The sequence below is a fragment of the Varroa jacobsoni genome, unplaced genomic scaffold (assembly GCF_002532875.2).
Source record: "Varroa jacobsoni isolate VJ856 unplaced genomic scaffold, vjacob_1.0 scaffold_1369, whole genome shotgun sequence".
Taxonomy (NCBI): Eukaryota; Metazoa; Arthropoda; class Arachnida; order Mesostigmata; family Varroidae; genus Varroa; species Varroa jacobsoni.
In genome coordinates, this window is record NW_019214271.1 from 138,095 (window position 1) to 210,183 (window position 72,089).

The 72,089-nt window shown below is 45.8% G+C and overlaps 2 protein-coding genes across 4 annotated transcripts in view; both read left to right on the forward strand.

Moving 5' to 3' along the window:
- The window catches only part of LOC111269256 (uncharacterized), an 84,587-nt gene extending 79,968 nt beyond the window's left edge, over positions 1-4,619 (forward strand). For 2 of the 3 annotated variants that reach the window (XR_002685676.2, XR_002685675.2), the window contains 2 exons: positions 1,216-1,330; positions 1,998-4,619. Coding sequence is in view for 1 of the 3 variants with exons in the window: in XM_022848716.2 (XP_022704451.1) it covers positions 1,216-1,277 (62 nt within the window). In the remaining 2 variants the exon portion in view is untranslated. The remainder of the gene's footprint in view (positions 1-1,215; positions 1,331-1,997) is intronic. The other variant, XM_022848716.2, reaches the window with a different exon arrangement.
- Positions 4,620-19,407: 14,788 nt separating this feature from the next.
- LOC111269257 (T-box transcription factor TBX2) lies at positions 19,408-47,915 on the forward strand. The gene is made up of 4 exons (XM_022848717.2): positions 19,408-19,714; positions 39,903-40,170; positions 43,159-43,308; positions 44,056-47,915. Exons 1-4 carry the CDS (start codon positions 19,500-19,502, stop codon positions 44,644-44,646), a joined length of 1,224 nt encoding a protein of 407 aa, XP_022704452.1. The 5' UTR covers positions 19,408-19,499; the 3' UTR covers positions 44,647-47,915.
- Positions 47,916-72,089: the final 24,174 nt, after the last annotated feature.

Sequence of the window (72,089 nt, forward strand, 5' to 3'; positions counted from 1 at the left end):
TAATCGATCAAGCATATATGTCGTTATGGAAATATCGGCTAGCGTCGAATAGCGTCATAAGAATCCAGATGGCTTCGGGTGCTCTCTTCCAGATTAATTGAACAAGATAAGCTTCTCAATATTTCGTGAATCTTAAGAGAGAGTTGAAGGTCAGCATTGCTCTATGAAATAGATACGCGTTTCCCTGTGAGCAAACGAAGCCTTCAGAAAGGGAACAATTAAACTGATTGAAAAAAGTATCGATTCCTATATTTTATGATGGCCTTATATAGCACGTGTGTTGCTAAGGGAGCTATGTCCTGGAAAAGCTTCAAATGATTTTGAAAACGGCTATACTTCTATAGGTAAAAGTAAAGAAAGCTCCTCTAGGCGGGTCATCTATTCTCGTATGTACTGACACGGTTTGGGTTATGGCACCTGATGAAACTGTGCCACACGAGTTGTGTTTAAAGTTCGCTTGATATACGTTTGCACCAAAATTGCACCAAAATTCAAGCGCAAACCAACCTACCAAATAAAAGGCCCTAAGAGTAATCACATGGAACAATATTCGTCAGTACAACTCTGGAAAAAATGTTCTGTAATTAACCGCATCGCTTCAGACGCTGGTCACAGTTACTCCGATTCAAGTTATATCTTGTCTGCGCTCGAAACACTGAGTTATAGTTGAATAGAGGTATTTGATAACCGTAACACCAACGCGTAGCCCGTAATTATCGGAATGGTGCTATCTGCAATTGATAAGCATGATCCGGAATCTTTCAGTCACTGCTCGATCCCGATGTGAGCTCTAACAATATGACTATACGTGGCTGAAACATATGGTGGTAGCTTATCGGCTTTATGGGTACGAAGATCAACGATTTAAGCTGCAGGCCTAAATCATCATTCGGAAGAAAGATTATAGTACTTGCTCCGTGTTTTACGCATACGGCCAAGTTGAAATTATTTCTAAATAATACAAAACGCATGGATACTCTAATTAACTTACCAGTTGTATGACGTTCAGATACCATGACGGATCGACGTGTAACAAATCGTCATAATTTGAGGTGCGCCCAAATCAATGTTCGTTTGTTTGTGCGTCGAATGCTTCGAAGGACTGTCGAGATGCTGGCCTATGGTCACCATTTTTTACTATTGTTTTTATCATTATTGGCTGTGTCTTCTGTACGAGTGTTTTATATCAAAAGGTTCTGTTCGCCTACTTTTTAGGTTTGGAACGCCGTCAGGAGCAGCTAGCCATGATGTCACTCTCTCGGCTAGGAGATAAATGATCGTGGAGCGTGGCGGTTTAAAAATTACAATCGATCAATTAACGAATACGTAAGTAAGTAGCCAACCGGTTTGTTTTTTAATACAAATGCAACTCTCAGGAGATCACTTAAAATACCTAACAAGCTGAGACGAAAAATGTACGAAGTAATAGGCGCAGAGCGATTCTAGCATAATAAATATATATATATATATATATATATATATAGTACGTAACTTATAACGAACGTATAGAAACAAACGTTAAGTAAGTAAAGTATAGCTAGTATTATTGCTCACCAAATATTTGTTAATCAAAACAGTATGCCGTTATAGGTAATTATTGCTTGATAGAGTTAAAAAAAAAAATAGTTTAGTTCAGATGGCTCGTTTCACAGGGTCTACTTTTCTATAAGTACACGATGCCGAGTAGTAAAAATGGATTTTTTCTCCTATCTGTAATCATTTAACGACGCCAGGACCGTATGCCTATGAAAATCCCAATGGGCCGGGAGCGATGCTTGTTGCTCCACGTTTTAAACGCAAGGCCAACAAATCTATACACAATCAGTTAGCAATTTTGTATTTATTTAGGCTGAGAAGTGCAGATGACCCGATAAGAAAACTGCAATTAGAAAATGAAGAAGTGGCCTCACAGAGAGATGTTTACCTTTATGCCTGTTAAATTGTACGCCCTCAAAATTCATTTTCTACTAGCCAAACGCGAACTATTTATCTTGCAGAAACAGCAATATTCTAGTCAGTGGAATCGAAGCATCATAAATCCTGTGCAGCTTCGCGCAAAAGTGCTTCAAAGCGCTACCCCTTATGCATTCATCGTAAAATAAGCCGCCGCCGAAACATCAATACTATGTCTACGGAACGGCTTTGCACTTCCGGGGGCATTCTTCATATCCACTGCTCAGGACCCGTACGTCACTCAAACGCTGTGTCCCCGAGCTTCGAGCTCAACATGTTGATTCCTACAGGTGATCCAGTCGAGCTAACATCGTTACGTGGAGAAAATATTACATCGACCTGTTTCGTTTTTCTAGATGAAAAAGCGTCTTGTTTACAATCTGTCTGTCTATCTATCTATCTATCTTATCTATCTGTCTGTCTGTCTGTCTGTCTGTCTGTTTGTCTGTCTGTCTTGAACTTAAACTTCAGAACAATGTCTACACAGCTTCGCTCGTAAGTTGATCCTTGAACTGAACGATCGAGCGGCCGTAAAGGTGTGAACGGCGGTAAATGGTGGGCAAACGCTGGGTTGGTTCATCCCTACTATACAAATCGTCAGGGTCGACATCGAACAGACCGACAGACGTACGTAGACCGTAATGACAGTATCTATATTAAACTAGACTATCGGATAAGGAGTAGAAACGTTGTACACGCAAATAAGCCACATCGAAACAGACGATCAGTATCTATTCGAAGAAACTGCATCGCACACAGTGAGCGGGCTTTGCTACTGCTATATTGTACATAATAGTGTACCTATATTATCGCAACTATGTGTTATTATTATTATTACGACTGTGTAAGTACGGGGAATGGTGAAGGAATGGAAAAATGGGTAAAAAAAAACCCATTGCTGCTGATAACGTTCATCATGTCTAGTTAATATAGAAACTACGTCTTCAATTGAAGTTACATCTGAAGGCATATGCAAAATAGTAGACCGATCGCGTTTGCTACAGATATATTGTTTTAGAAATAAAATATCTAATAAAATGAAAAAAAAAAAAATAATAATAACAACGTATGAAGGCTTTATTGCAAAATCCGTTAAAGCTGTGAGCTAACTATGTACATTTTAATAGCAATTTTCAAACGTGTATCACACGTAGAAATACTTTGGGAGTTGATTTTGGACCAAGCATAGTCCTTTGAAGTGCATCGCGAAACTCTAGCAGATCGTAGAATTTTTTTTATCAGGCAAAGATGGCTTGTTCCTATACTATAGACAGAGACGTTCTAATTAGCGACGATGTCTAGCTGACGTAGTCTATCGATGCCTTACGTATAATACGTTTAGGACGACGAACTATGAGTAACAAACAGTGACAAGGTTTATAGAAGACCTACGGAGCTTGATCTACCACACGACCGAGGCTACATCGAAACGTACAAGCTTTTTCATATTTACCGCTGCTGTTTACAAGCACAAAACTTGTCTATATAAGTCAGCCTCTCAGCTGAACGCTTCTAGATAAACGAAACAACATAAAGACAAACGAAACACCGTCGCGATGCGCTAAAGGCAACCACAAACAACGATCTGATCTATCGTCGCTGCTAGAGCTAGTTTGCAAAAAAGCCTAGACAATAAATTAACATCGCCAAAGTTAACTGTGTAAGTAATACTTCCGAAGAAACAACATATTTGTGCACAACTTCGACAGATGACCAACTGCTATAGTCTTGTAAAGGCAAAACTGACACCGTTCAATTTCCATGGGGGCATCCGGGGTTTATTAGGCTGGTTTGAAATTACGCACCAGGCTAACGCCGTAATAAGACAGGCACCGGAAGCGCGTTCCTTCGAAATTGTTTTACGTCCACGTCAAAATTAACGCAGAGTGTCGTCGGAAACAGATTATGTAGGATTGCGGTGTGACTGCATCGTACCCGAACGCCAGTCAGTCCAATGCGAAATATGCATAGTAACTCCGTCATGCAGTCATGTGTGTTACATAGTACTCTACGATAAAGGCTAGTGTACGTTCTTTAATCATGCGAAGCACACTGTTGACATTGATACCTACAACAAAATAGTAATTACTATCATTATGTAGTTATTACACCATTAATTATGTTGCTGAAATTTGCCAATGACAGTCACGCATGGAAGGGCGGATTTGCGACGGGTGAGATTTTAGTTAGGACACATGTTGCCCTGTTAGCTGAAGGACACCGATGGTGCGTACGAAACTATCGGCTAAGCCACTCGAAGCTCAGCGTTACCACAACCGACGTCTACATATGCCACAAGAGGCAATTTCCCCCCCTGCGGGGGTTGACAATGTATGGAAAGATTATCTGGGATTTGGGAAACTTGGTACTGCAGATATGAGAGCAGTAGCAACTCTGCAGAGATGACAGTAATAGAAATGACACAATTAAAAAAACGAAAACACGAAACAAATGACTATAGCTATAAACAAACGGATGGCGATGGATCGCAACGAAGCCGAAGAACGCCGAGAATGAACCAGAGAGAGTATTTTGTTGGCAACGAAAAAAAAAAGACATAGAAAATAATATTTAAAATTATTATAAATAACAACAATAATAATAGTGGTAATCACGATGTTGATGGGATGGATAAGCTAAATAAACTGAATGCCCACATGACTATACTCGTGTCAAAGTGTCTTCATTGTGCCTCCTGGTACCATATTCACTATATAATCTCATTATAGTTGTCCAATTTTGCCAGATTAGGTACGACCTCACTCTATATGACTATAGGCGTATTTACCTGTTAAGACTATTAGATGGTAACTCGAATAGCTTAGCACATTCATGGAGCACCGTAGCACACGGAGGTACAATTTTATTCTAATTAGAATATTTTTATGTGTTTCCGACTGTACAGGGGGGTGGGCAAAAAAATACTTTTCACCCAAGCATAAGTAAAGGTATTTAAATATTAAGTAGGTTGTAGGTACATGCGAGTACTGCGGCCTCGTAGCAACCTAAGTAGACTCTACTAAGAGAAAATGACGCAAGTTTTACTGCACGGCAGAGTCAAGCAACATTGGCCTAGGGCATTAACTCTTTACAGACAGAAACTTCATTTCCGCGCGTGGAAGCGCAGCTTTTCTGCGGGTTCAGCGATGCTAAACTAAAAGTAAATGGCCGGTACTTCTGTTTGACGGGCCTGCACGCGCTTGTGAATCATGTGACAACACTAAGCGTCGCATTGCTATTCTATGTTTTTCTACGCTTCGACTTTATCTGTAGACTGTTGTAACAGACTGATAACTTCTACGGTATATTCGGCTTTTTGTTAGTCCAGTTACCGTTGCTATTTACTGATTGACTATTCGTCAATATTTTCAGCTACCGAATTAATTATCGCCTATCGTCCGTATTTTGCGACGGAGCATCAATTTTCTACCTATTCATCAGGCGTATCACTTGTTTTACTTTTTGATGAAGCTCTTCGTGCATAGTCAACGATATAAACGGCGCTCGTTCCATGATAACGTTTGAACTCTGCGTACGTGTATGTTTTTACCACTAATTTCAACCATCTCAGTATTCCTGACGCCGTGAAGAGTTACCAAAATATTACCCCATTTTGTGAGTAAATTTGGGACGTACGGTTTTATCATTTTCTGCCCTCCACTGAATAAAACGGTGGATTAACCGTAATTATAAATATAGTAAAATATTAATATGACGTTGTATTGATGTACCGAATCTGTGACCAGAGTCGGGAGTTGTTTATGGAACACAACCGTCCATCGACGGCATGACCGTTTGTCGTCACATCCTGTCATACGTCATAAATTCAATCAATGAGCATTATGTCACTCACAGCTGTCGTGAGTAAATAAGGATCGAATATTGCAGATTCATCTGTAGTAATTAAACAGGCACCGTGTGCCACACCTCGATGAAGACTGCTATGAGGTATTGTCGAAATATTCCTTGATCAAACCATACATACACGATACCCATTGTATCGTTGCAAGTGTCATTGGGTGCTATGACACAAACCCTACCAGAACAGGACCATCTACTAGCTATCGGTTTACCACTGTCTTGCCAAACTGTTAAGCCCATGAGCGATAGCAGGCAATGTGTGCATCCTTGTTCAGAGCAGTATCGTTTTCGAAAAAATCATAGATCCATTTCACTTTGAGCCTAATGGCACTTTACACACTCGTGAGGCGCAAGACCTCCCGACCTCATTGTGCGTTTAAAGGAAGAGAGGCGGAATGTAACACCGCTGGCCAGTAATTAGTGCTAGTATCCACCGTCATTGCCATTATCATGTAACACGTATAGCTAGCTATTCAGCGATGATGTATTGCATAAGCGATGTGATACGCCGTATCACCGAGCACATAAATGAGCTCCGTACGCCACAAGGTCCTTATACATATATATATGAACTGAGATATGTTTTCTAAGTTGTCGAGGCAGGCACCGAGAAGCGTGTTGACATTTAGCGCCGATAAATCCATTGTCGTTAGATTTACCACCTCGTGCTTGCGGCACACTTCTATATAACTTGACCCGTATGTGCGTCAGCTGTGCGCAAGTATCTGCTATCTGTTGCCAGCGGTTCTCTCTCGGGAAAGCTGCCTGAGTGGGTATGATATGTTGGGCTAGCAACAGGAGCAAATACAATGAATCAGCCAGAAACTCTGAGCGGATTCACATGGCTATCTGGTTAAGCTACTTCACTGTTGTACTGTTCCAGCAGTGGAGGGTTGCCAGGACATTGCTTGAAGGGGACAGGATAGGATTACCATCAGCATCGTTCTACCCTCGTGCTACAACCCGTCCATTCGTCTACCCGCCGGTCGGTTTCGACGCATCCGCTTCTAGTTAGCGAGCGGCAATGTAGAGCTTTCGAACTATCGTACCCCCGATTATACTAAGTATAGGGTATGTATGTATTTAGACAAGGAGCACCTCAGGTCGCCCTTTACACTTACTCACCATTCTGCTAAACTCTACATAACCAAATATACAAACAGGCAAAGAAACTTACACCAGCGAATTCAACGATCCGACAAACATCCCCTCGTACAGTGTCAGACTCACTCATTCGATACACACAAACAGGCCTTTATATGCACACATAGATACAACAGCCATAGATGATAGACAGACCCAGGCAGTGGACCCATAGACAAGCACCATCCGCCGGTGCATCAGCTACATACATCAACCGAAGAAGAAGAAGAGGATGATAAAGGGAGGGAGAGCTAGATAGAGAGAGAGAGAGAGAACGAAAGAGCGCGATATTTGAATGGTCGTCGACGCCAAGCGCGCCTGTAACCCACAGACAACTACAGCATACGCCCCTCGAATCAGTGAGGGAGCGAGCGGTCCGCTGCGGACCGCCCTTCGTCTGGTTGAGCAAGCAGCACGAACACGATTCGCCTGGCTTGTCTGTTCTTTTTTTTTCGCTGTTTGAGGCTTGATGCTTGAATTTGTTCAATCGCGGTCGTTGTTTCGTCTAGGCTCTTGCCATGAATCGACTACCATCGTAGTTGCTGCTGCTGCTGCTGCTTATATCTCTAGCGACGGCCCTGAAACTGGTGATAATGTAGCCGCTCACACGGGATCACGACTACAGCGGGGCTACTGCTGCCACCACGCTGCGAACAAGGTAGGCAGGCGAACGGGCGGGCGGGCGGGCGGGCGGGCGGTCGGGGTGGCTGGCTGTTTCTGGTTCTCCAGCCGGTTCTCCTGTCGTTTCTGATGCTGTTAATGTTCTTGCTGACAACTTCCGCCGTCAGCCATCGCTATCATATCTGGCGGCTAGGCTAGCCGTCGAAGATGCCAGCAGCAACTTGTGAATACTGGGATAATACATGCTAGCAACAGCACGCTTACAGGAACCGTAGGATGGGACTCTCGCAGATTCAAAGCAAAACCGTTGATACCGCTGCGTTCATCAGGATGCAGGCAAGCTAGTTTGACATCTCGTTCAAAAAATGATTCTCTCACCCTGGAATAGTGTTATGTTGCTACTAGGAGACAGAAACTCTTCACATATTGAGAGCAGCAACAATCTGAGGATAATGGCACCATCATAATCGCCAAGCTACAACACACGAATTCCCATTTAAGATAACTTAGAGGTGTAGGTATTGCGGAGGGAGCGGAACGCCAGTTGCGAACATGTCCAGTAAAGAAACAATTTCATATCGAGCCTCGACCCAAGGACATTAATAGCCGATAACATGCTAAATGTACTATATAAAAAGAAATTCTATTTTCTTATAGAAGGAATATAACCAGTTATCGTAAAACGGGACAACGACAAGGGGACAGTAATGGTAAAAGTGCAAGGTCTTTTTCGCCAGACGAGTCCTACCGAATCTGGCAAAATCCGTATCTGGAATCCGACAGCATATCAAACATAGCAAACCAAATTTCGGATTTAGCTATATCGTCCTAGATATTCCCTATCACAGTTCAATTCATGGGTTCATTGTAGATCTTGGGCTAAAGCAGCGTCTTAAATAATCTACACTATTACAGTTTAGGTATACATTTAGTTTGTCCTTGATCAGTCTTACGTTGTTTACTTTCATTACGTCTGTCTCGCTAAGCACTGCCGTACAACACGACATCCTCTATGTCAGCCGGCCATCTCGTAACGGTACTGCTGCCAAGCTGAAGTCAGAACGAAACGTAGTAATATAGGTAGTAAAAAAAAACTACCGAAGTCGTTCTCAATAGCCATTTACACAAAGGTTGTTGTATTCACAGCGCGCCCAAAATAACAGCAACAGCGGCGGCCAAGGCGCCATGACCCGCCCGAAACAGCAGATGGTAGGTACGTAGGTAGCCAGGTCGAAAATATTCATGACATCGTCAGCATCATCCCCACCAAAACTGCCACCTCTGATCATATATAATGCAACAGGCAAAAGATATCCGCCAGAGAAGCTGGTACATAAGCGGATCCGCTTTCTATAACCAACCCTCGCCCATCCGACGCGTCGAAGGGCTATGCGGCTCGGCTGCTACAACCGTATGCTATAAGTGAATGGTGAAGCTTCATTAGCCACCGTGCAGCATCTCCACTATTACGAGCATCGTACTGAAAGCAGAATATCTTCCACATGCATGGTCGTCATCATCAAGACCCTATAGGAGAGACTAGCCTGCTGATATCAGGCTTCTATGCAGCCGAACGACACCAATACATCGGATGAAAAAACTGCTAAAAATCCAGTGATCCGGCTTTACAGCGGCGATCAGACTAGTTCCGAACTGAAAATTTCACTACTACGTTTAGGTTAGATTCTCGGGTTTGCTCTAGATCTAACAAGATCTTCCTTCTGTCTGCGCTAAACAGCGAACGACATGAGGAACGCGGCAAACTAGAGATGAGGGACTTGAAGTGTGTATAGTTTTCCTCTCAGCCTGTATTTCTTTCTTGAATTTTCGCTCTGTTTGCGGGGTAATAGAAACGTCGGACTGCGACGCCACCCGAAAATAGATCAACAACTGGCACAGCTTGTCACCCGCCGCCGCTGCTAGAGCTCTCGCTGCTACTGGGATAGATAGCAGCGAGCGGGTGTTGAGCCTCAATTTTCGACCACTTCCCCCTGTACTTTTCAGCCTTCCTGAGTCCCGTTGATTCAGCCCAAACTATTATAACTGGCAATAGCGAGCTGAGCGGCGGGGTGCCGAAGCCCACATTATGCGCGGCAGTGTGGCACACTCATATGCACATGCATATGTCAAAGGAGCGGAGTATAGATAACATGGCCGATATTGCAGCCGCTGTTGGCACTGGTGATGTCCGCACCGGCGTTGCGATCAGTGAAGACAATGGGGAGGCGACCAGGGACGCGGCTTCATTTGCACAGAACCACATTTTGTCTCTCCTGGATCCTGTGACAGAGAGGAGAAGCGAATCGGACGCGATGTCGAGGGTCGGCGGGGATGAGTTCTGTAGGAGCTTTGAAAGATACCGTTCACTGAGAAATACAGAGTAGGAAAAGCGACTTGGGCAGGGAATGATGGTTCATTGTTTGCTTGTTCACGGTTGGCTAGATTGAATACGACAGCTATCGCAAACACGGGAGTAGCGTTTGGCGTAGGAGCAGAAGGCTATCCTCAAGGAAAAAGCGAAGTAGTCAACGAGATGAACTATTGAAAATGAGCAGGAATACACCCCAGAGCTTGGCTCCTTGGGGCTGAGAGAGACATCGGCCACGCTGCGTTAGGAAGGCATGAGAATGTTCAAATGATGCACGTGTAGAGAAAAAGGTGCATTTGAATACGTTCATAGGCTCAACACTCAAAGGGAAGGGAGACGCTCCGTATTATCAAAAAAAAATAAGCAGTAATAGCACTAGCAACTGTAGTACAACACAATTTGTGATACCTTGTGTCACAAACGTTTGTACGCAAACTTAGAACAGAACGATAAGTTCGATGGCGTGGTGGTCCTGGTGATTGGCTGGTCCAGCATCAATTTCGCTTACCTGGACTTAGGCTCTAGATGAAGCTCGAACACGTTTCAAAATAAATTTAATTTTTAATGATTCCCATACAGGTGCCTTTGGCCGCCGTAAACATTTCTACGTGTAGCATCAACATAAGACTTATGTTTTTTTTTTGTTACATCAACAATTGCCAGTTCACTACGAGGTTACTGCGAATTGTAGTAATAAATCAAAATGACCCAACAAAATTTTGTTGGATACAAAGATTGGTACTGCTGCCAGATCCAATGCAGTTGTCGGAACAACGTCAGAAGACTGAAAGAAAGTTCCAGACACTAAATTGCCTTTTACTGCATCGAAATTATCGTTTCACCTGATCTGTTTATATACATATAGATCAGGAAAACGGCGTACACAATATTGTTTCTCTATGTTCTACTTATTACGTAACACGTAGCCAATTGTGGGATATTATACGGAACCGTTCGTTCGAATGTGCCCTCTGGTCTAGTTATCTCGTTGCGTATCTTCATGTCGACATGTCTACCTACCACATATACGAACAGATTGAGCTATTGCTTCTCGTCGCGTATGCCACATAGACCGGCAAACGTACACGACGTACGCTCAGCTCCTATCTAGTAAGACAGACGACGAAGATCGACGATCTGTAATGAGGCAGACGTGACCATGATGAAATTCTATACGTGTTTTTTTTGCTTGATTAAAAGAAGTTAAATAACTTCAAGTATACATTATACAAACCACAAACGATTTTTCTATTCAAGGCTACTATACCAAGACGACTACGGATGGCTCGAACGCTGCTAAAGTTAAGCGAAGATTATAGCTATGAATTTACACTAGTCCCAAAATAACTTGTGTGAATAAGTTATATAGAATCTCATTAGCTGTAACGTTCCTGATGGTGTTCAACCCGAGTAACGAAGCATCTACGTTTCAATATACGAAGGATCGTATAATTACGTCGTTCTGTTATAGGGTATTTTCATACTAAATTAAAGTCACTTTGAATTGGCACAATGAAACGTTCACCGTTAAAGGTTTTCAGACAAGAAATAGATTATGCGCAAAACGTAAAGGGTTGGCTTTTCTCATAGTGACCGGCTATATCCGCTACTCTTTAATGGCTTTAATAATGCTACAACATGCTTCTTAGACACAGACGGATTTTACGTAGGAACGCGAACGCTAATATATCAATAATGTTTATATAGTAAAATTATATTGAATCACATGTACATGTTTCACGGTGTAGGGAAGTGTCTAGGCATATTCGTCAATTTTTTTTAAATAATAACTGAATGTTTCTAACTGGATTTTACTATGATGACTAGAGTGGCCATTTTAGCATGACGGCTTCTTAAGGTGCACGACGTATATATAATATTGAGCCCCACCCGGGGGGACTAATTCAGCTAAGCGAGGCACAGTTAAGGGGCTTTCCTCAGACTCGGACCGGGTGGGTCGACCACACGCGTCGCCTAGGTACACACTACGCCGAAATTGACGTTTTCGCTTAAAGTCCTCTAATGGCTCGTACGACTTTCCACGAAGCAGCATGTTCGTGTCCCCTTGGTACGTCTGCGCTGAAACCTAAGCAGTATTTGAAGACTAGAACACTATTAACTAATTAGAAATTGAATTGAAATAAAGCTAATGAAAATAGCATTTTTAATCATCCTTTAGCAATTGCCATCTAAAATAAGTATAATTTTCATCTACTTTTGTATATATATATATATATATATATATGAATTTCTTAACTAGTCCACTACTAGACTATAGACACGTAGTCCACACGAAAGGGTGTCTGAACATTCCCGCTCATACGTTAGCACACGTCGTTGACGCCGGTTCATTTTGTCGAAGTCTTTCGAAATGACCTCTAATAATAGAACGAAAGCAGGTATCTGTATGGTCATGCCGTCTTATTGTCGAACGATCTCTTGTCGGTTTCACTTAGGAGTCCTTTCCTGAGATCTGGCCACAGAAGGAATCTGTGTAGCTTTGTCCTAAATGGAAATGTTCAGTATTGAATATATGGCGATGAAGGTTAACTCAAGTATTTGTTATTATTGTAGGTAATTGATTTACAAGCCTATCCAATGCACCGCCAATGTGGAGCGTACTACAGATAATCAAACAGCGAATTGATGGTACTAACTTTTGCAAGCGATGATCAGAAGTATCTGCGTTTTAAATATGTCTGCGCACCATGTTCATTTCATAAAGCGCGTACTTTTGAAAAATGTCTAATTTATAGAAGAACTACGCCTCCTCGTATCGTTGTATCATTCGCTGGTGTATAATGCTCAACTGTATTCAAGATACTGTATTCATTGTTAACCATTACATTTGTGCCGCATCGGAATGATTCTTTAAATGAAGACTTTGTCCGGCAAGCGTGTTTATTGCCCGTTGGGCTGACTTGGCCAGAGTTCTCGCGTAAACGAGCCTTCAGAGTATGACGCAGCGAAGCACGCGAAGAAATTGCTCTCGCGTTCATCGGATGGCTCGCCTGTGGTTTGTATGCCAAAATCAAAAGAAGTAACAGCGGAATAGGAGGTTCTAAGAAAGAAGTGCTGTTCGAAAAAGTTTTACCAAAACAAGGGGCCGCGCTGGAAGGCAACGCCTGGAAGGTTTGTCTGGAAACGATGCAGGTGGCTGGCGAAGAGAATTTAGCCTGAATGACCATCGCCTATAGGTCTGGGGGCAGTTATATAGCGGGATAGTTTATTGTACCAACCAATGCAAAGCCAAGCTAATGGAGAGCGCAGCTTTAGGCAGACAGTATTTTGTAGCTATGTTCTCGACGAACTAAGACCCATCGTACCGGGTGAGCGAACCACATTATTCCGGGTATGACCTGACGTATCATGCCAATCCGGTATTGTCCAGTGATGCGTTTGCAACCCATCTCCGCTAAAAAAGTCAACGATTTTTCCGATTCGGGATCATCCATTAAATCTGGTCTTCATGATCGTAGATGTTCACCGTGAGAATAAGCTAAAATTTTCTCAGTGGGTCAGTTAATATACGTAATGTTTGGGCATTTAATGTTGAACATCAATGTCATTTCGTAGCCGGTTATCTTTAAACCTTGGCCCACTCCGGCTGTCTACCGAGATATAATTCGATAAACAACCAAAGGTCAACGACGTGTGCCTTAAGTTACTTCTCACGCAAACCTGACTAAAAAAAGAAAAATTGCCTAAAATTACGACAACACATATGTGCCCACTGTATTAAGAAAAAATCACAATTTCTTTAGTTTGAGCAGATTTTTTATATTTCTCTAGTGTTTTACACATAAATAGCCCCGCTAAGTAACGCAGATGGAATGGATGGTTATTTTACATCCTTGTTGTACAGTCTCTTATTTATGGCGTTTTTGCTTGATAGAAATTTTATACACTTTCCGTTTGCAGAAGGCATACCGGAAACAGGGTAAATTTTCTCGGCAAGTACCGAAGCTAACAGCGCGTCGTCGTCTTCTACAGAGTCCCTAAAAAGTCATCTATAAATTTATTTATAGATTTATAAAATCATAAATCATTTTGAAATAAAACTGTGTTCGCTCTAGATTTTATCAAGCAATTAGCTAAAAGGCCGCCAACTCGTCGAATTTGCTCACACAACGATGGTGGTACCTTATACATATTTGGGCACTAAGGTTTGAATTTACCCAACAGCCCATGGCTGTTTATTTATGATCGGCTGATGGGACCCACCACGTAGGGCCTGTCTCCATGCCTTTCGCCGTCTCATCGCAAATTCGATTTGCTCACATCCGCGCTGCACTGGTTAAAATTGCATTGCCCGCTGGTTCACACTCAATGGTTACCGGTCCGAAACCACCATTAGTGTATTATCGCTCTTGCCTTCAAATAACGCCTCTGAAGTTACTTGTTACTTACTTCGACCCTCTGAAATCAAACCCAGATAACGTAATTAGCACTCACGATCAACCCAAAATCTTCTGTACTTAATCAGCCGATCGGAATATCTGGAATGAGCGACAAGACGGATAGCCTTCCGAGTGGCGTCTTTTTCGTTAATGTTTCTTATCGTTTTTATTTCAGTCGAATCTCTCATTTATGCGTTACCTAGTCGGCTATTTAGAGTCATTGGCGGTGGTTCACGATACCACCGTTTCATCATACAGCTCCGTTAGAGTCCATTTATTATTCGCACTACTTAGCTTTACGGTGCTAGTTATGTTTAGGACAAAATAGTGCGATGGCGCGTATCACTGTCAACGCTTATCATCGTCGTCGTCATAGTGAACGATCGAAGTCGGCCATCGCGAACCACGTAGGTCTAAGCCTGTTCTTTTTCCGGTGGGATTGGGTTGTTCCATTTGGCAATTGATTTGAAGTCATCCACGCGGTCATCAGCGATTCGCCAACGCTTGTGTCCTGGTATCTCCTGATTGCCATCGATATTGCTAGTCGTCTACAGATCTTTAGCAGCGACGGCAACGCCACTGTACGGACGCGTTGCCCAAACTATTGACGAGGATGTGGACGACGCGATTGAGGGTTTCATAGTAGTGGTATAGCGGTGTTTCGTTAGTCGGCGTTGTTTGTTGCGATTTCGAGCGCGTTAACGAGTCGCGTTTTCTTTTTGTTTCTTCGTTTGGTCGACTGCCGGCGCCTGCGCCGCCTGTACGGCCCTAGGAAATATCGTGAATCGTTATTGTCGGACATGAAGCTGGTAATAACGATGGCGGAGACCTCGACAACAGCGAAGCCGACGTTTTCCTTGATGCTAGCTTCTCTCACTGAGATGATATCTGTTGTTTAGTAACTGTTTAGACGATTTTCCCTTGTCAGCCAATCAGTTGGCTGGTTGATGGATACATATATGAGCAAAGACATACGGACGGACCAGCAAACCACCCTACGATTTGACGCGCCGAAGCAAAGTTATATGATTTATATTGTGGGATCGTCTGGTGGCCATTTAGTTGCCAGGCACCACGCGACTGCGTGCCCTCGTTACCCGTCGCGGTAATACTAACCCATCTGTCTACCTCCTTGTGTACAAACACAATGTACAATCGATTGAGAACCGTGAATAGACTCATTGGCGGCAGTAGTCCCATCGGCAGCGAAAGCAGCAAATCGCCAATACCAGAAATCGCCGCAGTCGGGAGTTCTCGCAGGGCGCGTAACTCCGCGGCCTGTCTATGTGGCCTCGCGTACTCGAGTCGCTCAGAAGCTCACAGCGACGGCAAAAAATAATGCCTCAACGACGGCCACAGCAGCATCAGAAGCAATACAAGAAACCACATGAAGACAGATTCAGCAGAATTGAAGTGGCGTCGAAATAGTGGCGGAACGCGGCTGTAATGCTACGTTGGCGTCAGAACAACGACGTCCGCGTACAGATATGCCATTGCTCAGTCTGGATGCCGCCGTGGCAAAATGCCGCTATGATAACCGATGTTGTCGGCTCAGTAACTGTTGTTCTCGTCGCCGCACACGCCGCTAACGTCCTACGAAAAGCAAGGAGCATAAGTTGGAGCTGCTAGCTGACGTCGTAGCGTCGGCGTCTGCGTCTGCGACAGCGGGGCCGCCCCTGCGGTCGGCTTTGCTTAAGTTGGTGCCGCTGATGCCAACCAGCAGCTCCTGCTGGTTCTATTGCAGAAGCCTATTGACGGAAAGACGAGTGCAGAGGGGCATTTCTCACTGACACAGCCGCCACAGTTGTTGCTGCTGCTATTGGTTCTAGAGGGATTGATTGCCTCTGAACAATTTGTATTGGCTATTCCGCTCCGGTGTTTGGTAATGCCGATTCGACAATAGTGAGGCAACACCGCAGACGCATCGCTGTGGCTGTTGAAGTTTCAGGCGCCACGCTGACGGCGAACTTTATCTCGAGCGCGTTCCTAGTTACCTCACCTTGGCGTCAATGGCACCAAAGCATTTCATGGACTCAGCATTTCTCTCCCGGCGGTTCAGCCAGCCGCTGCTGCCACTCACGAATGACGCCGCCGATGAAGTCCAATGTTGGTATGTATAATATAAATGATCAAGGTGTACTCATCGTCGGTTTACCTAGAGCCGATACGCAGTTAGTTGTCCATGAGTAGCCTCATTCTCCATAGCGATGTGATGTTGTGTAGATAGTGAACCTGTCTGTCTAGCAGCGGCACAAACATCATGTCCTGTTATGTTATTAGTCGCTTGTTGTTGTTCTTTCTATTATTTCACTTGACTCTTGGCGTTAGCAGCCTCAGACATCACTTTAGCGGTGCTGTCTTTACCGCCCGTACACGGCGCACTGCTACGGGGTGGCATTCCCGCCGGCGCCGAGTCTGGCCTCCTTTGGGTTTGCCTGACGTCTGGTTCTCCTCGTTGGACCCCCGCTGGCTTTTGGCAGCCCCCAGAAGCGCTGGCTTACTCAGTCGCCTGGCATACCCGTGCTCGTATACCGAATAAAGCTGGAAATCCTGCAATCAACTGCGGTCGACGTGCCATCTTACCCCACTTTGATCATGTGTGTCTGTCAATGTGGACATGTCTGTATAGAATATATTTTCGTGCATGTATGTGTGTATTTGGCTGTGCGCCCGTCTCTTTGTATCATATGCCCTACCTAGTTGCCTTACGGTGCATTCGTTGTCGGTTGGACCCTTGTGCAGGGAAAGAACCCAGCAGTGCTGAGCGGCCCAACTGACAACGGCTCTTTGGCGCCACCGATAAAGACCTGGTGACGGCCTGGCGTGAAGCGCTCGCTCCATCCTGAACTTGCTTCTTTAGCAGCGCTTCCATGATGTCGCGGTTAATGTTTCTGTCGGGGCTATGCTAACGTAAAGAAGATGAAGCGAAAACAGGGGTTCGTGCTACAGTGAAAGCTCGGCCCGCCGATTAGCTGCAGGAGTTCAGCCGCGTATGCAGTACTTTGGCATCGTCTTTATCGACGCCGTCGTACACTCAAACAGATCGGCCATTTTGACGGTTCGACTATGCTGCAGCAATAGCGCGTTTTGCCGTTACAGCAAGCTGCGACTGCTACCGCCATATTCAGCTACTTAGCCAACCAGCGTCAAGCTAGCAGTTCGCTGCAGAATCATTTTTACCCGACACTGACAATGACAGCGATCGAAGTAGTACTTGAACGTAACGGCACTAGCGGTCCACTACTTTCCTCTTTGTCTGGAGTTGCTCTATTTAATTCGCCCTGGTCGACAACTTTGAACGTTCTATTACAGCCACTGCACCGCCCCGAACGCGACTATCACCCAACGCTCCAGCGGCCTGCCGCGCATATTCTCCGCGCATACTCCCCCTTTCTCTTGCTTTTTCTGCTCATAGCCAGCCAAAGAACAAACATGTTGAGAACTGAGCTCACGGCTGTAGCAGCTGACGGCGGGGATAAGCCTGCAGCTTTCGGAGTCCCATTGCTATAGTCTTTCCTAGCGGCTGCTTACAGCCTCACTCAGCTCCCTTTGGCGGCACGACAGTGAGAGAGCCACGAATGCGTCGCCGCGGCCGAACCGAGCTCGATGGAAGTCGCTGGTCGCGACATGAAACAACGAACGATACAGCATCCACAATGATGGGGTGCAGGCAGCTATCACCGAGTAGCTTCTGTTAGAGCGGGTGGCTGAAAGACAGCGGCAGCGGTGCATTATCGCGGCGCCGACCGGAACGACGTGGGCTGGACCCACCCGGCAGCCGACTGCGAGAGTTTTGCGGGGCGGAGCCATCGCTCGCCGAGGAGGGAAAGGGCGGTTATTGAACACTGCGCAGCGAACAGGAGCGACACAGCGACAGGACCCCACACACGGCTGTAGCTCCCGCGCACACATTTCTCCACTTCTCGACACGAGAGGACTTGCGGCAGCCAACGGCAGCAGCAGCAACAACAACAGCAGCAGCCGCAGCAGAAGCTGTTTGAGCGCTTTGAGAGGCGTGAGATTTTCTGCAGTAGAGACTCGGAGCGACAAAGCACCGGGGCAGCGACGAAAACGAAAACGACGACGAACGACACCAGTCGAGACGAGAGAGAAGGGAGCGACAGAAGTGGCAGAAGTCGCAGCAGCAGCGGCAGCAGAAGTTGCGGCGGCGGCGGCGGCGGCGGCGGCGGCAGCAGACAGAAAGAATAGCGAGCGCCACCTTTTTTCTGACGACACCAGCGAAGAAGGTGCAAGAGCCGCCACTCCGATCGTCAGTGTACGTACGTCGTGCGCGGAGAAGACAACAGCAACAGCAGGCACAGTAGCAGGACGAGGGAGAGAAGCACCTATAAGCCAAAAAATAGTGCCAGTAACCGTTGAAACTGAGCGGAAAAGAGAAAAACGTCTAGCCAGTGATTACGACCACTGACGCCAGCAGAATCCTCTTCGAGCCTTAAAAACGTAAAGGTGTCAAAGAGAGCCAGAGGGCAATCGTTAGCGAATTGGACAAGTGCGAATGCTGTGAGAATTAAGTCCATTTGGCAACAAGAGAATTGCCCTCACAACAATAACTGCTAGCAATATTGGTGCAATTTCTGGCAGTCTAGTTTACTGAAACGTACTAAATACGAAATGGCACGGAAGAGCTGGCAGTCGATCCTGTATTACTAACTAGTTGATGCCAGCTATCGTGAAGCGTTCGAGCGATCTTCCCTCAGGACGTGTTGGTCTTGATTAATGATCGATGCTACAAGCAGCTCTGTAACAGCTAAGCCTGCTGTTGCTGCTGCTGCTGCTGCGCAAATAGGTTTGCGAATTTTGTGCCAACGACGTTAACTGTTAGTTCGCATTTGTTGCATCCATGTGTTTCCCCCCCCAAGTGCGCGAGTAGAAGGCCTTATGTAGTGTGAGAAACCCATATATTCGGGGTACTGAGAGGCATCCGCTCATCTACGATTACGTTACCCAACGTAGATCCTCGATACTATCCACCGCCGTTCGCCCCCCCTCCCCCTCCCCCTCCCTCTCCCCCTGCCCTCTAACGTATCCACTAAAGTGAAGACGTGATTAGGCTGAGCGGATCGGGTGCAGGCAAATAACAAATCGAGATTAGGAAGCTTCGGTTTTGCTAAGTTGTTGTGAAGTTACGTCCTATGATTTGTAGGGAAGTGAAAATGCGGGCTGAGGACGGTACCGATAAAAAGGACACGGAGACTGCGGCTCCGCGTAGAACATCAGATTTTAGCATGATGTCGATTCTGGCCGACATTCAGGACAAAGACGAGCCAAAGGTGGTGCTGGAGAGTCAGGAACTGTGGGAAAATTTCCACAACCTCGGGACGGAAATGATCATCACGAAATCAGGAAGGTGAGTGGGAAGATCAGCTGATCAGACAATTGCTCAATAGACAATTATGCATGATAAAATGAATTTGGTTCTGATCAAAAAACGTACGTATAAGAAAGTGGCTTCGGAAGCTTTTAAAACGCTTTGAATTAAGTGGCTGAAGAAATACGACGAGCTAGTAGTTACGGTGATTGGTCCAATGCAGGAAATTTCCTCAACGTATTCATGGTTACCCACCGATATCAGTGGTCGAAATCTTCCGCTACAAATGGGACAAGAGATCACTTTCACTACACATCTGCACTACAGCCAGTGTACAATACCCTAGTCGATCGATATTTAATCGCCTTAATTATAAAAGAAAAGAGTCGTTGATTATAATATGCACCTGTAAAATTGTGTCCTCACTGATGTCCGATACAAAATACTTCTACTTCACTACGCATAACATATGAGTATTATATTCGACTACAGATGTAAGATTGCTGCCGCTATTAGTAACATTTCACCTAAACAAAGTGATGCTTTCATGATGGCCATTGTGTCGATCTGCGGTGTTTGTACACTCTCTAGGGTCTTGTAAGCGAAAATTCGTCAGATCCTAAATCACTAAACATTGTTTTCGAACAATATATACCCCTAGTCGTCTATTTCTTATTGTTTATTTAGATAATGGAAGGTTTTCAATTACTGCTAACTACACACACTGACCCTATCGAAGTTAGGCCAGTACAAATCTTCAGTTTGTATGCATTCCAATCATGGTCCCGTGGCCAACGTAGCCGTTACCATTTAAGAAGAAAAGGTGTTAACGGTAGATAGGGCTGCGTATCGACGATGAAGCCACTCACGTATAGCACCGACATGCATAGACGCTTGCGCCGTACTCCTAGTAGTTGCTGTCCTTGTTTTCACATGCTTGTATCTGACGGCTACGACAAGCTGATGTCCTTATCTGATGACGTCTGTAACAAGCGATGTAAAGTATCCGTTGACTTAGCTAGTGTGTTTCGAGACTTTTCGCTTCTTGTTATTACGCCTCCTACATACTGAACACGTCTGCCTCGATGTCTGCTGCGGGTAACTGTGTCTTCACCCCTAGTAATAAAATAGTCAGGAGCTCCCAACGTTCATGAAACCCCTCCGCTCCTCGTTTCTGCTATCTGTTAAAAACACTCAGGGATATGCTAGTTTTTCACCAGGCAGCAATGATTTTTACCAGTGACAGGCAATTTTGTGTTCGCTAAAGCGATCAAATGCTCTTAGCAAGCTCTGACTGTGTCCTGAGCGAGGCTTCATTAGTGAGCCGCGCTTCGCACCTCTACGAGTCTTCATTGATCAATCCGCGATTCCGTCGTGGTGGTTGGAAGCTAATCGGCTGAATTCTATCACGATTGTTTCGAGACAAGGCGGGAAAGCAACAACAACAACAACAACAACAGCAACAACAAAGCTCAGACATGCACACGTCGCGCCAATGGTCCGCTTCATTCTATGGACGAGATACTCTTATGGAACAACGACGGACTTACCGCGTATGGGAGATCTTTATCACCATAGTGGCGACCTGGTTCGTAAAAGTTTGCAGCAGTTAATGTACGAGATGTACATGTGTGGTTTCGTTAACCATCATCTTCTGATACACCTATTCCCTACGGATTGGTCCTGACCAAGTGATCTATCTTCCCCGTGTTGTTTTCTGATATCGGCAGTAAGCCATACGTATTGAAACGGATCGGTCGGTTATCGTTTTATGCTCCACTAGTCATAGAACAGGCAATTAAAATCGACTTAACGGATTGGAAAGGACACATCCTTGGCTAGTTTTCCCTGAGGTACTTTCCGTTGATTCTTCCAACCCCAAATCAAGTGAAACCTATGCTAACTTGCCGCCTTTTAGTGCCTCTCTGTCCTTCAAAGAAGATGGTGTCACACATTATTGCTGCAGAATTATGCCACCATATATGATATCTCGCGCATCCACGTTGACACCCACGTCAATTCTTCTCTTATATCATAAATTGCTACATTTGAATAGACGAGAACTGTCTAGGCATCCTGACGACCTCGTTTCGTTCTGCTACAAATACGCATCGTCTTTAAGCATGTGTAAATCGCTAGCTATTTCGAGTGTCAGAGTAGACTGCCGTGTCAGCAGGCTGCCTTCAGTATCGCTGACACTACTTCATCTCGTACCGCCGATATAGCTTGACTCGCAGGCACCTTCAGCACTATAGGCTTTTCTCTACTTCGTGAAGTAGATGAGGCGTTGAAAAAATCAACAGCAACAAAGGCAAGCCACAAATTTCAATCACACACGCAGACAAATACCAATTGACTCGTCGTCAACGAACGTTAAGGCTCCGACGTGTCGATAAAAGCCGTCGCCACCAAATCGATAGCCCCCCAGTCCGAAAAAAAGAGAAAGTCGATAGAGTCGATCGAGCCTCAGCGCGAAGGGTCGGGTCAACCGTCATGAACTGGCAGGTTCCATAATATCCATTTATCTGTCTCGTCCCCTGATTTGTCTACGACTTCAGCGTTACGTGTGTGTATATATATATCCATAGGTGTACAAACACATCGAATAGTAGTTACATAGGTGCGATGTGAGTTCGTGTTTGTCTTAGCTGAGTATTAGTAAATTGCTGATGATACTATGGGCAGCTAACTCAACATACTGCTAACGCTTCGTCCCCAGACCCTTTTTTTCTAATTCTTCGACGTTCGATCTCGGCTCAGCACATGAACGAAGAACACGAGCGACGGTGGGACGCAACCGAGATGGCTCCGGAGCGACTGGCCGGCGCCGCCAACGACGGGTTCCGTCGCCAAGTTGGCGACGGCGTCGCTGCCCCGGGCAGGCTCCAAACAGACGAGAAATTCACCTAGGAGCGGTTGCTGTTGGACGAAACTACAGCAGCATCGAAGATCGCCTGGCTCAAACGCCAATGATGAACTTCGCTCTGCTTTACCGTACACGCTAGCGATGCCGGCGTACAAACGCCGAACAACAAGCGTAGTGAATTTGGCGCCGCAATGTAGGAAAATGCCAACTGGCAAACCTGCAGGACACAGGCACATAGCGGCATTAAGAAATTTGATTGGTATTAGTGTTTTTGTTATAACGCGATACAACGGAACGATACTGAGACGAGAAGTCGTCTCGAGGTCTTATATCCATGCAGACTAGAAAACGCTTAATCTGCGATAAATGCTACCTGTTACGCCATCAGCGACTAATAACATTAAGACACCGGCTGTATGAGTAGCAAATAACGATTAATATCAAATTGTCTTGCATCTGTCGGGGGCATTGAAACGAGGAAAGTTCTGTCGAAGGTGTTTTTTACTTCACGTTTCGTTCGATTAAGTACCATACAGCACTGCTTTCTTTTCGAGATTATACACTAAGAAGCTAGCTAGATGTAGTTTAGCAGTAATCATTCCGTTCGTCCCCCCACTCCCAGGCCCCGTCGACGGTCACCCAACGCGATGGCCTCGTATTCTATGTTTTCCACTTACATCAATGGCCCTTCAAAGCCATTCTCCATACCCCATTCGTACGCTCCTTTCCCGCGAGCTCTAGTAACAGAGACAATACACCCATCACGTAGCAACAATCACCACCACCATCATCATCATCGTTAACCTGATATGTTGTTGTTGTTGTTGTTGTTGCTGCTATCATGTTCACCGTATGTTTCTCTGTTGCTATTCGTCCTCCCCGTCGCTGCCGTGATGCGCGCCGACGGTAATTAACGTTCTGCTTGCTGACTGACAGGGTCTGCGACTGCTAAGGCTGCCTGCCCTTGTTGTAGTCTACTTGTCGTCGTCGTCGTCGTCGTCGATGATGGTGGCGTTGCAGCTGCTACTTTGCTACATTTATCTCAGGCGTTATCGTTGTTCAAACATCTGCCCGTCGTCTTGCCTTCATATTCACTCAACTTCATAGTTCGTCTTCATTCGACTACGACACGCATTTAAAGCAGTACTGATGCTTGATCACAGTGAATAGATACGCATGTATGCGGCGCTTCTTTATCCGGTTCATACGTATCTCTGTGAATCTTTGTAAGTGTGTACACGTTACGTTGAAGCATGAGTGGGAGCGTGGCCGGTCGCTATTTTAGCCTCCAGTTGGTGGTAATGATATAGTTGTTGAGGCAACGGCAGCTGCTGCTGCTGTTACCGCGACACGACCACTGTCGATCCGGAGGCCTCGCTTCTGGTCCACCGACTTCAATACCGTCATTCAGAGCGCATTGCGTTACACAAGAACTTTTCAGCTACCATACTTCGAAAAGGTGCTGGCCATTTGGACATGCTTCTACGAATATTAACGATAGTAATAAGCTTAGCGCAGAAACTATTGTTTACTGTGTATGTGGCTTGCGGAGCGGTACGGCAAAACGCGGCAGGCAAGGCCGTCCCTTTGTTTAAGGTTAAATCTCGTAGTTTCGTTTGAGCAAACAGCTTCCTTAATTCTCCTTTGTTTGTCCTGTAGCACGATTTGCAAAAAAGGCATTCGAAATCAGGCTGATGTGTGTTGCCTTTCTATGCCAAGCTTCACTGACAAGCACCTTTCGAGTAGTTTTCCTTTACATCGAATCGTTTCAACTATCGCTAACTGTCGTAGCGGGGACAGATGGTCGATTATCCACAGAAAATCTGATAAATATCGAAACGTTTTACACAATAGCTATGTCAGACAACTGAACACAGCGGAGTAGCGCATTGGGATCTAATAAGAGTCAAATGAAGAATGACCCACCTACCAAGAAGCCATATCCATGATATCAATTTTTCTATCAGCTATAATATCTACATGGGTAGACAATTCCTGGAGGCGAGAAGTATAACAGTGCGGCCAATAGATAGGAATTGTGACCTTTAATAGTACCGCGTACGCAAATTATTAATGATCGAATGCTAAAAAAAAAAAAAAAAAAAAAGAAAAAAAAAAAAAAAGGTTGGAAAAAATAAACATTAAGGCTGAAAATCTATCCTGCGGCCTTTAATACTAATGCTCTATCAACAACAGCTAATACGTCATTGAACGAGTCGCGTTCAGGACTCCAAAGGTGACCCTGAGCGTTGGCGTTATTCGTACGAAGAGGGATTCGTTGTCGTTGTTGCTAACGCCGCTACAAAATAGAAGACCAAGGGCTGGAAAGCTCATTCCTGTAACAGCCACACAAACTAGCTATCTTCTATTATCATTGAATGCGCTGACAGTTCTATATATCGTGCTCCTATGCTTCTCGTCTGTTTTGAAGCTAGCGGGACATCTGTTTCGTTAGGACCTCGAAGAAGCAAATATATATTATATATGCATATATACAGATGTAGAGGAGGGACCTACGGCAAGGTGACTCTGCCAGAGTCACCTTGCCGTAGTCCACTGATGGAGATCATGGATTTCTAGTTCGCTTGTTGCCTGTTGCTCACCTCTTGTTGTGGCAATAGTCGTTGTCGCTATTGATGTTGTTGTTGTTGTCTTTGCAGAGTTGCTAGTAGACAAGCTTCACAGGTGAACATGTGTGACAAGCTGACTCAAGCGAAGGTTCGGCCGCTGTCCACGTTAACATGGCGCCGACCCTGTTGTCACGGTCCTCGCCAGTCTCGAGCCCGATCGTTCGGAGTTTGTCAATTCAGCGGCCCGCCGGCCGGCCACTCGGTAAATGAATGCGGTTGATTGGCGGTCACGGTCCTTCCCTAGAGCTGGTCCCTCTCGCTGAGAGCTGCTGTTGCGTCAACGTTTCATTAGGTAATTGTAAGATTGATGACGGGATCACTCCGCAGCTTTTACACAGTAGCGATAATTCCGTTTTGGCAGCAGCTTGTCAAACTGTACCGCGAAGTTTCATTTCGCTCCGGCCATGCAACGTCAGAGAATCGCTCTCTGTGACAGCGGCGGCTAGCAGCACAGGCCAAGCATCGTGCTGTTATCGTACACGGTCGTTCAAATCAATATTTGGTCAGACTGCGTTGAGTTGAATGATTGAAATGAGCTCCCTGTCCCGTTGACTATCAAACACATCGACGGATTAGTCCGAGGGACGGCAGCGAATCTAGCCAAAAACGGCATGTCGCGGAATAAACAGACGCGCGCAAAGACGCTGGCCTAGACGCCCGGATCGAACGCTAGTAATAATGAGCTCGACAGGAAGAGATGGATAAACAACGGGAGGCGAGGAAGAAAGCACCTGTTTTTCTTAATGGACCATGTATAACTGAACAATAACGAGAAGATGGCCTGTGGCTGAAAAAGTCAAGATCAGTATAACGTGCTGAAGTGATAATGATGTTGATCGGTTTTTGCAAATACCCTCCAATATGCAGACGCGTTATTATCGAGTCGCTATGAAGCTGGCTGACGTTGTCCGTAGTAATGGTGGCGGTAGCAAGATTAGGCCTCGAGGCCGGCCACACGATGTTGTTCAGGGTAGAAATGTATAGATTTTTTTGAGCGTCACAACAGGACAGAAAAGGACACGCCTGAACTAGGCAATTTGGCATACATTTGCTGTTGCTTTAGCAAGCGAAACGCTCATCGGTGTGTCGTATTCACCCAGCGTTCATCATATGATATAAACAAAGATGCTCTGAAACTAATTCAATTAAAGGCAATTTTCTACTATCGTAATACTGCAGAACAGATCCAGTACTGCCACGAAAAGTACTAGCAGTTCATGCGCAGCGTGGGCGGAATGATCCGAATTCCTAGATGCCGTCCGTTTTTTGTGCCTAGTGTTTCTAGCCGAGAATTGAGGAACGCTTGGGGGAGGTCCGTTATGTGGCGTCGCCATAGCGATCGTTCGAACTATTGCTATTGGGCCATCTACTCCGGTTGTTATCATGGTCGGATAGCAGCGCTTGTTTGGGAATTGCTCGCTGTTTTTGAGTGTGTCGCAGCTGTGAGCGACGCTGGCGACAAATATGGCCATAGCATCATTAATTATCAGGCGATCTTTGTTGGCGTTTGATCGCCACTTAATACATCGAGTATTATCAGCACGGCCCCCACCTATAGCTCTTCGATTACCTGGTCGTCTCCCACAGTGTAATGACGTCATGGCCCAAAAAGTCCAGAGGCTTCAAGCTGACAACGCTCGGCCGGGCTGGGTATCGATGTGTACACGTCACGCATCATCAACGACTAGCTTGGGGGAGAGGTCTACGTATGGCATATATGTATACGATGATGATATCTTGCGGTTCGCTATTCCACCGTACTATTCTATCCACTGAAAAGCCAGCAGGGAACAACGGGTCCACTCGAAAGATTCTCCATCCTCGTTTATCGGTATAGTAGGCTTGGCCTAGTTGATCGTGTAAAGCGGACGCGTATCACATAGACGCTATGGGTAACGCATATATTGGAAAATAAAGTGAGTTACTTCACTAATATGGAAAAGCATATTTCAGTCGCCTGTGTCTGCCGGGTGTGGTCGAGCACAGAAAATAAGTAACAAGAAACAGGCTGAATCATAATTGCTTGTCCTGAACCTGAGGCGCGCTTAGCCCAGCGTTACAAACAAACAAACAAAATGTAAACTTCAATTTCAGCCATCGTTTCTTTTTACAGGTAGCTAAAGAGTTGCTGTAATGAATATCTCTGTCCCGCCCTTTCAGCCCAACCGCTTTTTTACAGCCTATATACATGGCATATCTCACATAACATTAACTTAATTTAACTTTCATTGTACATAACGTCACCATTAATAGCAACGACAATCGTAGTACTGATAATGAATTAAAGTCATATAACCACTGGCGTGCTAAAGCAAGTCGCCAGTTGCTCACATGATGTTCACAGGCTTTTAAATACTGTGTGCGCTCCCCACTCCTCTTCAGGCGTCACGCGGATCCCTTTGAACACTCTGCACAATGCACTAAAGAGGTTTGGTTAACACCATTACAATCATTAGTCTCGTCCCCATCTGCCACTATTACGGGCTGTCAGCTCCGCTTTCCTCTTTTCCTGCGTTTTACAATCACCCGCCGAGAGATGTCACCACCTATTCACTGTAACGGCAGGTTGATATCACGTCGTTTGTCGCCGTTGACTCGAGCCCGAGAGCGACTGGGCCTTGAGTACGCCAGGCGACGACCCGACCCGTGGCGAAGAAGGTTACAACCAGCCAGACATAAAGGAGAATTTAAAATGGATAAAGTGCAAGTGTACGGCATTATGTTATTGGGCCATTCTGTCGTCGAGTGACTCTGTAGATTTTTCGCCTGCTTCGTGTATTTAAATAGATCTGCTCGTTTGCTGTCTGCCGATGCCACACGTGCCATAAGTTGCTTCACAGGCTGTCGCAAAGTCACTCAATGGTCATCGGCCGTAGCCGGTGCTATTGAGCTTGCCTGAGGTTCGGGCAGTTTGCTATTTTTCACTCGAGGAGTAAAAGCAGCTGAGACGTGCTGATGGCTAACTGGACCGATCAACTCGGCCGGACTTGCCTGTGTGTCAGGCGTCTCAGCCGACGCCCGCTGAAGTCGATACGCGAGGACAAGCGCTCTGAGTCCATCTTTGTTCTCTCATTACATTTATTCAATAACACTCCTAGTACGCTCCTGAGCGAGAACAGTATCCAATAATTTGAGCACATGCTTCGTTTGCTACTTCGAGCCAGCTATCCATCCACTTTTCGACTCTCTGCAGCACGAAACAGAGTCGCGTTGATCAGGGAGCCAGGCGAAGTGTACCACTGCCACACAAAAAGACAAAATGTCTCTTCAAGTGGGCGGCATGGAAAATTTAGGCGCCTGGTAGGGTGCCGTTGATAGCGGTGACAAATTAGTCTACGAGACTTCGACCACGATCACCATGGATAAGAGCGCCTAGAATCAGCGTGAGTGTCTGAGTGCTCGGAGATCGGGTGGGTTGCATGCTGTATCTGATGAGCAGGCTGGGGTGCCATTGCCTTTTGCCCGGAACCTTGGCTATGGCACAAGTTATGTTTGTTTTCAATACTGTTGATAAACAATGTCGTTTTTGTAGCAAATGAATAGTAATAAATAAAATTCTATAATATTGAATAGGTTAGTTTTCTGATAAAAGCGCGGGACTGTCTTCTTGTTCGATTACGTTAATACCATAGCCTGCCAGCTAACGCGTGGCGTTTTACGTAAGCGCCGGCAACTTTAACTAACTAGACTCCGTGACAGTCGAAGTGACACAACTTAGCAGATTTTATACATCGGTGCGATTCAAACTCAAGCCAGTTTAGCAGGTCCGCGAAGCTGTTGTGTACGGATAGGGGTCTCACAGAAGCTTTTGCTATGGCGAGTGTGTCCGGCATTGCCAGCAAAGCTTTTGTACCCTCTAGGGATTTTATCACTCTACATAAGGGAGCGGACAGACACAGGGAATAAGACGATCATTGCCCTCGCTGTGTAGCGCCTTTCGTCGCTAGAGCCGAACAATCGAAAGCGCCGAGAAAGAAGCGCCGTTCGTTGCTGATCACCAAATCGAATTAGCTCATACTGTAATACAACAAGCGGGTGCTTAGCGAAACACTCACCGCGTTCCCTTCAGCTGGCCAGCTAGGACATCGGGCTCGTGTGTCGTTAGACAAAGAAAGGCCTCAAAGCATCGCTGGCCCGCAGCAATTTCCAATAGAAATTGTTGTTGCCGGTCTGGGAGCCGCGTTGTGGGAAGGAAGACCTCTGTGTGGGGTAGGCAAAGCAGTCTACCTAACCTGCTACCGTACAATATGCAGTCGGTTCGATAGTTGTGCTACACTTGGAACGGAACTGGAGTTAGCGGCTGATGTGTGTGTCTATGTGGTAATGACCAAGCTGGTAATATACGAGCCAACAGACAAATGAATTGCTGCGTTTTCAAGAGCCGTACCGCGATGGCTCTCGGCGTGTGGCTGTCGACACGTGCGCAATCCTGCCTAATTTGTCTCAATAGATATGTGTGAATGCCCTTCCTATTGTACATACCGTCATACCAAGCTGCTCCATCGTTTCCTCGCAAAATTAGGAGACACCGGGCTGACTAAGTACTGAGAAAGATCACGTAGAATTTTGCAGAAAGACGTAAATGTAAATCTGTGTAGACGCTGCAGTAAACCTTTCTCCGTCCCGGTAGCCGCGCTTTCAACGAAAGCTCTATTGAAGACTGTCTTGATTCCAAAAGGCATCAAGCGTCTCGTCAAACCGTGAATCCAGTAGTCACAGCATCGGTAGCCCAAGTGGGTCGTCTCCCTTCCGATGTGGACTTTGAACCGCGTCAGATCAGATATTGAAACCTGAACGAAATCTGTTATAGCTGATTGTCTAGACTCTATTTTCGTTCGCCTCGATAACTACCGGCGAAGCTCGAATATGAAACCTGCCCCAGGCAAAGGTCTTTAGCTCTAAGTAGTCAACTGCTTCCAGAGCCTGCTGATTGACGTCGCTGTTGTAAACCGATGTTTTCCCCTTTCTCTCTATTCTGAGGCGTCAATTATGAACTTCTTTCGGTAATCTCGCTTTCGAGTCTCGTTCGTTTGTTCGTGCGTGCGTGTTAAATTATTATCGCCATCATTGGCTGACTCAGCGGTGTCAGCCGGCCAGACAGGCAGCGCCAGACACGGAATCTGCCCGGGCGCCAGTACTCCTGGAAACCCGTCTGCTGTGCCGAAGCGGCTGCTGCTGATGCTACCACGAACAGTCCTGGATAAACACTCGCAGCGCTTATATCTATAGCAAGACCAAGAACTGTGGCTCTCCGTTCCAGATAGCGCGGAGCGCAAAACGGCGACGGAGTGGCCATGTAGCGTCCTCGGCTTGGCTCGGACCTGCTTGTCTAGAGCAGTCCGACAACGACTTCCCTTTCGAGAGGAGACTCCAGTCTGTTGGCGTCGCGCGCGGATTCAGGTTGCGCCGTTCCCCGAACACAAATCATAAGAAATCGGCCTTTGCGAAGGCAACAACACATTCGAATTGGAACGGGTAGGATAGAGGTTCGGCAGATCGACACAGACATGATTGACTGACAAATCATAGCGAGGAAAGGGAAAAAAGATACGGATGTAAGTCTGCTTGCGTTGCGCCGATCACGAACATCTTCACTACTGAACGCGCAGCCGTCGCCAATATCGAAATCAAAATCTGCCAACGTGGTGATACGGTGTCATGGTGTTCTTCAACTTTTACCATGTATAAGTCTACCTATCAATGGAAATGCGAAAGTGCAGCGTTCAGACGGAAATTCCGTATAGTTCTGGCTTGGTAACACATCTGCGTGGAGTGGCCGGTTCCGGCATCACCAAGTGACTGTAGATATCCACTACACTAGGTTATGGGTAATGTCTAGTATAATAGACGGGCAGGCAGACTGAGGAAACGGGATGGGTAACGAACACGCTAGCTACTAGCGGATAATCATGTAAAATTTCTCCTTTGCCCCAGCTTGTGACAGTTGCAAATGTTTCACTGGTGCAACAGCGTTGGGCAATTCGTATCTATTGACTTGTTGCAGAAATAAGCTACTTGGTGTCAACTAAGATAATTATACAATTGATTTTTTCACGGAAAAAAGATAACGACTTTTTAAACATTTCATGGCCCACCGGCATCTCGCTCTCAGGCTTCCAGATCATATCAGTTGATCGCCTGTTTCTCAGAGATGAAACAGCGCCTACTGATTCGCAGACGAATCAGCAACATCAGTCGGGACCGCTTTTGCTGTTTCATTCATTTTTGATTCGTCGTGTTGTTGTTATTGGTTGGCTGAGACAAAAAAAAAAACAAGCTGCGCTCTTAGCGCTCTAATAGGCACATTACGCTATTGACTATGGTGGAAGCGGTACGTGGGCCCTGTCGGTGGCTTGGCGACTATCTGAACTATGTCGGAAACTCGATTCCTTCAGACACCGATAGCTCTTCTGTAACTTCGAGTAAGAGACTGTCGTTCTTTCTGAGTGACGGTGAGGGCTAAGTGTTGCTTACGTGTAGAGATAAGATTGCTGGTTGCCATCCGCTTATAGCCATCTTCACAAGATTCAGTTACCGCGGTCGTAGGGAAGCAGACTTTTTACACGAAAATACCCAAACAACATCGCATCCATTTCGCTGGAACATCCGGGGATCAGTGTCTATGCAATTCACCAATTGGCAGTATGCACTCGAGGGGCAGGGACGAAACTCGAGCTGCCTACGCATGTCTCTATGAGTACGCTAAATAAGACGTTGTCGGTTCACGCGTAACAGCGGTGTGTGATGATTGTCCTAAAAAGCCACGTCCGGGTATTGTGTTTAACTAAGTGCTCAGATTGATTTCATGCAGGTAAATAAGAAGGCAGGCCAAAGCTGACCTGGCAAGACGCAAGGGATCTGTTGGGATATCAAGCTAATGACACGGGTCGTGCAGAACGTCATAGCTTTAGAGAAGTAGCAGAAATCTTCACGTGATTGTTTGAACACGAAAATTAAAAGTCAGCCAGCGATTTCCTATATTGGCGTGTAATCGTTGTCGCTCTTCTTTGCCCGCTCAATGACCTGTCACTAACTGAGAAACAGTCACGTCACTGGCGCGTCAACGAGTCGTTACCTGTTCGAATTTCAGATCAAAGACGAGACGAAAAAGAGGAACTTGATTCGATTCCAGCTGCCGCTAGACACCATAAATCATGGCATATCGACAGGGAATAACAACGAAATGAAAAGTGTTTACTTGCGGCGCTGATTAAATTTTAAGTTGCAAGCTGACGAGCGACCGGTTTCTCTATCTCACACGAATTTGTCAGCGTTTCGAGAAAAGAAACTTCGGCTTAATATGTTCTACGAGCGTGGCGTGGCCTTGAGTCGGCCCAGCGTTCCCACCCTTAGGACTAATATCACGTGGTGTCCACTTACGGGAAACAACATCAACAGCAACAACAACAACAACAACAACAACAGGAATGACAGTAAGAAACGCATTAAGACGCTCTGCAGAACGGAATGACAGAGAATTGCGAGCTTAATGATGCTGCTTGTGACGATCCGTCGGCGCCGCGGTGTCTCGACTTTCGACTTTGCTGAGCAAGCAGATCGGTTTCCTCTACTTCCGAAAGAAGCGGTACCGGCGTATCCGGAGCTCATCTCTTCCAGAAAACTCTGAAACAACAGTATTGGCCTAAACCGTCCGGTATTCCGTCGATTATCCTGCGTCAATTGTCCGTTGTTCTTTCGTCCTATAGGAATGGATGGATGCTCTTTGCAGGTCTATGCTACCTATGGTGTATTTCTAATCTACATATGTGACCGTATTCTTAGGGGGCGGCTCTGAATAAAGCTATGTGCACATTACATGTTATTGTTCCAATAACGGTGGCCTGTTTCGACTTACTCTATTTGCTCTGCTCTGGCGTGTCGGCCGGCCGGCAGGCAGGCAGGCAAGCCTTTTTTTGTCCTCAGCAGCTAATATGCGCTCGTTCCTTTCTAGCTATTCGTTCCATCAGCGCGCTCCATCTTCTTCCCTGGTAGTTACGGGATCGTACCCTTGTCGCGACATGAGTTTCACCCTAATTGGTCGCGTCGAGTCGCTTCACTAAATTATAATAACATTGCACAACAACAGCTACCTTTATGTGCTCGGGGCCAGACACGGCGGCGCCAGCTCGCGCCTGTCAGCAACGCCGCCGTTGTCTAGAACACAACAAGCTTAGTCTGAGGATAAAGGGAAAATCGTTTAGAGAGGCTGCCGAATGAATCGCTGTGAATAGCAGACGACGAACGAATCACAGCCGAAGGCGGCAGCAGCAGCAGCAGCTCTGCCGGCAAGGGAACACAAGAAAGCTATCGTTGTCCTATTTGTAGTACTAGTGGCAGTAGCGGCAAGATGTAGTAAGTAATGCGTTGTTATTAGCATAACAACGTCTTCCGCAACATACCGAAGATAGATAGATAGCGCATGCCGTGTCGATGAGTAGTTAGAGCCGATGATCTAGAGGGAGCGCGGGTCGACGGGCGGGAAAATTTAATAAAAATATAATAGAAGTAGAAACTGGTTGAAATTGGAGAGAATTCAGTGAGTTATTTGCATATGTATAACCATATATATATATATATATATATATATCTACCTAAACTCGATGTGCTAGAGAACGCCCTCGTCAATTCCTGGTGAAAAATTGTAAGCGGGTATTATTGAATCTTGGTCTGGGTCGGAAACATTCTTGTGAGCTTTGAAAATTCAGCGATAACTTTTCGCCAAGGACATGGACGCGCACAGGTGAATAGGCCGGGGATACAACAGTGACGAAGTGAGAATAACAACGAACCAAACTGTGAAGCGATAGGCAAAAAAAAGGTATACTTATAGAGAAGATTTACCAATATACATCTATGAAGCCCGTCAGTGAGAACCGTACCGTCGAACCCTTTCGTCGCGCTAACAACTGTCATAGCTTTATGTCGCATACCGTCTGTGGGTAATGCTCATTGACGTTGACCCGGCCTCCATCGGATCAAAAATGTTCTCAGCTGTCAAACAGCTTATTCGTCTCTTACGGTCAGCATTGCTCGAGCAGGTTGCGCTATTACTGCAGTGTTTGGCTTTGACAACGGCCTCATCTAGGTACTTTCATAACTGCAATAATAACAACAGCAACAGCAACAACAACAACAACAACGAAGTCAGCAGGAGCAGCACTAGCAGCTCCTGCGTCTAATTATTTCCTGGGGCGAAACTGCCCTTTGTCTAGGTAATGTTGTAGCCAGCGTCTCTAGCTAGCGTCTCCGAGGTGGTATTTCTGATAGTCGTGACGCGAGTTTCACAACAGCTGATCTATTTCAGCACGTCTGTAGCCGCCGTCGCGAGCGCTATTTTTGCTGGTAAACATCCTATGACCGACTGGGCTTTTCGCAAATCTTGCGATTTTCGACTCCTTGATCGATTCGCCCTTTAGTGTCAGCCCATCCATCCATCCATCCATCAGTCTCGAAATCTGCGTGTGCGGACAGGCGTATTTCTACGTCGCCTACAATCCCTACTGGAATCCTGGCCAATTTTGTTGTATGATACATACTTACTACTGCGGTGGCAGCGCGAGTCGAGCGTTCAGTCGTCATAGCAGCAGCAGCAGCAGCAACCCTCAATCAGCAGTTAAAGACCAGGTAGTAGCGAGTAGACCAAGTAAATAGACTGTCCTCGTTGTTCACCGTATTCGGTTATTGGCCTTCGGCTTTCGGTACCCGTCGGGGACGGTAAACGGCCCGAAGAGACCGGCCTTCATTTGGATTCCGCGACTTGTTGGCACCGCCGTTACCGCTGTGGGCACTGACGCTGTTAGGAAAAAACGGCAGAAAATTACATCTTTGGTGCGAGTGGCTACGCACGAGTGTTAGAATGTCAGCTTGTGAGTGCCTGCGCGTTAGTGCGTATGTGTGCACCAGTTTGTGTGTATACGTCTACCTGTAGTTGTTTGTCTGTGTAAAATTCTTCCCCCATCTCCCTTTCTTGATCTGTGCATCGCTCGTGGTCTATAGTTAGGCTTATGTCTTGTGACTTCAGCTGGCTATACGTGCGACCAATACGTCGTCGAGCGACCCGCAACGAATCCAATGACTGATTCCAGTGACTAGTAGCCAAAACAACGATCTCAACAACAACAACAACAACAACACCACCACAAGCGGGCCAGCTAACGCGGTGCGTTGAGCGTGCAAACGCCGCTGCCCTATCGTCACACTGTTACATGCTAGCGTCTACGATGCCTGTTGTCTGAAGCGAAGATGCTTTGACTGCGACGGAACTCGACGATCGATCTTGGATTGTCGCTAAGCGGTCGCTCGGCATGATGATGATGATGATGACTGGGATACTGTTGCTGCAGCCCGTTCTCGCGCGAGGTTTGTTAAGCGGCGACGGCAACAAAAGCAGTCAGCGTGGCCGTGGCCGTCGCCGATGCCGTTGTTGTAGTAACCGAGAGCGTGGCTAGACCGAAACAAACAGAAATTGCGCGTAGACGAGTCTACGATGAAGACGAGAAATCAAATTGACGCGTCAATTTTTCTACTCAGCCAACGCAGCTAGCGAAGTATAGAGGAGGGCTCCATCCTTCTCAAACTGGGTGGCGTGATCGGCTTCAGCAAGCGGTCGATTACCAGCGGCCGTTCGAGGAGCAGCGACGCCGGCCGATATGATGACGACGCCTCGAATTGAATTGGGCTTGGCGGGCCTTGTTGAGTGTTTTTGATTGAGACGAAGTTCGGAGTGACAGCTCCGTAGGCCATCATTTTGTCTCGCTGACCGACGAGGTCTATAGGAGACGAATGTCTTGTTAATACTGCCGGTAGGTGGTCAAGTAGGCGAACACGACCTGTTCTGTTGACTCCAATGTGGGGCACACAGATAGATGCTTACATGTATTCTCGCGTCAGCCGTTACGTGGTCGATCACGGAGGATGCGGTCGCTAAATAATAAGAACAACATAAACAGCCGCAACAGTTGACCCGCTGATAGCTCGTCATATTGCTTCTACTATATCTGTCTATATAGTCTGGCTAATTATGCCGCCAACAGAGCCTTTTGACAATATGGACGCGTATGTATAATGCAGATATTATCCCAGTCGGCCCGTGTCCCTGTCCTTTGCTTCCTCGTGCTACCAGGGTAATTACCAACACAACATGCAGCTACCGCCCGTTGATTTCTTTGGCTGCTTTTATAGCTGCATGCATAGCTTCTGTTCAAATGGTAAGAACGATGACTCTATAATCAAGATCCTCATCATCATCGACAACAGCAGCAGCAGCAGCATCCGAAAAATAGAAGATCAAGACGGAAAGCACATGATTACATAGTGTCTGCGGAAGCGATTACAGTGCCAACTTGAATGACGCCCATTTGTCGCGCCCTCTCTGACTTCATGTTTGATTGGGGCATACTTAACGCCCACCCTCCTGGATATCCCTCTCGCGTCATCCCTATTTGCTACACATATAAATGCGTGCATATGGTTGTAACACGCAGCGAAAGCGACTCTCGCAGAACATCGTGGTCATTGTGATTACGGTTACGCCGAGTTGATGTTATCACCGCCTCCTTGGACGTTGCAGGGCGGTCGCTCAAATCGTCTATAGATGTCATGAAGTACTTTTACGGGCGTTAAGTCGGTGGAGCGCGAATGACAGCCGCGATGTATTAGTGAGCCCCTAAATAGACGTTGATCTAGCTACATGAGCGAACGCTACGTTCTACATTGCTGTTTTGTGTAGCCGTATAGTTCGTTCAGCAGCGTTGTAACGTTTGCCGGGCAGAAAGCACATGGCCATGAGAGGTAAATCGAAGGGTTGAAATAAGCTTAGTGAAAAATCTGTTTTTGAAGTATTCTGATGTCATGCAGCGGTCAAGATGAAATTACAGCGGCGACCAGACTGGCAAACGCGATGGATAGGTTCGTAATGGATTTCCAACGATGTAGCTTTATGATGAAATAGTCGTTGACTTCAGTCGCCGCTGTCATCGGCGTCGGTCTGAATGCAATGTAATGTCTGCCTCGTTCGCCTGCTCCTCAGTTGGTCGGCGAGTGACACATAGGGGAAAACGAAGCTGCTGTGTCATATACTTCTATAGTAACAGTAGTTTCTGTCGTATTTGGCTTCAAATTATTGTATAGAAAACACGCACATATATACAGCGACATTTGTTTGTTTTGTATCCTCGATTCTGAAATCCTGGCAACAACAGACAGAGGCGGCGAACACGCAGATACAACAAGCAACGAGACCCAGCTCCGCTTGCTTGATGCCACCAGTGCTTACAGATATCATATATTACATACACATGCTACGATATAGCCAAGGTTGTGGTAGACGCTGTGGCGGGCAGATGGAGGCGGAACGTCATCCGACCATCGGTGAACGCAGGCACGTTAGATATTCACTTTCATCATCAATATTATACAGCCGACGATTCGTAGATATATATAGAGGATTAGAAAAAAAACTGGTCTGCTGCCATCGAAGAATTGACTCTTTGTTATGATCTTCATCACTACTTTCACAACTGAAGTAATAGGCGCGTACCGCTGTAACAGAAGTTGGCAATTTGTTTATATATATTACATATGTATCGATAAAAGGAGCGATAGGAAAAAGCAAATAGTGATCACAAAAAGTACAAATCCATACGGTAGCAATCACGCGACGGAAACCCATAAACATCGACTTTAACGACATCATCGTACGAGCAGAGCTAACGATTGAATTGACTGTTTTCGTGTTTCTGTTAACCGCGAATGGTAAATGCCCATCGAAATGATCGTCTTAGCTTTCCCCTAGGAATCAGATATCAAATATGATGTAAAAAACCTTTTCTTCAAGATAGTTTTAGACAACTTTACAAATGTTGAAAACCGACAATGATGGGCATACCAGTGAAGTGAATAGATGGTTTGACTTACTCTTAAGGTAAGATAATGCTGAAACATGTTGATGTTGCAAGTTCCCGGGAATTAGGCCAGATTTTAACTTTTGGCATGCCAGATAAAGATGTAATAATAACTGGGCCGGCTAAACCAGAAAGGTGGCTTGGGTTCGCGTGACCAAGTAAAGTTAATACGTTCGTAATAAAAGTTTACGGCTAAAATTTAAAAATTTACAAACAAGTTCCACATTTCCTTTAGCTTTAGGCCACTGAGCTGTCTCCCTTTCGAGAGTGTCTGGCGGCTTGTCCCTCTTTTAGTCTACTGTCAACTGACGCCGACTGTTTTTGAACGCGTGTCCGCAGTCGAAGCCACCTTCGACCACGAGGGGCCACGTGCAATTCCAGAAACACATATTGAAGCTTTGCAGGCTCCGTCAACTCCCCAGCCCAGATATCTGCACCAGCAGCAGGTCTAATTTGTTGTACGTTCCTATGAAATGGTTGCGCCACAGAAGAAGCACGGTTCTTAGCGGCGGGCCAGTCGCCACAATAGTTCCAGGCCATTAGCTTAAATCCCGATGGCCTCCGCAGCCCCAGCAACTATGGAGGCACGGGTAAAGGCTATGGTGTATTTCAGTGTCGGGTATTTATGACAGCACACTAAACAGCAAGGCGAGATAAGCCACAGCAGCATAAAGCAAGCGGGGAGGGCAGACGGCCAAGTAGGCGATTTCTCTCGTGACATACACAGATCATCGGCGGCTTGTACGCGACCGCATTGGCTTTGCTGTTCAGCCAAGCTTGGTTGAGGCAAGGGATTTTGCTGTGGCTAGTGATGTTATTGTTGATGTTAAAGTTGTAGCTGCTACGACAGCGGTCTTCAGCTATTGAACCGATACCGCGCTGTTGTCTTGTAGGAGGATAACCTCAGTAAACGTCGCCCACAAGAGAGGTCGTAGGGTGGCGTTAGCGTCGCGTTCGAACTGCGACCCCCCACGCGAAAAGTCTTCGCTACTAAAGAAAAGCAACCTCAAACGACAGCGCTTCCTTCTTCCCTGACTTCGACATCAGTTCTTCCGGCCCATCGAACTCGCCTTATGCTCGGTTTACTGGAAGTTTTCGATGGGGTCTCGCCGGACCACAGGATAAAGCGAACTGGCAATCAACCATCAAAGCGACGCGTGACGGTAGAGATGCTAACAGCTTTAGAAGTGGTAGTCGCTTGACAAGGAGCAAATCTCATCGTAGCTCCTGTGTGTATTGGGGCCGTATAGCTGGTTCTCAATATTGTGCAGCGGCTATAAGCCATGATTTGCCACAAATCGCAAATCACGAAACTGTTTCCTCTGGCCCGATCTAGCTTAGCCACTTTAACATATTAGACCAAAGCGAACACCGATAGCGGCCGATATGGCAAAGGCTGTTGTGGTAGCAGCCATTTCGCAAGCAGTTCCTGAATATGCGAACGCTAATGAAAAGGGACAAATCTTCAAGCAAAGTTTTGACACGCGACAGTGAGCTTGGTCCACAGGCCTACTACAGGCGCACTAGACAGAAATTGATCAGCATCTTGTATATTGGAGTTTTTATTAGATTCGGCCATATGGACTGTCCATTAAAACAGACACGATCACGTGGAATGGGTCATCGTCGACAAGCGTAAGCGAGTACTTGCCATGATGTAATGGCGAAGAAGGAATTGCACACAGAATTGAGTGTGGCGTACATATATAATTGTTTGTGTGTGCGTGTGCAATGAAGCTTAGGTCTACAGGCAATCTACAAACAGGCAAACTACATGCAAATGAACATCTAATAACGTTTCGTTTTCAATGTTCATATTTCTTTTTCAGACGAATGTTTCCACCTTTCCGCGTTCGCATGTCAGGTCTCGAGCCGAAAGCAAAGTACGTGATGCTTATGGATATCGTGGCCGCTGACGATTGTCGCTACAAGTTCCAGAACCGGCGTTGGGTTGTGGCAGGCAAGGCCGATCCAGAGATGCCCAAGAGAATGTACATTCACCCCGACTCGCCAGCCACCGGAGAGCAATGGATGCATAAGGTTGTCTCATTTCATAAACTCAAACTTACCAACAACATTTCGGACAAGCACGGATTTGTAAGTATGTTTTCCTTTTATGCTCGGCCTGATATTAGCTTACACGTAACTTCTCATAGGCAATTAGCCAAGCTTACACGGAGACGTGTTTTTGCGTCCCATCACGACCTGCAGCTGTATAAACTTTAGATCTTTGATTTGCGAAGTTCCTTAAGTGGATCGTTCTTATCGCTGTTCCATTTTACCCTGAGCTGTATGTGTACAATATTCTTCTCCGAGTAGCACTACACATACTGAAGCGGGTTAAATCGAGGCTGCGTTGTCTTCGTCAACCGACCGGTGGCAAGCGAACCTGAAGCCAAAGCTCTACTTAGAGTAGGGTATGGTTAGGCACTACCCCCACTGTAGAATTCAATCCTTGCTATTCAAGTCTTGCTAATTTTTTTCTCCCCTATGTTATCTAACTGTTCCACACGAACTCCCCCTAGTCCCTGCCGTAGGGAGTTTGTATAAAGAGATCCCTTTTCAGCAAGCTTTAAAGCAGCAAAGGAACACAGCGGATTTTAGTGCACATCAGCGCGTTCACCTCCAATTCATTTGCTTCCTGTTCTGCATGCTGACTCGGCTCCGAACCTCCAACAACCGTGTCGTGTCCCAAAGTGCCCCCCTCTCGTCTCAGTTTGTCCAAGTCCAGCATTGACTGACTGGCAAACCACCGACAGTTTTTCGCTGTCTACTCGTTTCGGTGCCTGCTGGCTAACTTATTGACTGCATAGGTTAGCTAGATGCTAGCGACATTGACGGATTCTGGCGACCGATCGCATCATCAGTAACGGCGAGCAGTGGTACGTGCAAAGGGCGCTTATTTTCAAATAGCAGTGACAGTCGTAGTAGCAATCGTTGTCGTGTGCTGGATGGAGGGTGCATGCCAAATCAAGCTGCTTGCTGTGTCCCTCGATCGCTCTCTGCGTGCAATCTTCAGTCGTTTCCCAATTTCAGCCGCTGTTTCCCGTCATCATTGTAACTGCTGCTGCTGCTGCTGCTTCTGCTGCAGTAGGAGCAGCATCCGCCGCGCCTTGTGTCATCCTTTCGCCGCTGCCAATGCTGGTGCTGGTTCGGGTGGTTGGCTACCTCGAGCTTCCTCTTCGTGGTTCAGTAACGCCAATGGAAGGATAGCTGAGTATATCATGCTTGTAGATGGCCCTTCGCAGCTCCATCTCTCGCGCTCCGTCGGGGGGAAACGCCCTTGCTACCCCCGTCATTGGTACTGTTCCCTCTCCAAGGCTTGCCGCTGCTGCCCCAGTGATAGCTGCTTCCTTGCCAAGAGAATGGGATATCCCCATTTCCCTACGTCCTCTGTTTGTTTCATTCGAACCCAGCCGTCTGCCGGCCCCACATCTGGAACTACAACTAGCGCTGGCACGACCACTAACGGCAGTCTTTCAATCTCTTTTCACCCATCTCCAGTGAGTCTTATCTTGACGAAAAATCCATTTGCGCCTTCTCAACTGTTTGTGACGTTGCTGATGCCAATTAGCTTGCCCTGCCCTTCCACATATCGGCCTAGATCTCCGGGTCCTCCCCTCTAGCCCCATCTTCTGCTCGTTTGCCCTCGACTGGCTTTTCCTTTAAGAGGACTACGATTGTCGCTCCTTTTCGCTTTGTGTATCTCGTTTGTACCGAGTCTGTATTGATGGCCAGGCCGTGCCGGCGACCATGTCGGTTCGATGTGCGGCTCTTTCGTTCTTGCTGCAGCTGGTTATCCCACGCTATTCGTTGATCATGGTACAGAACATCACGATGTTCTCCACCCTATCTTGGCTATGATGGCGAGCCAAGCACTCTTACATGAGCGGCGTCATCTGCCCCCCCCCCCCCCATTATCTGTCCCTCTTTTGCTTCTTCCCTTAATTCAGGCTTCAGTGTCGCTCACACTCTACCCGCGCGTAGCCGCCCTACAAAGATCTTCGTAGCTCATTATGTTGCCATGGAAACGAGTGCAGTGGGCTGTGGACGCGCCTGCCCTCCGCTCATGGTTGCCCAATCTGCTTCGGTTTCCGTCCGGGGCTGGCGACCGCATCAAAGGGGAAAGGGGCCAGCGAAAGGGCAAACGGACGTATTGAGGGAGAACAGCAGGGGCAAATTCCCTTTTTCTTTCCCAGCTTTCGCCACCCCGTCGCATGATCCGAAGCCCTCACATACTGGGGTGTAGATCGCTGAGAGGTAGGTTGATGACGGGATCCGGGGCTATGTCTAGTGAGCGCTGCTTTCAAAGAGGAGCGGGGGAAAGGCACCAGCGTCAGCGGTTTAGTGGCCGCCCGTTTAGTGATGGAGCAGCGCTATGGTCGAGGGTGATGCGCAAAGAGAGAAAGAGAGAGTAAATACCAACGGGTAAACCGACTGACTTCAACTGTTTTCTGTGGATGAGGCTGGGTGTTGAGGTTGGTTAGGCCATCGAGAAACTGAACGAAAGAAGCTGTTCATCGCTGCAACATAGGGCTCCAGCGCAGCGGCTTCGTTGAGCGACGAGTGGGAGGTCTCAACGAGACTGTGGAGATTGGCCTGCTCCACTTCCCAAAGTAGGACTCAGCCAGGTTCAAACAGGCCCAACCTCTTCTCTTCCGGGTTTTTTTTATCCCAAATGGGAGCGCCGTTATCCGTAGCACAGTACGGAAGGGAGCATTGTACCCGCAAATTCTCTATGGCTATGCGAATGCGCAGCAGTATACAGCCAGACAACGACCAGTGCTTCTTCTATTGCTATCGCCGCGACCCAGGCTGATATCCAGCCAGGCACGCTTCTGCCTTGAGGACGTGTAGAGGCAGCTTTTGCGCCGACAGCAAAGGCATTGCTAATGGCTCCGATCTCAAAAGACGACTGGACGATTGAGTAATTGGTTGGAAAGTTTCTTAACAAAAGATGGCCACAGATTCCCTGATCAAAGGGTGAACACAGGATCTATTATAACGGATTTCTTAAAATGTTTGATTTTGTCCGTGTTGGCTCTATTTACTCCAATAGTTTCTCTCATTGTTTTTGTTTTACAGCAAACGATACTTAATTCGATGCACAAGTACCAGCCTCGGTTCCATCTCGTCAAGACGTGTGATTTGGCAAAGCTGCCGTATTCGACGTTCCGTACGTTTGTCTTCCCTGAAACCCAGTTCATTGCGGTTACTGCCTACCAAAATGAGAAGGTAATTAAGGCTATTTCTATTAATTACAATCAACTTTCAATGAAATATTAATAATGACTGTAGGCATATGAATAAACGCATTATTACTGCACAATAACGAAACACGGATAAAAGCTGCGTTTGCTTCTTTTCTTTTGTCTTATAAATCGAATATCGTATTCTCAGATTTACTATAGATTTCCTCGTCATTTTTATGCAATATTGATTTTACGTTTGTTCTTTAGTTTTACGCTTGATGTTCGAAGTAACTTATCATGTGTGCTTATCAGTATAAGATTCTGTATCTGGATTGATAACTCAGTAGTCAATACTCAGCTGTGTATCATCCTTAAGATGTGCTAGAAATAGTTATGTAAATTATGTTCTGTTCGGTCTGCACCTACATGCCTACGAATATGTCTAATTGCTTGCGAAATGTGTTCGGTTCCCGTCGTCACACGATTTTATTTTCGTTCAATCGTGGCATTACACACGAGCCATCAGGTCAACAAAGCACTTCATGGAAACCCTATGCCACTTTGGTGAAGAGTGACGCAACATTCTCCCAAATGTTTCTTACCCACTTGCGTTCCAGCATCTTTCTATAGATATATATCGGGTTTCGAAACCTCCCGCTCGTCTTTTGCTCTTTTGAGTTTCGTACGGGACCGAAGCCATAGCTGTTGGTGTAATCGTCGAAATCTACTAACCCCCATGTACCTTTTGGGTTTGGCTTTGTGCGCATTCGGTGTCTCTTTCCACTTTCAGATTACGCAATTGAAGATCGACAATAACCCGTTTGCGAAAGGCTTCCGAGAGACGGGCGCAGCTCGTAAGGACAAAAGAAAATACGCTCTACCCCCGGCGTCAAAGTCTGGAGTGCTGGCCGGTCTTCAGCCTGGCGGAACACTGCCCACACGACTTAGTGGCACCGACGACGAATCGGAACCTGAGGACCTGCCAGCGATTCGAAACAGCGCCAGTGCAAGTCCACCTAACGGACTGTCGATGTCAAGTCTGTCCATAGGAGCTCACCGCCTGACCAGCCTATGTGGAGGCTTTGCGGGGCCGCTATCAACCAGCGGAGGCCTCAATATGTTGGGTCTGCCACCGTCTCCAGCCTCGCCTTCGCCTCCGGCACCACCAGTTCTGCCTGACCTGCTTCTTCAGCAGCAGCTAGCCCAGTATCGGCAGTTACATGAAATGCTCGTACTCGCACAATCTACTCAGCTACCGCCCACGTCCGTACCCAGCCCAACTTTGGACCCACATTTAACCATGCGGAGTCTTTTATTGTCGCAGTTGACGGCCAACCGTTACAACCCATACGGACGTCCGCCCTCGGCTGGAGACAACTGAATTGTCAATCAAACCGCTCTTCTAGTCAAACAAAACTAACCATCTAACTAAGTTAAGCAACGCGCCAAACGTGTGAGGTGCTTTGCGGCAACAAGAGCAACACGATGAATAGCAGTAGCGTACAGGGACAAGTATGGACATCGTCGTAGATATGGGAAGCAGTACCTCATTGCAATACTTCAGCCAGTCCACGTTGTGAAGTATTGCACTATTGTTCACCGTTCGATCATTATATTCAGCAACAGTATTTAACGTCGAGTCGGTTCGTGCCCACTGCTGGACCCACTTTTGCTCTGACAGTACCACTTCGAATACGACTTCGGTTACTTAAATACTTCTGCCGACAAGACTACTTACCATTGCAGATTAACACTTGTAGCATTTGGCGAAGGGGACCTAATGTGTCCCTTGCCTAATCGTTATCATCATAAATATCACCGTCACAGTCGATCATTATTAACCGATACTCAACTTTCAATCTTTGACTCGCGCGGCCGAAGGAATTCTCTTTTGCCTAATTTGCTTCGGAGCCGCTGCTACTGCTCCACAAAGGATTCTCTACCCACCAACTTCTGCCAATCTGGCTATAAACACATCGACATAGACACAGCACACACCTTGTGTGCTGTAGGAGCAACTGGCCGCGCGATCCTAGCGTTGAGCGCGAGTGTCGGCAAAACAACAAGCATATTGAAGTTTCCTATCATCAAGCACTGTAGCATCGGCTCGCAGGTGCGACCAGCATCCGTGTAAATGTATTCCGGTCCGCTCCGGTGCCGCTGCGAGCAATGGCCGGTCGGTAAAAGCCAACGAAGGCGCCCCCAGATCGTACGACGTAGCTCGATTGACTGAAAGACAGACAGACAGACAGATGTTGGCGGAGATAGAAGGACAGACGAAAACCAGCGATCCAAAGAGTCAGCCGCCCTTCTACTGATCTACAGAACGAGATGGAATTAACGAAGGAAGCTAGTAGACAGCCAGGCAGCCAGGCAAGCGAGCATGTGTAGCGACCCACCTTGTTAATGTATATATAATGTAAATATTAGCCATGTATGGGACTCGAGGCTACGGAGTATGCTTGGCTGACAGTACAGTAGATACAGCCAGCATAGACTGTCACGTATATACATCGAGCACACGCATCCACAGCATGGTAGAAATGGAGGAAGAGACGAACATGGACAAACATTCGAACGAAAATATACAGGTACATACATACATAAACAAACGAATATAGGTACACACAACGAGCAGCCGCACAAAAACATAGGCTAAAACAAAAACAGACAGCTTCTGGGCAAGATGAGGACCAGGAAAATACAGAGACAGGAATAACAACAACAGTAATAATATAGATAGCATCGACAAAGTCGGTACCATCTACGCATGGTTTATAAGGGACGATGCTAAGCAGCGCCTGGACGCTACTCGATGCTGGGTGGATAACCACGAATCGTAATAGTGTAAACGGCACCAATTGGCACCGATGTTGTTTCAATCTACCGTACTTCGTCAGGCGTATCCGTACATTTGCGCGTCTATTGCGTTCAGTCAGTTATTTCAACGCGTATCATTTGTTGGGCGAACGGAGTCTGAGCAATTGCACAACATTCTCAAGTAGTCACGACGAAATTCTTAGCTGAGCAGAGCGACCTTAGGCTGGCTGGTCAGGGGCATATAACGATCATGTGCCCGCCATGATTGCTAAGCCAGTCTCCGCCCAAGTGATGATCAAGCAACTGACATAGTAACAGTAACTAACATTCTCGATTTCTGTACCCTCAGCTAACCGCTAACTGCACAGTGGTCTCACACTGGGGCGGACGTGTCCTCACGAAAACGACGTCTGCCAATCGGCTTTGCCTAATGCCTCTTCGATCAGGCGTCTTTTTTTTTTACTTTCCCATTAGCTAGAAACGGATGGTGACCAGTATAGGGTGCGCAGATACCGAAGTAGAGCTGAGCCGTTCAACGATGCACAACAGCCGCCATAGAATGTGTCGAGCTCTAGACCAACGTATCCCCTTTGAAATCTAAGCCACTAGAATAAAAAACCAACAGCGTCTTGTGGAAAATTAGAACTGGTAAACTGTAGATAATAGCTTAAAAGACCCTCCTGAGAAAAAATCTTGAAGACATCTTGACAAGCGTTCAAAACATAATGAATTGTGTACGGATAGGCTAAGGAGCAAAGAAGCCTCAACAGTGGTAGCAATCCGATTCGCAATAATCGACCCAAAACTTGAGAGGTTTAGAAGTGGGGTGATCAAATCTAAATATGAGGTATGGTGAATGACTAGAGGGAGAACTATGTGGGCTTCAACCTTTCCTGACGAGCGTATATCGCTGCGAAGATCTGCCGGCTGTAGGGAAGCCTTTCGACGAGAAACATTCGCTGTAGGCTGCGCCCTCTCGAGCTGATCAATAAGTGCAACAATTTAACAGAGTTCATTGTCGGTGTATAGTTATTACTAGAAAAAGATGCAAACACATCGTGCTACAATTGTGTAATTACTAATCCTGACCAGGTAGGCAACAGAGGGCGCGTAGGCCGAATAATGCATTCAACATGAAATGATGAAGTCGACAAGCAGAACAGGTTTTTCTAGAGTCAACTAGGGCCGACACCTCGGTCCGAACGCTTCGCTACATTACAGACAGAATCCCGGTTAGCCGCATGAACGGCGTGGATAACACGTGTATGTGTAGGTGACGTACGTTTGGCGTTGGCAAAAATCACAGAAACAGATTTCACAGATCGACTACGACGGGGGGTGCGTGGTTGCCGGATAAGAGCGTCGAGTCCCACATCAAGTACTATCTATGTATTAATATTGTTGTTATTATAAAAAAATGTATCATGAACTGTCTCAGCTAAGCAGCAAAAAAACATTTTGATATTTTGTTCTGTTTCGTCAAAAACAAACATCATCTAGGTACTATCGCATCGAGGTAGGAAACAATGCTACAACGATAAAAAACACAAACGACTTCGAAGTGTTTTTATAGAAAATGTATTACAAAGCATCAAACCCCCATAGTACGTGCAACAAACAAATCTAAATACGAAAGGATTAACAGAAGAGATTTTATCACCGTAACCGCTTTGAGAAAAAGATTGAAACTAAGCCAAGTAAACAAACAAGTTATCGAACGATTAGGGGCTATAAACACTAATATCATATAATAATGGCGATGATGATGACAATAGAAAGGCAAGTGTAATAGGTGAAAATAAATGGTAAAACTTCGATTTAACGAGCTGACAGGTTTGTGAATTTCTCATTTCCAATTTGGGATGCGAACGCATTCTCAAACAAGTTAGATCACAAGCTACGTTACGGGTTATTGGTTACCTGCTTTCTACCCACAGGCAACTGATAGATCAAGCTTTCCCTTCCATCGTAGGATATAACAAAGGACGAGTTGTAAAATGTAACTTTAGGCGTACCGAAGGTCCATTGCCGTAGTGACGTCCATGCTTTGTATGGAAACAAGGCAGAGTCAAAACGACAACCTCTTACGAAACGAAGTACGCTTAACAAGTGACTCGGTAAGGCTAGACAGATAAATCATTTTTTCATTTGGGTAAAAGATACAGCTAGCGTTCAAAGCAGCTGGGACATTTGGGCAAAACCCAGCTCAGTTCACGCTTGTTTTCGACTATATGCGGCCAGATACATCCGAATACGCCTCCATAACGTTTACATTGTCCAGATAAACGCGTCAGTTCAGCGAAAAGAAGCCTTCAACAAAAATCAATTTGAGCTTTCTTCTGCCTTAACAACATGTACACAGCTCGTACACACGCACATGTACAACGCGTCTTTATAGTAGTTGGTAATGAATAACCGTTAATCCTCGACATTGTTGCCCTGTTTCTTGCCCCAACAGGCGTGAAAATTTGTGAACTTTACGATCGGCCAGTGGACGACAAAGGAAAAAATGGTCTGTTTTAAGGCGAAAGCGAATTCACTCTCAAAACGAACGGGTGTTATCGCTGGTGAGGGATTAATTCATAGGATCTTTACAGCCAGTACGATGAAGGACCGTAATCGGTCAGAACGCGTTTTAAAACACGCAGAGCCGACATCGTAAAATGTTGAAACTCTCGCGGTTGTGAGCAGGTCACGCAACGGAGGTCTGCGAAAAGATGCCCCCACAACGTTCTATCGTAAGGGATTCTATACTATACGTTTTTATGTACAGTAATAGGTGAAGACCATCGAAGAAGAACTAGCGCGCACGAGCTTCTCAAGATCAATGAGGGATTCGCACCTATTTCATCTTCCTGAGGCGCATCTATGGCCATCAGCAACGGAATGCGTTTTTGACGCCACGCACATAGTTTCGCGGTCAGCGAAAAACTGCTATAGGAAGCACAACTGTGAATACATAACCAAAGGGGTACCGCTTTGCCATACTGAATGCTAGGCATGTTTAAGTTAGCACCTATTGTTTTGCTAATGTGAGCAATAAGTATTGCTCTAGAAGTAATGGCGAACCGATTATTGTTGCCTGATCTGCAGGAGGCCGCTTTCACCCTGTCTTGAAGTGACAATTAAGTTGTAAAGGTGGTTTAGTTTTGATCGTTTAAAGATACGATCGTTGACCTTCAAGGACGATATTAGAATCTCATTCGGTGTTCCTTTCAATTTTGCGGTAAGTTCTCGATAGAGATGCTCGAGAAGCACACATCTTAATTGAGAACAGCGCGATATCACTTTTGATGTATCACGAACTCGTGCTTTACCATAGACAGCATCTGTGCTTGTCTCGTAACAAGACAAAATCATATCTTCATCAACGCACAACGTGAACAGCCAGCCTGTTCCTTGTATCTCGATATTACCTTTATCGTGCCACGAAGAATTTCTTTCGGCGCAGAAGGGCGCTCCTTTTTCCGATATGAAACTCACGTACCTCTCGAGGACCACTTCAGAGGACGCCCTAAACGATGATAGCTGGTCAGTCGGATCGAGCCGCCAACTGATAACGAACGCGAAATCGCCTATTGAAATGCGATTGGCAAGTAGCCCTATGGCTAGCGTGTTCCAGAAGATATGCATCATCTAGTACCTATATGGTTTTGTCGATCTTTTTTAGAAACAGATGAGTATTGGAGAGATAGATTGTAACCACCTCCAATCTTGCTAGTTCGAAGACGGCAGTGGTGATACGACGTGGAAGGAGGGGTTAACCGTTTAAAACCTAATCTCGATTGCGGGGCGGTGTCTTGGGCGCGTGTACTAGGCGGGGGGTCAACATCGCTTCGCTGGGTCACTCCAACTGGCAGCCATGAGCGGTTGTGAAGGAGGTAGAATTGGTCGGTTAGGGTTGACGTGCAGAGACCGATAAGTGAGCGATATATACTCGCTACACGCGTATGAGCAGATGAATGAATGTAGCTCGTTGAGAACACTGCAACTGGCCCAGGGCCACAAACGGAAACTGACTGGCAGATCGCGTCCGTTGACATCGATACTTACCAGTTACAAAACGAAAATATTGTAGTTTTTCGCAGAGGGCATACTCCGAAAAATATCTTAATAATTTAGTTTATAGGATAATGAAAACGTTTAACTAGACAGCTTAATCCTAGCAAGGGCATTTCGTACGCGAGGTCGTATTGATGGAAAAAAAAAGTATATGTATTGAAAACTTAATACTCGTTCGCTGTCGAACGTCCCGGAGGTTAGTGATACTCAAAATATTTTTGAATTTTTTGTTTTTCGCTAGCAGCTGCTAACAAGAAGTCTTTTTCTGCAAGGTGTCGAGCTCTGACGAAGGGAACCAGCGGATACGTTATTGAGTGAGTGACGTCTCATTTCCACTAGTGCGCGTGTTAGATAATTGTCTCACTATGCAGACGCTCTATTGTAAACGTGCCCTATCGCCAGCGTCAATAGGATAATTTATGTAGATCTGCTTTTCGATAACTTTGTACAGTCATGAAGTAAAAGCCAAACACTTTTCTTTACCCATGTGTCCGTACGCAGAAGGGTTTATGATTATAACTGCTTGTAACACACTGTCGCAAACTGCCTATTTCGGTCGATCTTCACTCGTTCGTCTACCGCTCGTCGTTCTTCGTCGACACTAGTAAAACACCGCTGTGCAAATGGGCTTTCGAAAACTGCACAGATCAGTGTCTACTTGTGTACATTCGCTGGTGTAGCATCGACGATGTGGTAAGCGTGTTGAATCTTCGTAACTCACTCACCCTTTTGTCACAACGAATAGGTTTTGAGGAACTGCAACAACAATGAGAAATGAGATATCCGGCTTCTCCCCAAAGCACGTACATATGTTCATTGTTAGTTACAAACTGTGTCCGTTCCAAAGTGACGATCGGGTGCAGCCCGGACGCAGAGGACCCGAAGAGAACTACATTAACTTTTCGCTTACGTCAACAGACGAGGTGGCCAATGACAACCAAATCAGTCCGGTTACCTAAGCCGACTGAAGATCTATGGCCGACAGGGAGTTCCAGCGGGGAGAACCAGCAAACGAACGCGTAACGAGTGGGGTCATGTGTCTTACGAAGATTGTGAAGACTATCGCGTTTGCCTGTTGACCGTAGAACACACTGAAAAACAGTGACATCAGACGTCAAACAGCTATCGAACAGGACCTTGGACAGATTATTTGGAAAGGGTCCGAGGAAGAGGCAATTGCGATTGAGCGGATTCGCAGCGGTCGTTCAGCTCAATAGCCTCGTTATGATCATTCAGAGCGTTACTTCGACGCGCGCTGATTGATATTGTCTTAGCACAAATCGTATATTATCTGGGAAGTCATGTAACATGTCTGCGTACCATTGCACGAAGTGTGAATTCATTCACTGGATGTTCTACCTAAAGTTCCCATAAATCTACAACGACAGATGGCCTGTGCGAACATAAAATTCGGCCGAGCACAAAATAACAACACGCTTTTGGGTCGTAGCGTATTAAAACGTCTCAGAAGTAAGCATCTCTTCGCCGACGAAACCTCTCTAGGTATGACGATATAAAAACAATGACGTCATTTATAGTAATTGTATTCTATTCAGCTGAAATCGAACAAATTATGGGCTTTTTATAATTGAGAGTGTTATTTAGCGCAAAGAAAATCATTTGAGTAGTTGGCGGAGCTTACGTTATCTATTTTGTAGGAATATATGTGTTTTGCCTAGCAGGTTCCTCTATGATAAACTGCAGTGCATCGCACATTTGAGCGAGTATCGTATACGATGTGTCAGTTAAGACACTGTGTCTGCTACAACGTATATATAAAACAATAGAATTGACCAGAACGTTAGCACTTGGAATGGGTTTGCCCTTCATTTTTAGAAGGACAAACCGTTCGATGACCATTGAAACAGCGTTTCTAGCCCTTTCGCTCGTTTCGCAATCACAAAGCTACCTAACTAGGTTCCTGAGGCTTGTTTATGTGCCTGATAGAAACCTTCAGCCTCTACTTCCTGTAATGTCATACTATGTTTCTGGTATCCGATGTCTATGTGTGTATGGCAGTACATGTATTTGTTTCAACTGTACTAAATAGATGAGAATCGTAATATGTCTCAACCACAACAGCACAGAATCAACTGAGGATTGTATTCATTCCACTGAAGTATTTTCGCCCACTAGCATATTTATAGCCGCCACTGTATCTTGGCTTTCAGCTCCCGCGCAACTGTATGATTACGACGCCTGTCATAAAGACAGAACAGCTCAGAGCAACAGGCCGAAACAAACAGGGCCACGGGACGGTCTTGCCAGCTTGCCAGTTCGTCTTTGACGATACGATCATTGCTAGCTATTTGCGCCGCTTGTATCTGCTCAGATCCTTCATCCACTTCGCTGTTGGCCATTCATCCCATGAAGCCCCCATAAAAACATGCGCACCGAACCTGTATGGGGCAAGGCTCTCCGAGAAGCGGCTCTCAACAAAGGCAGTCCTTTCTCATTTTAGCTCTAGCTTCTCTTGACCTCCAAAAGGGCTTTTGGTCTGCCCGCTCCGATGAATCCGGGGTAACAGCCCCTATTATATGGCTAAAGATGTATCTTCTTTCATAAACGAACCCTTATACACATGCGCATAGACACGCACTCGCAGGGAGACATGTCCAAACGACCCCATACAGGACGTGGCACTGATATAGCGAGAGCGTTGCCGCGGAGAGTTTCCCTCTCATGCTTACCACTAACTTTCGACCTTATCGTTACTTCGTCACCACCATAACAAACTTGTCCCACACTGTTTGTGTGTGTATCTCCTATAAGAAACAAAAGGTCACTCATCCATCTAGATTCACCGAGACGAGCGCTCCTCTTCTCGTCAAGCCGCCCACTTTCTGTTCCATATGCTCGCGTGAGCTAGTGCTCCTCGTCGAATTCCGCAAGGACCCGCCCGCTAGTTTCTACCAACATCGCCACATATATACATTGATGGTATATGGCCTCTGGCTACCGACTGCGGTAGCGCTCTGGTAGGTGGCAAGAACTCGAAGCGAGCTACTGCCTAGACCGCCATCGTCGTCCTACCATCACCAAGAACACTGTTGCTATCGTTATAAAAGCTGGTGAGTTGCTACGATATAGAAATGGTTAGTCTTGTCGGTCTCCATGATCTAGTGACGCTAATGGAATTAGATTTGCTGGTTGCCTCTACTGCCAATTGATGTTAGAGGGTGGCTAGAGCTCGCCAACTTCGCGCTACTTCAGCATTGTTTTAAAGGGAATAGAAGCAATGTGAGCAGTTTCTTGCGTAACACACTGATAATTACTACGCAAAAACTGCTTTTACAAATAATTTACTTTGTCAATATAGTGGAGCGCACATGTCCGAGTAATTTATCATAGCCGTAACTATATATTTTAATATTTTTATGCATTTAGATAAATATACTGTAAGATTCATGCAAAATATCGCTGTGCTTGAATAAAATATCAACTTTAAATATCCGGCGTCTAAAAAATTATTTTGTGTTTTTGGATTCGATGCTGCCATTGAACATTGCTTTAAACGGGCTGGAATATATATATATATATATATATATATATATATATATATACACCCATTAAACGTCTATCTAACTCTACCCTCGAACGCTCTTTGAATAAGCAAGTCGCATGCCAGAGCCCTCTATGATGTGTTTTGAGACACGTAAGCCTATCAGGTGATCCGAGCTTTGTAAGCTAATGATGTGGATGCGATGATCTGGAATGGTTCCCTAGTTAAAAGTGTTTCTGTTTCGTCTCCCTTTAGCCTCCGCTAAGCTAACGCTTAACCCGAGTAGGGTCGCCAAAGCAATTTGGGTGGCTCCTGAGTTACGAGAGCGAACTGGTCGCTAACTGCACTGGCGCCTCGTGGGTTTCCTTGCCGACCCAACTTCGTGTTTAACTAAAATGCTCGAACAATACGAAACAAGTACGCCCGACTGGAGCATTCGGCCTGAGACTTTGTCTCTCTCGCGTCAGAAAACAGCAGTTTCGCCGGACTGTCACTGCCCTAATTTTGTCCTGCATATAGAGCTCAATTTCACTTGTACTCCACCGTCCAGTTCTCATCTGACCACTCGACCCGACTTGACCCGAAGCCCGACCCGCACGCTTAATTGCTACGGGGACGAAGGCCAGTAGCACTCAACAGCAGTTGCCTAGGCACAAATAGAGCTTTCCGTTAAGCTGGAGTTGGTCACCGCCGTCGCCTTCCTCTAAGTGAAGCCAAATGATTCGATTCTGCACCAGAGAACTGGGCTACGCCCCAGCAGTTGTTGTTTCCCATGCGGAGTAGACACCAGCATTGATTGGCTTGTCCGCCAAAGTCTCTCATACGCTTTCCTATTTTTCCTTAGGTCCCGATAAGAATTAAATCTATCGCCCAGCCTCGTTTGACACTAGTTGGTATACAGGTAACAACGATTCGAAGGGGTTTTACATGTCTGGCCGCTTGGCTTGTTGGCAGTTGAGCATTATTAGTTCAATTCCCGGATTCTCCAGATCTCGGCAGATCCTTCGGTAGACCTTTGTTCGCTCTCGCTTGTTCTTCAACGTAGGCAATACATACGGTGCGACGGAGCAACACTCCATGTACTCACTTTCTATTGCCTCTTGATCGCCTAGTTATATCAGTCGTTTATTTTGTCCTTGCCTTCATTTCTCCAAGGTTTCTTCACTCAATATGAACGCGAGCGGGAAAGCAAATCGAGCATTTATCGAACAGACTTAGGATACACAGCTTAAACTGGCCATGTCCCGTTTCCCGATGGGCGCATGGGGACACGCAATTCAAAGGGTTTAGAGGGTTATACACGGATATAATGCACGATAACTAGCAACAACGGGCAGAGATGACCAAGGTCCTTTCTTGGGTAGAGCTCCCTAGACTGACTCAGCGCAACGGAACGGCCATATTTGCTTAACAACTAAGGCCAAAGCCAAGCGAGGTAATAGACGTTCTAATGGCCCGCAATAAATCTATTTAGCATTTAGCCTTCTAATAATGTTTAAACGTGCGCCCTTAAATCTCAGAGTGACCAATTGACGCGGCTGGGGTGGTGTCATGGCCCTAAAGAGAGAGACTCTTTGAGGTTTTGGCTGAGTACGGGATGGATATAGCAGTCGTTCGTACAAGAGTCAATCGAGCGAACCGCAGACACTTAAAGGCATGAGAAACGTGAACAATTTTCAAATACTAGCACGTATTTATTGAGAATGGATGTACCGTACATCAGCGAAGCTCTATTATAGTCAAGAGTCAGTTAGAGAACTCACTGTGACATTTTCGTGGTAGTTACACTTCTACAGACTACGATCATTTCCCTTTAAATAGTCCATCTATTCTGCAGCATGTCAACATGATAGTTGGAAGCATTTGAAATGGGACAAAGGTGTATGGTTCAATGAAATCTCTCTTATTTTTTATTATTAATTATCATAATAATCATTATTAATTTTTCATGTCTTATTTTCTAATGAGTTGACCTGCATTTCTAATTCTTGGACATGCAGTATTGTTTCAGTGTGATGACTAACTATGCCCATTGTTGGGTAACCATTGAATGACAAATTTCACATACGATCTTGTGATGTAGAAATACGATTTATTCCGACATAGTTTCGGTAACTTACGCGAACATTTCAGGTTGGGCCTAAGATATCGTTCAGTACAACGCACTAACTTTGTGCGATGCAAGGCTAATGATAGTGAGGCTGGTTAGTTAAACAGTAGCGTGAAACAAACAGGCAAAAACCATAATCGTTCATCTCTACGAAGAGATAGATGCCTGCTCACTGGCGATTAAAGCAATGCCGAGAAATGTAACAATGTGCTACTTGTAGAAACCAAGTCATCAACAAAATAATGGCCGAAACAAGAATCATTTCTTTAGTAGCTATAGTTGGGATAGCAAGTTAAGTACCTCGGCAAGCCGTAAGCACGAAGAAGATTGCTGGAGCAATTGCCTCGACAGCCGGCTGTGTGCCTGCCAACTTCCTTCGTGGTCCTTGTTTTCCTTTACTGAATGTGCAGGCTGGGCTAGTCCGCAGGAACAGCTTCTGCATTTCTATCAACAGAAGAATAGCGAGAAAGAAGTTCAGTTACGATGTGGTTGAACCGCTGACTGACACGCGAGCCTCCCAACTACGAGCACGGTTTACTCCCATCTCTGTTGAGTCACGGTCGACGAAAGGATGCCGGCAGATGTATATATTCAGAGCGGAGTGCAAGCGAAGTATGCCACCGATCCTGTTATGAAAGATGCCAGATCGTGGAATATAGCCATAGGGTCTCCTATGAGTTAGCAATCGTCAGTCACATCTCGATCTCAGCTTTGTCTAGACCTCCTGTCCTTCGTAGTTGTCCTCTTGCCTACAGGAGCCAACAACAGCGTGTCCTATTAGGTCAGAAGCGGCTAAGTGTGGCCTTCTCGCAGCTACAGATAGCTAGCTAGGCATATGGCTGCTGTGAGAGCTTTCACTGGGATCCGTAGAATACACATTGTACAAGTACTGCGTATAGACTCCTCTATCATACGGAGCCATAAGGGGTACATAGGCTCAGTGCGTGTGTGAATGGGAATGACAGCCCGCGTTGAGATAAAGAGTATCAGTAAAAGTGTCCTTGGGCCTGAGGCTTGATCGGTTGCTGCTGCTGCTGCTGCTGTTGTTGTTGTCGAAGCTTGTTATTATCGAAATGCGACAGACCAGGGCCATTGTTATTGATTCGCAGGAACACGGAAACCGACAATGGAGCCAGCGCTAACTAGAAAAGTTACGCTATGAAAGTCACCATGGGACAAGATGGTTCTGGGTCTAGGCTGGCCACTTCACTCGGCTTTCGACAGTAATCAGCTATTTGCAGCTGAGAATACTTTTGGGGGAGACATCTAAGGTTGGAAACGGGTCAACTAGTTAAGGTTGCAACCGGTTAGAAACTCTCACTTTTGTTGGCTATCCACACCCAATGCTACAAGCGCATGTTGCACGCGATTCAATAAATGACAAATCAAGGAAAGTATGTACAACACGACTGTGGTCGTAGATTCGCTACTGTATAAGGTCTAAGCTCGCGTTCCTTGCTAACTAACTACCATGTATCTGAGATTGGATGCGAAACGATGGCAGTAGAAGATAGAATGTTATCATCCATTAGTAAACCTTCATTTTTGGGTAGTCTTCAGATCTTGCTTACTGTAGTTCCTAAGCCTAAACATTTCTTAATTCCCGATATCGTCTATTTTCTACCGGCAGTTATTTTCAATGTTAATTTGATAATCGTTCGGTCAGCGTTTCAGATTTGTATTGTTTCACGTCTACAGTACAATTGTGTTCCTTGAGATATATAATACAAATGAATTTGCACTTTCATACGTCTCGTCTTCAAACAGCTCACACGGACTATTAGATTTCAAGGACGTCGTCTATTCCGAGTTATGTGGTGGTCAGGTGTTAGAAGACAAGCAAGTCTATGTCTCCTAGGACCGACGTGAACAGGGAAGTCCAAGAAAGCAAATGCAAGTTGGATTTTTAGATAGATAGCCTCCAGCATAGTGGGGTAGTGCTATCCGGACAGTACACACCCTAGTTGTGTTTGCACATGGAATAACAAAAAAAGCCTATAGCGCCTTTCGATCCCTGGAGGCCACGGTGCTAGGAGAAAAAATCTTCTGCCAACACGAAACGTCTATTGCGTTGAAACGAAGGAGATAACATCCAAAAACAGTTGTTCATCATAGACAGACCCGATCAAAGAGGAAGGACATGTTCACCTGGTTTTGCTACTTCAAGCAGGAACCGACGCCGGCCTGATAGACCGACCGAGAACCCTCTCGGCCAGCAAAAAGAAATGCTAAGTCTGAATGTTACCGGGAACTAGAAAAGGTTGACATCAGAGAAAGACTGCATAGCGGCTGATGAACAAGCGCCGCCATAAAGAACACGGCTTTTGATTAGCCCTGCCGCTACGCAAAAATGACCTACCAATGAACAGAGCTCTAATATCGAACGCAAACACCGAACACGGCTTGAAGTAACTCGCTTAAGCTGGCTGGCGACACGCTTCGTATTTCCACTTCCTGTTCGATGGCAAACACACCCCCGTAGTAGACTGCTCTATTGTTTCGAAGTGGTGTATTTACCGTCTACGATGCGACCATTTTGAGGTCGAAATTGAGGTGTTAGGCTCAGGCTCTCGCCTTTCGCCCCACAACTACTATCGTTTTGTGGCCTCGTGCTTAGCAAAATCTACTTGGATAAATCGAAACAGGTTTTTCCTTGTTGGCCGAAAGTGCACAGGCACCTCTTTGAGTGCGGTTGGCCCACTTCTCGGTGAAAAAAGGAGAATAGCCAACCAAGACGTCTATTGGATGTCGGCTTTTCTTTGCGCGCATAACTTCTTTCCTACACTGCTTTAGGTGGCTTGCACAACTAAGCCCCTATTTGTGTCCTGTACAGACACTTAGTTCTTTAGCCCTAATACAGACCAACAGAACATACCTGGTAAAACGGGCTGTGCTTTGATCAATCTACGAAGTCCGCCAACGCGTTCAGGTAGAAATATCCTTCCTGGGAAAACGCCTCCTCCATCTGAATTCCAATAAGAAGGTCGAAACAACGTCGAACTAAGTAGCAGCTTTTAGGGCCGAAATGAAGGGGGTCGGCTATTAGTCTTTGTAGTACGAACGGAAAGCTAGTTATGTCTGTTTCGGTTGTTTGGGCAGAGAATTCCAATGGCTTGCTAATAAATCTTTCAAAGATTTGTAAGTTAATCAACTGTGCTCGTCTGATCAATGAATAAGCCAGTACTAAAGCCGTTTGTTACCACCTAGCTTGGGCTGTACGAAGAATATGTAGCCACCAGCTTGACTAGCGGGTAGGCGGCTGGGACCCTAACTTCGTTTGTACTTCGTGTTTTTCCCGTTGTGCTTTTTTGAAGTAAGCTGAAATATTCGATTCTATGTGCTGGCATAGCAATGTTTAGAAGGGAAGATCGCAGAGCATGGGGTGTATCCAGTTCAGAGCAAGTACTCATGGGATAAGGAAAGATGATCTTGTGAAGATTTGAACTGATTTTTCTAAAGGTATTCGAAGACGTTACACCCCAGTATTTCCTACATAAAGCTTTGAGCGTCTATGACAAGTAGATTACAAATTGAAAATGCAAATTTCTCAGGATTTAACATTTGCTAACCAGTCCCGCGTTAGATGTTCGTATTCAAGCACGTTGTTCCTCCTATTTTGTCCTAACTCCTTATCAGCCTGTTCAACTCGCGTTGATGTCTTTGTCTGGTTTGTAAGGCGTTTCCTCAGTACACGCTCGCTCAGACGTTGTGTCATTTCGGTTACACCTGAGCAACTGAAAGAGTCTGTAAGCTTTAACCTGTACCGATATATTTGGCGTTACCTTGTTGGTCGGCTAGCACTAGACGGCCAAAAATGAGTAGAACGGTCTAACTAGTCAAGTTAGCTAGCTACCTATCTACCCACAATACATGGTTTTTCGGATCGTTGCCTTTAGAACCATTACATCGAACTGTACGGTGACGGTACTTTTTGAACGGGCGTAAATGCTCGCACTGACGGTATGTTCGTCACAGCGCCTCATATTCACCGAGCTGCTGCTAGGAGTGAGCCCGTCAGATGCAACTTTTCTTGTCTCTACCTGCTTACAGTTCATACAACACATATGCACGAGACATGACAGTTGTGTGACTATCTATCTCCACGTATCAAGAAGAAATCGCGTAGAGGAGCACGATCAGCGCTTGCCTCTGTCGCTCTGATATCCGAGCACAGCAGCTAGTTGGTTGGAAATTATCCCTCGCTTGTTTCCCGTGGCATTCGCAGACGGTGTCTGGTGTTGCTGACTAGTAGACGGACAAGCAGGCTTGTCCTCTACATCTGACAGATTCAGGCAGACCCCCACGGACGGAAAGAACTCCACTGCTAGCGATCCGAAGCAGCAGCCCAATCGAGTAGGTAGGAGAGTGCAGATGAGTGCTTCTGTTTGTTCGAGGTCGTGTGGTAGTACAAAGCGCAATCGTCAACCAGTCCGACAGATCTCGCTGCTCTTTCCTCAGCTACAACAGCGTGCATGTACAGGTCCCCATAGGTCCATGCACAGACTCAGTTCTGCAGCAGCAGTAGCAGTAGCAGTAGCAGGACGCTTGAGCCATCACAACAATGCGGATGATCCGTTTTTACTTGCCACGGGCACACCAAACGCCGTCGTGTCGGCCACCCCAGCGAGCTCCCGAGGGCTGCCCGTAGATTCTGACGGGCCGCGCGTCGGGTTGTGTCATCTCTAGATGTCCACGTATGTCGCACATCACGCACGGCTTTTTTCATCCACGCGGAAACATAAAGTGACTAACTGCTGCTACTTGTACAAGCGAACGATGGTGGCTTGTCGTTACTAGGCTATCGTTCGCTAGCCAAAAATCATGTGTCAACGACAACAATGATTTTCAAGAGCGTCAGCGCAAAGTCGAAGCTGGTAGACCAGTCGGGTTCAGTGATTCGGCCTGATCAAGTCCCTGGCTTAACATACTCGGGGGACGCAGAGAAAAAAATTAGGTTAGGAATGGCTCGTTCTTAACTTTCTTGGCTGACATTGATCTAGGTGCATTTGCCCACGATACGAGTGTCGCCTGGAAAAACGTACCGCTTTTCTAAAATCGTGCTTTTCGTAAGTTAACACGTGAGCTAATGCTGATAGGTTTCACTGCGCGTCGAGCTGTATTGTCGAAAGCGATATCGTTCGGCAAAGATAGCAAGCTGATGCTGCTGGACTTCTTTGTCCAAGAGCATTCATTATTTCAGTATAGTCTAGGATTTCCTATTCGTAGATTTAAGTTCGGAGACCACAATGTAATCTAATTTTAATTGCTTTCAAGTTACTGCAAGGCCTAGTTTCAACGAGCCAAAAAAAGGCCAAAAGAATAGCGAACGTAATCTTCTCAAAAACACACAGGTCCCCAAAGCATTGACCGGGGAACGAAGATGAATGCCGACGCGAAGGCGAGCTCTGTTTCTCTCACGTCGACCAAATAAATACGACTGTGCAAAAATAAGTAGAAATTTATTTTTCTCACTTTTATTCTCTACTCCCGTCCTATATAGATTTCTTTCCCAATGCTCAGAAATAGATGAGGGTCACGGTCGCTAGGCAAAAACTGATAAGCTGTTTACATATGTATTCATCTAGCTAGGGCCACTTCTTCTATTCTCCATTCTTCTTCTTTCTAATTCTATTTTTGCCGGGATAACAAATGCATACTTATATGGATGTCAGCCTTTACGCCGATCGCCTTTTTGCCGTTTAGATTCTAGGTCTTATTTCACCGTGCTTCTAACTCCAATCTGATCAAGAGCAACACATATATTCGTGATTTTCATTCTCCGAAGCTGACGACTGACCCCCTTCTCAAGACGCGCCGCGGCTCCCAATAACAATCGTGCATTTCTGTACACAGCTCAGCCGTGACAGCGTCAACGGATGAACACCTTACCTAACTTATATACAGTCACAGATCCGCTCTGTTCGGTTACTGGTGCCGTCCAAACAAACAGTAGCGGTCTCCCGGAATGGCAAAGCCTATTCGTCCGACATGCTATAATTTGGGACAGTTTCAAAAATAAATGCCTTCCGCTCGGATCTATTGAAACTGACAACGATGATAACGAGAGCCGCAACGGATCCGAGGACAGCTGACGACAGTGGCGATAATTGGCCGCCTCGCTTCGAATGTTAGTTGTAAAGCTGAAGAGGCACACGAGCGATCTGTACATATGCACAACCTACGCTCAGTCCTCCAGCGTTTACTGACCTATAACTAGTTTTCTCTATCGGATAACGCCCGATGGTATATATATATATATGTAAAGCGACATCGCTGCGACGACGAGCAGCGCTAGCTGCTTCAATCCATACGCTTCGTGAACGCGTCGGAAGCTGTTACAAGGGCAAACAAAGTCCAGATTTCTGCTACAGGCATGTGACAAGCGTCGCCAATCCCATAGTGACACCAAAACCGAACAATAATTGTTTATTTCTGTCGAATACAATGGCCGCGTGTCCGTTAACTCACCGCTCTGTTAGCGGATAGTTTGGAAATGAAGCGTTCCTAATACATGGATTTTATGAGAGGCTGAAAATGAGACGGAATCTTTTGAAGAAATTTTGTCGCTTTATCACTCGCACTTGTTCCGCTTCTAGCCGTAATTTTCTTACATCTTCAAGTCTTACTGCCCGATTTGCGAATACATTACCCGACTGGAACAAAAGATCCAGAAGAATCTATTTCGGTTCACTGAAGACGTGAAGCAGATCTTATCAAGCAGTCTTGTTCTATTTCAGACAATAAAAGCGAATGAAGTTAACATAGCCGGATTTAACTCGTATTTAAAGTCATCATTCCAGTACCCCCTGTAAACACCATCAGTTGTCAAACGTTCGGCTCCCCTCCTATTTTGGATCAGTGGTTCTTCGTCACAATTCAATGTCCACGGTGGTTTTGCTGTTACTGTATGTTAATTAGCGTAAATGCGATTGTTCTCCGCCACTTCAGACCGATGCGTCCTTGGGGCTGGTATATTTGAATAAAATTCATTTAAGTTAAGGGGTTCAGCTACGTACTAAGTCTTGAACCTGCGCCTACTTTCCTCAACTAGCCAGGTATACACATCTCAGAGTAATTGTCATCGTTAGTACATGTCTACCTCAAGAGCGCCACTGTTCGTCTATAGATTTCAGAACAAATGCTGTCTAGTAAAGAAAAATTGTTTATGTAATGCTATTTTTTGTTTATATTCTTTTTTCCTACTGATACCGTATCCAACTCAATTTATTATCAAATTAAACTTACAGATCCGAGAAGCCTGTATTTCTAAAATAATCAAGTGTGGTCCAGATATACTGGATAGAAGACTAATTTGTAAGCCGCGATCGTAATAGCCTAACTGGCCTGGATAATTGCTTCGAAAGTAGGTACGATTTTTTCTAAATCATACTAATAGACGCTATGTCAATAATGTTCTCCTGATATAAATGAAAATGCAGGTCGGTCGGGAAACTTACGGTCGAGAGGAAAAATACTGCTCCTACTGAAATACATCGATGATGTATGTTTACTTATGTAGCATAAGGCTTAAAGCAGGCCAAATATTCTCAACTTCCTTCCTCACACATAATAACAAATAAGTGTATAAAATCCACCCGTACGTTTCTCGTTTGTTTGTTGTTGTTCTGTTTGTCTTTTCCGTTTGTCTGTGTATCGATGCGTACCCATTACCATGGGTGTATCTTGAATTCGCGTATCCATCCATTATTCCTGCTCACTATTTCTCTGGCAGGTGGCTAGTATGGACGCACTCTAATACTATGGAAGCAAGGGTCGACTCCGCGGGATGTCTATTCTGAAATATATAGACACGAACTTATATATACATATATATATATAGACATTCATGACTTTGACTTTGGGCTTCGACGGTGTGTCGCCTATTTGTCAGTGCATTTGTATTTCTCCGTCATCGCGGTTACCAGTCATATAGGTACTGCTATCGGCTTTTGTCGTAATGTGTATGGGCGTTAGCCGCGGCCGTGACGGCAGTGGGGCAGTGTATAGCGCTTATTCATTGACTCACTGGACCCTGGTGGAGCTACGCTAGCGGCGCTACTCCAGTCGCTAGCGAAATCAACCGTTGATGATGGGGTAGTTTACAAACGTACCGAATCTCCTTAGTAGGCCTACTGCCGACCGACAGGTAGGTAGAGCTGCAGAAACCTAGATTCAGCCAAGATTATCAGGTGACGAGTGAGCCAGACTAAAAGTCAATAAACAATGGCAAACAAGACGCTGGTCTCGTCTTAATCATTATGGTTAGTACAGAGTTTAACTCGATTCGCCCGTTTCGCGCTTTAATCGAAAGAAATATTGACCGCGTCGTTTGGAAAGCCAAGATGAACAGGAGCCCGAAAAGATCGAACGAGAAGCTAAACGACGACGAGTTTTTTAGAGGCGTGCGTGTTGCTGCTCGTAGAGTCACGCATAGATGCAATGGGGCTCTTTTGCTTGGTCGGTGGTGAGCTGACGCTCTCGAACGAATAACTCAACTCAAGGTTACGGCTCTATAAACTCTCCTGATTCTTGAAGATTGTGTTTTAGGGATATCTGTCTGAGAGGGGGGTCACGTCTATAACTCGAACAGCCCTTGACGCATGGTTTCGTATCATCGTTGCTGAGTAGAAACACTTCGTAGGTCAGCTTAAGAGCTACGGAAGAAATGGAGATTTCTGCCTAAAACAGCCATGTTGGGTGAGGCAGCGACGCCAGAAACTACTATCGGACTAACTAGATTACCGTGGAATAAAGAACGGAAAAAGAAGAAATTCATATCGGCAGCAGTTCCGAAGCGAATAGCCGAAACCAGGTAATAGCGACCTTTAAACTTTTGAGACAAAGACATACCTGTCATTTTTACGCAAAAAGCTAAGTTCTCAATGATGAGTTTAACTGGAAGCCTATTTCTCCTAACTATAAACTTCTCACTCAACTCTAGATAATACGCCGACGCTTATATACTGTTATATATATCAGCTTCTACGGTGATGTGACATTTAGGTGTACTGAAGTTTAAACTTCAGTATGTTACTAGTTCTTAGGCACCAATGTTTACAGCTCTATACAGTTTACCGTATCATCTATCTTTATCTCGCTGTAAATGTCTTGAGGCGTTAAGTTAGAAGCACACGACATGGTCTCTTAAGCAGGCTAAGGATCCGGTGAAGACCTCGCTTAGTTAAGTATTCGTGTACAAGTTTGCTGCTGTTGGTATTCTCGCAGCTGCTTCTGTTGCAGCCCGTTGATAACTATGTTCGATGCGAAGGCAGAATCGTTCGCTGGCTCATGACTACGCCGGTGGTATCGTTCCGCCTACTTCACTGTCCCGGTGGCGCCGTCATTTAGTGAAGTCGTTAGCAACCTCATCATCTATTGCAGCCGCGGAGGCGATAGCAACCGCGTGATATTTCTCTGTAACCGTTTGTTTGTTACGGGCTGTTTGTGTTACGGTGTATCAGGCTGTCTCTTTGGACAGACTCATAATCGATGTACTTAGCTACGATTCAGAACCAAGTAGGGGTGTATTCATTGAATACCAGCGCGAAATCGAGCGACCGTCGCTTCTCTTTGCTGTTTTAGGCGGTGGCGGCGGCATGGTCGTCGTTGTTGTTTCTGTTCTGACAAAATCCTCAGTCCATCTCGTTGGTCGAGGACTTCACTGGTCGTTTTTACGCGCGTTACACTTTCCTACACAGTCTCTTACTTATCTGTCATGCTCTTTTCATATTTGCTGAGTGTGTTCTTCACTCACTGTCTTCAGCCACCCACAGACCTCGGACGGGCTTCGATACTTCTCGACCTCACTCGATATGATACTGCTATTGCGCTGTTGTGCAGCTGTGCAGTTCTAATTCGCGACGCTTGAGGCTGCTGCTGCTGCTGTTGTTGGCCGAATTGAGGCCCGTTCATGGCTGGTTCATTCCGCTGCCGCGATTCCGACGGGATCGCTTTTCGTCGTAGGTCTCCGCGATAATCATCTCTCTATCGGCGTCTATTTGTTTGCGGTATATGTATTTAACTTGCCCCATTCCACTCCCCGTTCGCCCCCTGGAGGAGTTCTCCGGGCCACTGATTTTTTACGACGCCGGTAATGTTGTTGTTGGCGATGATGATGCCGATGATCATGTCCATGCCCTTAGTGGCGACGTGGTGGCGGGAGCAAGGTCATCGTTGTAGGCGATACGGACGTCAATCGACGACCCCCCGGGGAGCCAAAGCCGCGGACCGATTCGAACCAAATCGCGTCGATGACGACGGCGACAACGACCACGATCGGTGAGTTTTGAGTAGAAACTATAAGCTATATCGCGGACCCGCATGCGACGCAATGCACCAAGTGCCGTGTAATAAACTATTTGCTTCCGCGATGAATAGATACAAATAAACATCTATTCATACGTATGCACCACTGTCTTTACGTAGGTCAATTAAAGTTGTGGTGTGCTAAATTGTATTTAGCACAGTGACGGATGAGTTTACAACGTGTTTACTGAACTACGACAGGGACACAGCCATAGATTGTTCAAGAAGGCACGTCTATGCATTGATGTTTACTGTTAATGTATCATGCATCATGACCTCCATAGTGACGGGTAACAATGATGAAGATGGCTGTAACGACAACAACGAGCAAATATAGGACCCGCAAGAAACCTTAGGTACAACGTCGCTAAGCATTACGGGCGACAAGAAGCTATGGCTAAAGAAGTGGACGACCCAACTAACTAAGCATGGCGACACACGACTGAAGGCGACACTCCGACGGGTTCCGGCTTTCTGGCTAGGGTAGCCGAAGCCCAGCTAGGGGAGGTCGATATCGGTAAGCCGCTTAGGTCAACGGGGTGAGGCGACTGAGGTTGACGTACGTTTAAGTTGATCAAGAAACTTGAACAGGAAGTACTGGCGCGACAGCTAATGATGAAGAGTGTATTTTTCCTGTTTTCTAAGTAAACAGATCAGATATACATCTGTGCGCGGACGTGGGTCAGAGAGGCACAGGTCGATGGATTTTTAAAACGTAGGAAAATATTTTAATTAATAGTTGTCAGTTGAATATGTAGTCATGCTAAAAACTTCGAGTGCATCGATTTTCATTTGTTAATTCAATATCTATCTGTACCCATACGTATTTGGTCAGCACAAGCGCTTGAGTCGGCTTATCAAACGTCGCTTTTGAATTTTTTTTTAATTTGAAAAAGATCGTGTGGAAAGCTTGGTAATCGTAGCGGGTTTTACATTAAAAATTTACGCTGGCAGAAGTGATTTGAACGTGGCCGATATTGATCCAAATCAATAAAAAAATGACAACCTTAATTCAACATGGAGCTTATGGATACATTTTCCGCTGATTGAAGCATTTGACGTTGAAGTATCAGATCAGTCACGGTTATTTGGCAATCATTTTTTATCTCCTAAAAATGAAGCTGTCTATGCTGATAAAAGTACACGCGTGTAATCCTTTACCAATGCTTCGGGAATTGGCGTGCTCATACTCTGAACATGCCAGATTGCGCAATCAGACGAACTTGGACTTTACAAATGTAATATTTTATATTATACACCAGTATATATTATTAATACGATAACTTTTAACTTAAAATTGCCTATCTAAATGCTGGCAACACCGGCAACAAATTATTCAGCCTCTGTTTCGATTTTCAACTAACCATCGTACCTATATATCATAGCCAGGCAAAAGACATGTCACTGCTACAACGGTAGCCATTGGTAACGAGATATCTCGCCACCTGCATTGTCCGCTATGGTGAATTTGATTACACTTAGTAGCCCACAGGCACAATGCCACCTCTACAGCTAGTATTACTATCGACAAAAACACGAGATAAAAACTGAGGAATTTGTCTTCTTTGACTCCCCCACGCTCCTACTGACCCACAATGCTCTCAGTCATCATTGCTGTCTCTTGCTATTCATACGGGCTTTTCCACAGTCAAGTCCTGCGGCGACCCTGTCGTCAGGCGCGTTGACAATGGAGGAGCGTGGCCACATCGATCCATTAAAGCTTAGTCTAAATGAATTCCTCCTCTAGACGTGAGGGTTTGGTTTAATCGGAGAGCCGAATAGGATGAATTTTTAGGGTGGCGATGCTGCGGCGGGGGGGGCGGAAAATCAAATGCGACAAGGACACCATAAGCGATGATCAGCCATGCCAACAACTAGCAGTGGGTGCATCAAACTAGCTGGTTCACATCTTTGCTGCACTTGATTCCCGGATAGCGCTCCCGATTGGCCACTAACTTCTCACTGGCTGGTTTTTCTATTCCTGACCTTTCTCGGCTAGACGTTCGATCTTGAAACTCAGCAAGCCTATGGCTTCCTGCACGCAGGAGCCTTGGTTAGCGGAACTACTGACTATGGCTACTAGTGGTAGTAGAAATTCGACAGCGTGCGCTTAGAACTAGCTGCAATGAAAAGAAATACAAGAGACACATTGCGCCACTCTCCTCTGACTACTTCAGCTGTGATGTCAGATCGCGACGAAGTTGCGAAACAGCAGAAGGAGGTTTCTGTCGCACAACAGTTAACACTGTATCCATCGAGGCTCCGCCCGACTGTTGAGGTGCGGGCATCGCTATTCTTTCTATGCGTTACTGAATGAAAGGTATCATTCAAGCCACTACGACGGACAACATCAATTTTACATCACCGACAATGGCGGAATGCCATACACGGAGGCCTACTATTCATCTCTCCTACTGCGAATGTTAGTGTGCTTAGTTGTATTGACATATCGATATGAGTGTACTTTATCAGTACCGTAGGCCGGGCAGGTAATGAGGCTCTAGTAGGAGACTACGGGCGATGCGTTTAGATTATTGGGGCGTTTGAGCTGATCGGGAGTTTGTTTGCTGGGAGAAATTTGCCGAAGTGTTCGCTTCGGCAACGGCCTTCGGACGCGCAAAATATCCTGAGCCTCTCCTTTTGCACTTTTAGACAAAGCAGACTCACGACGGGCCGGTCTCGCACCGGGCGGTGAAGGGAGTTTCGTCAGTGAAGACGATGCAGGGATGCTCCCGCTGCTGACTGTATGGACTCGTCATGAATCAACTATAAGGCACTGCTAACAGAAGTTTATACCCGTTGGGTTTCAATAGTGTTATGGACCGGTTCTATGAGGTGGGGAAAAATTCCTTTTGCGCGTTTTTTTAAAGAAAAGTTTGCACTTCTCCTCACACCATGAGCGCCCTTGTCACCCTACTACGATATTTTGTCAATTTGAATTCGGAAAAACTTTTTAAAGATGGATATTCTTAAATGGAAAAGATACATTTTTGACATCTTCTATACTGTGCATTTTGTCGAAACGAAATAACGCTACCGGGATATTTGCCTTATGTACGCTAATGATGCTGTTACTACGGTTCATTCAAGAGTAGTTCCGCAAGTTTGAAAATTGTTTCCGGGTTTTAGAAGATATTCCCGCTTTGAGTTTGATGATTATTTAAGGAAAAAGATACGAGAAACGAGGTCAGGTCACTCTCGGCAAACGTCGTCGAAGCTGCCCTCCTAAACTTCGAATGGAAGATTTTGTTGCCACCTCCATATTTCCGGATCAAGTACCGCCAAATTCTCACTTTACTTCCGATTTACCTAAGGCGAGAATAAGGAAATTAAAACATAGAGAACTTCTTCGAGACGAAGCATGCTGCTTTTGACGAGACGGAGTACACCGTTTGGTAAAAGGGCAGGAGGAAGTCGTAATGGAGGATGCATAATATAATAACTTATTCTTACAATAATGAAAAATGCGGTATTTTCCATCCACAAACATTTTTACCACTCTTTTATTGTACTACAGCAAATGACAGCGATGTACTTCGGAACAACAATATGGAACGATAAACACAAACGATAATTGCCCTCCTTTTCTGAATAGAAATCTTCAATAACTATTCACTTCTGAATCAGTCACGAACGATCCGAACACACATATACATAACCGTGAAGCAACTCGACTTTTCTGCCATCACTGCCGCTAGTCAATGCAACAGACGAAACGCTTCCCACCATGCTCACATTAGATAAAGCAGTAATGACGATTATAGAGACTCCAGTCGCGCTGATGATCGTCATGATGATGGTGGTGGTGGTGATAGCGATGATGATTCTGATGCAATCGAAACGTCCCTAAGCATCAGTGAAGCGACTGTAGTCACGAACAAATATGATTAAAGGGCATAAACAAAAATCCCTGACCACATGACGCAAGTGAGCACTCGGGTGCGCGAGGCCTAGTGCGGGGTGCTCCCATAACTGTGGAGCACTGAAGCTGGCTAGCTACTAGTACAAAATAGAGCCTATCGGAACGCCAATAGAGAGACACATTGCTTGTTCCCCTGCAGCCTCAACAAACGTGGTTGAAGCTGCGGTTGGAATAAGGGCGTCTCGCAGACGAAAGATTTGAAGGTGAAGAAAGGTTGAGCTTAAGCCTGCTAGTCACCTCAAAATAGCGGCAACTGCAACGAAAGCTTACTGCCGATGTGCAAAAAGCCCGCGTACAAGGCACCCAAATCAAAGTAGAGTCTGCGTGCGGAACAGGACGACCTGAGAGGATGGCAGCAGCCACAATGAAATAGTCCCCAAGGATTCTTCTTTCTGGCAATGATTCGTACGAGAGCAGTGTGGTTTCAGTAGTGATGGTGGCGATGCTTGTGGATGCTGAGTGGTGATGATGACACAATAGTCGTCTGAAATAGGAACGATCCTGAGTGAAAAACCTCAGCAGGGGAGAGCAGCCGACTGAACGAAAAGATCGGATAAGGAACAAAAGAAAAGATACAAAAAGAGAAAGAAAGAGAGGTTTTCAGGACGAGGATAAATGTGATTTAATTTGGCTGCGAATAGGCGCAATTTAGCGCGTCGCTGACCTCCACCCCCCGGCTGTCGCTGCCATCAAAGCCTGTTTGTTGCGAGCAATGAACCCACAAAGAGGCACATAGATATTGTCCAAGTTCCCACTAATTTGTCCTTAAAAAAACGCAAGATTGTGCTACAAACAGCGAATGAAGCCGTCTCAACTCGGTAGCCGTCGATAGGTGACGAGACCTAGCAAGTACAGGGGAATGCTGACGAGACATGGGGTATAGGGTATGAAAATGAAAAATTTCTAAACGAACGATAAATAAAGAACAGGTTATACTGTTGTAGACAATTCTAATAGACTCGATTGTTTTTATTCGCGTACGTTGAGTGTGTGTCCTCACTCAATTGAAGCAAAATTTATTTCCGCAACAATAGCGGCAACAGTGACAACTGACAATAGCAATGGCCTTAACAATAACCAAGTAAACATTTGATACTCATTTGCCACTTCTACTCATCACTTGTTTACCACGTACGTCACGCACCTATATACTACTATCCCTTCTTGTTTTATGAGAAACGTAATCTTGTTCGCACTGCCAGACAAGCCTGTCTATTCAACATTGTACTGTTTGCTGGCCGTGAAGCCAGTGGCGCCCCCTCGTGAGATATGTGTAAATCTCAGCAGATGCCGCCAGATGTCGCCAGCGGAATCAGTGATGCTTCGCTCCCTCTTGCGTTTGGGCAATTTCTAAAAAAGTAACTGCTTCTCATAACTTGATTTTCGCTTCGTTGTCTGGCCATTTGACAGCGACGAGAAACGCGCCGGCACGCTTTGGCTTCTCACAGTATTATGTATGTAGCTGTTCCGCTGTTGTACTCGCGAAGGTTGCAACAGGCAGTAACGAAGATTGCCATTATTACAATGGCCAAGGCGTGTCCCGTCTGTAGATAATAAACAACTAGGCTACGATGCGCTAATACCAGTTGGCTAGAAAGTCGACCGCCGTAGTTGTTAATAGATCGTCAAGGCGTTTCATATAACAACCGACTGATTTTCTGCGTACCTTTTCGTCTACCCAACAACTACGCAATCCAACGTTAGCGCTCTTCGATGCTGCTGCTGCTGCTGCTATAGACCGCAGACGGTCGTCCACCGATTCTGCAAACCGTTGCCTAAGACAGCGGTAGTAGACATCACTAGAAGAGTGTGCTGCACCCCAGAAAATGATTCTGTCAGCAAATCCGGCAATCAGCACTTGATAAAGCTAGAAAAGTGACTGGTCACGGAGAGCAATCGTCTTTAACTCAGTAGATCAGTCATTGAAGTTTTTTGCGCTCTCTGCTATATCAGACGCTAGTGATTCTACTGCGTAGGTCCTACACCCGCTGGAAACGTCTATCACGATTGCAATTAAAATCTCCATGCTGGCGCCGCGTGCTGAGCGTTGAATGTTTGGCGTACCAGTCACAACTCAATTTATTCCCTATGGCAGTAGCAGAA

Coding starts and splice junctions, on each gene's coding strand:
- LOC111269257 (XM_022848717.2), top strand. CDS start 19,500: ATGATTTGTAGGGAAGTGAAAATGCGGGCTGAGGACGGTACCGATAAA. Junction 40,171..43,158: donor TTTCGGACAAGCACGGATTT/GTAAGTATGTTT, acceptor TTTGTTTTACAG/CAAACGATACTTAATTCGAT. Junction 43,309..44,055: donor CTGCCTACCAAAATGAGAAG/GTAATTAAGGCT, acceptor TTCCACTTTCAG/ATTACGCAATTGAAGATCGA.